Below are 72,089 nucleotides of genomic sequence, written 5' to 3' on the forward strand. Positions count from 1 at the left end.
AAAGTATCTACCCCAAATATTAACTAGAAAGGAAAAGTTTGTATCTTTATAGTGCAGAGACTCAGGAAAGATCAAGTGATCAAAGTTAATATCACCAAAAGTAAAAAAAAAATGCTATCACGAACCCTTTTATATGACACACTGAGAAGAACACTGTCATTTCTATGCTTTTCTTGGAAAAAGGCCTAACTTCAGTCTAATCATGAGAGAATGCTAGACCCTACTTGATGGACATTCTACATGACAACTGACAAATATTCTTCCAGTGTCAATAACATGAAAGAAAAGGAAATACTTGAGGAAATTTTATAGAGGTGACAAATAAGAAATACCTTCTAAATACAAAGAACACATTGGTAAAAAAAAATTGTGAAATTTGAATACAGGGGTATAGCTTTATTAATAGTATTGTGCCAGGGTTAATTCCTGGTTTGATACCCCTGTATTTACGTAAGGTGTTAACAGTAGAAGGAGCTGAGTGAGGTATATATAAGTATTGTTTTATTATTTTCACAATTTTTCTACAAATCTAAAGTCACCATAAAATGAAAAAGTAAAAAAACAAAAAACAAAAAACAACAAAACCAAAAACCAAAAACCAAAAAAAACAGCTAATTATTTTCACCTGTAGGTCACATTTTTTGATTTATCAACTTGGTATTTTCTTTTTTTACCTCCTCAAAATACTTTTCCTACTAACTTGTCATTTATTGTGCTTTGTTTTAATTATGTTAAATGCTTATAAAAATCTAAAACACAAAATGCATGATATAAAATTAGAAAGTCTTCCATAAATTCCCAGAGCACCTATCTAGAAGTAGAATGTCTTTTGAAGTATTTCTTTATTCTGATCATGAACCTCTTATTCTAGAGCATATCAAGTATGTCTTAATAGTTTTTTTATTGTTAAAATGTGATTAGCTAGCTTTGGTTTTATGCACTATTTATGAAAGATTTAGGTAGAAAGACAACCTTAGCATATATAAATTTGCTAGAACTGTTCCACTTAAATATATGACTATTAAGATTTAGTCCTTCCTGATTCCTTTGGGGCATTTCTTCTAGAATGGAAAGCAAAGGAATAGGGTTCCAGTTCCACAGTTCATTTGCCAATGAACTTGAGCTGTTGTTCTCAATTTATCTGCCAATAGAATGGGTAAATTCTCACCTTTTAACTCGAAATTGTTATAATTCCACAATGAATGTTTAACAGTATACTTTCAAATAATGGGAAAGATGTATAGAGGGCATACTCTTCAGGAGGGTCATTTATTGGTCTCAGAGATCATATTTCTGGCCAACCTATGCTCATTTTTTTTAATTAATTAATTTTTATTTATATTTGAGAGAAACAGAAACAGAGCGCAAGTGGGGGTGGGGCAGAGAGAGAGGGAGACAGAATCTGAAGCAGGCTCCAGGCTCTGAGCTGTCAGCACAGAGCCTGAAGCGGGGCTCGAACTCACAAACTGCAATCAGGACCTGAGCCAAAGTCGGACGCTTAACCGACTTAGCCACCCAGGCGCCCCCAATGGTTAAATGGACTCTAGAGCCAAATGTCTGTGTTCAAGTGAAAGTCTGTGATTCCCCACCCACATGAACTTGAGCAAGCTACTGAAACCCTCTGTATCTTAGTTTTGTCACATGAGGGTACTAATCATTTCCCCTATAGTGGCTTTATGAGGATCAAATGAGTCATAGTTGGTAAAGACTTAAAACACATGGTGCCTGGTATTTAGTAAGTACTGAGCAAGGTTTGTTAACTAAAATATATCACTTCATCTAGCTACAATGGTTTATATAATAATGTAAGAATCCCATTTATTTTTACTCTTGGAAAAGAAAAACAGCAGCAGCAGAGAAATCAGAGTACTTAAATCAGCACTTGTTGAAGAATGTGTTACCTTTAGGAAATTAGTCAAGTTTCTAGACAATTATAGAAATGCCAGAAGAGTTAATGTAGCTTTCCCAAAAAAACAAATTCCGCCAAAATATGAGGAAGTGGCTGGCATAAGTCATAGAAGATTTCATTCATGTGTGTGTGAGTGTGTGTGTGTATATGTGTATATGTACGCATTTTTTTTCCCCAATGCACTAATGTTTTCTGGTCACAGACTGTCAGTGGCCATTCGAGAACTGGCAGCTCTTTTCTCCTCTTCATTCTCCATTGTCATTGTTATTGGCATTGTTATAATTTATATTCATCTGATTATCAGAGTGTGTCGAGGCAGACATGTCCAGGAGAGCTGGGTTGAGCACAAGAGCTGCTTTTGGAGTGAGATAAACAAACAACAAACAAAAAGACTTTTCGATTCAGCAGTTCCCTGAAGTGTGTGATTCATATATGAGTCATTCTCATGAAGTGGATAAAATTCCCATTTACAAAGTCAGAAATGAAAATAAAGTTGTTTTTAATTTAGGAGACCGAAGAGTGGGATGAAATATCTAGCTCAAGAGGCTCCTTCTGAAAATGGATTTCTAGCAGGAAAATCTCACCCCTCTAAGCATAGAGATGCAAATTTTGCCTTCTATGAGCTAATCAAGACTTTTTCTATTTTGGAAAGAAAACAAAGGAAAACCAGTCTAATCCTGAGTAAACCTGGCTTTTTCCTTACTTATTGGGTCTCACAGGAAAAGCAGATTGCAATGTTTAACTCTCTAATATATGCAATAAAAGATTTCAGTGATACTGTCAAGCTGACTGCTTAGCCATTCAACTCCTTTCATATTATACACATTGCTATGCACTGTCGCTTGAGATTACTTTGTGCAAGAAAGCTTTGTTAGGACAGAGTAATTTGATGAATGTCAAAGCCAAATGTATATAGAGAGATATAGATATAAGGGATGGGGCCAATCTGATTTCTATTTGACTCCCACACAAATCACATTTCCAACACATTTCAATGAATCACCGTTAGATGCCAGGTTGGCAGACATGACACACTTTGGACATGGTAGGAAGATAGATTTGGGATGTTTCAGACATAGCCTGGTGAAGGACTTTTTTTTTCCCTTGCAAAAACATCAGAGAGTACAATACTGTATTATTTCTGCAGTATATTTTAACTGAAAGATTTAAATGTAAATTGCACCATATCTAATGGTTCCATGTAAGCATTGCTGTCATTTATGGATTCTTTGCAGAGAGGGGCCATCCTTTATAATATCTTTTTTTTTTCATATTTCTAGATGATACGCTGGGTAAGTATGTCGAGAGATTTTTTTTTAATTTTTTTTAATGTTTATTTATTTTTGAGACAGAGAGAGACAGAGCATGAATGGGGGAGGGTCAGAGAGAGGGAGACACAGAATCTGAAACAGGCTCCAGGCTCTGAGCTGTCAGCACAGAGCCTGACGCGGGGCTCGAACTCACGGACCGCGAGATCATGACCTGAGCTAAGTCGGCTGCTTAACCGACTGAGCCACCCAGGCACCCCTCAAGAGATGGTTTCTGCTACCTGAGAGTATGTATTTATGATTGGGTTGAGGAGCAACCATAGGAGAAATCCCCTTCAACTGCATCATGTGGAGAAAAGCTTTTTAAGTACACACATTCTGCCTGTGTAGCCTGCCTTGTATGCAAAGGAGGAGAAAAGGGCTTGAAAGTAGCATGACACTTTTGGACGGTTGAGGTTGGCTGAGTTATTGGTCTAGGTCTCTTTATGTTCAACATCTCTTTGGCTAGAAAGTGCCCCCTCTTTACTTCTACAGCTATTATTCTGAAACAGCCATGGGCAGATGGGATATGGTCCCTATGACACCAAGAGAATGTAGATTCCTTGACTTAAGATTCTTTATGGTTACCAATTCTCTCTTATTATGATCCCTAGGTTTTGGGAATATATATTTTACATTGAATTTACTTACATATACTTCTTTGAATAAGTGTTTGTGATATATCTATATCTAGATTGAATTTTATCTCAAGAACTAACATGGTTAACTTTGCGATCTGACCTTCTTTACTGATTTAGATTCTTTCTTTTTTTGAGTTTCCTGACTGAGGATATTGTCAACTATCAAAGTATGAAAATTATGTGTAGGGACCTAACTATGAAAGCTTCATTGTAGCATCATAATACAGAATGTTCTGTTGGGAAGGACCTTGGTATCTTCTGTATCAGATACCTTATTTTATAAGTGAGGAAACTGATACCTAAGTGATTCCTCCCACAAAACTAGTAGTCATAAAATTACTGAAGGAATTGATTAGACTAGGTTTCCACATACTTCTGCTGATTTTATTCACATTGCATAAGATTGTTTTGAATGAGAATTATTCTAGATAGATCACCATGAGAGTATTATACCCTCCCAACCTATACTCTTTGTTTCTCCCTTGTTTCAACCCTGGATATCCAGGAAACTCTAAGCTCTTTTGGAACCTCTAAAAGGATGTCTTCACTACTCTATATGAAAGAGAAAAGGTAAAATTATGCCTCTTAGTTGATCAGTTTGTGTGTGTTTTTAGAATACAGATCTAAAGCATGGATTCCTGACTAGATTTCCTGGTTCAAATTATAGTTTCAGCAAGTTGTTATTAAGTGTCTGTTCCTCAGTTTTCTTCTCTGTAAAGCTGAACCAATAATATAGCACCTAATTTCATAGGGTAATTGTGAAGTTTTTTATGAGTTAATATAGACAACTACCATATACGTAAAGTATGTAAAATAGTATCTGATCTATAATCAGTGCTATAAACCGTTACTCTGTTATTATTACCCTCCAGTGGCTTAAGGCTGCGGGAGGAGAAACAGTGAACCCCTTTGTTGAGAAGGTGTACAGATAGAACCAAAATAATTGTTTTCGATTTCTCTCCCAACATGCTTCTCTTTTCACACGTGGCTTCACAACAACATGCTGTTTTCCTTATCATTTCCTTTATCTAGAATAGCTGTTTCCCATCCTCTTGCAACCCCTCTAGGAGCCCCTACCTGATTTATGTAGCTCTCTTAAACTCCTATGCTCATCTTAATCATATTTCTGGACAATTCCATGTACCAAATTATATTAAAATGAATTGTTTACTTGTTTATATTTCTCTCCCAAACTGAAATGCTTATGTTCAGTGTCATAGGTACTCTTACATCCCCAATGCCTATCACAGTGTGGAGCAGTATGAGATGCTCACAAATATCTGTTGAAATAAACTGAATTGAAGAAGCAAGAAGCACATTTCTGTTTATCTTAAAGTCTAGAACTATGGAGGTAATGAAGAAAAAGAATATGTTGAGAGACTGAGGGACTAAATGAAGCTCCAAGGGAATAAGTGTATGATTAAGTTTGGTGTAGGACGTATGACCCAATTCTGCCAGCTTGAATATGCAATGAGCATACAGACCTTTCATATCACAGGTTAATATACACTAAATAGCAATATAAAGATAAAGGAACTGACCAGCCAATACATAAATGCATTAACAAGTATCACAAAGAATGTGATTGTTTGAGAGAAAGTAAAGGGGGATTGGTCAATGTCTAGAGGTATCTAGTGGTACTTGATGTAAAGAGATGTAAGAAAATATTTGTGGTGATTAATGGAATAACCTGATTATAGGGAAACAGACAGGTTTCGTGATTGATATTCATTTACTCAGCCATTCTATAAACTTGTATTTATTTGACACTATGTGCCAATCTCTGCTCTCTGTGCTGTGCACACTCATATCAACAGTTGGGAAAGTTTCTTAGTAAAACTACCCCTAGAAAAGTCAAGGCCAGAAACACATGGGAAAGAATCTCTTGTACCTTGGCAAGATAGCCTGATCCTAAACCTTTCCTTTCTCTGATCTTCCTGACAATCTGTTTTAGATATTATTTTTATAAATGCATAAATTATCATCTGTCAGTGCAATCCCATGGGGAAAAGATCACGACCTTATTTCTGCTAATAGCAAGAAATTATATATATTTTTATATAAACTATATAAATATATATATATAAAACTATATAAAACTGTGTGTGTGTGTGTGTGTGTGTGTGTGTGTGTGTGTGTATTTAAATATATAATAAGTGTACATCCACTAGATTTTGGTCAACTTTCATAAAACTACACCACAAATATAAATACAAATGTTACTAACAAAATTTGAACTCAGAGTCCCTGCCTTCCATAAAGCACAAACTAGGGTAGCTGTGGTAGAATCAATAGATTAGATTACTTAGAACCTTGAGCATATCATTCATGACCTGCTCTTGAGTTCACACTATCTTCTTTAGCTTCTTCTAACTTCATGAGTTTATGCCTTTCTTAATCCAATGACACTGAAATATCTTAAAATTGCAGTCATTTCTTTGGCTTTTGTTGGCTCACCTAGAATGGGTTTTGGCACAGAGTACATATTACTTATAGACTGAGTAGACTTCAGAGAGACTTCTGTGGAATGGAGGAATTTGATAAATTCCATAAGGAAAGGGCTTGACACAAAGCTCTTTGGATGAGGAACATCACTGAAGTACAAGCCAAGTGGGGTGGCTCCATCTTTATCCATAGATCACCTGCTTATACTTAAGTGATTACCATTGATTCCCCTCCCATGGTTTCTTTTTTGGAATTATCTTCAAGGGTATCCAGGACTGTGTCCTTTGGTCACTTTTAAGAGTGCCATCTGTGCCCCAAGACCCTACCTGGTGCCCATCCATTTATTCCTATGAAGACACCCCCAGACCTTGCTAATTTTCTGGCAGTCTCCTATGAACATAGGCCAAAGAAAGCATAAACTTGAAAACATGTGAAAAGGTAGGTAGAAATAAAAAGGAAAGGGCGCCTGGGTGGGTCAGTCGGTTAAGCTTCTGACTTTTGGTTTCGGCTCAGGTCATGATCTCACGGTTCCTGAGTTCAAGCCCTGCATTGGGCTTTGTGCTGATGGTGCAAAGCCTGCTTGAGATTCTCTCTCTCCCTCTCTCTACCCCTCTACTGCCCGTTCTCTCCCTCCCTCCCCCCCCCAAATAATTAAACTTAAAAAAAATAAAAATATTAAAATAGGACCTAATGCCAATTTGTGGCAGAAGAAGAAGAAGAAGAAGAAGAAGAAGAAGAAGAAGAAGACAACGACGACAGCGAAGACAACGACAGAGGAGGAGGAGGAGGAGGAGGGGGAGGAGGAGGAGGTAAAGAAGGAAGGCATAAGGGGAGGGGAAGGGGAGGAGAGAGGGAGAAGGAGAAGGAGAAAGGAAAATCCCTATAATCATACCAAGGTTTGGGAACTAGTACCCCCAGCCAGGGCAGTAGTTCAATATGTTCCCATTATAGAAACATCTGGTGATCATAAAGGCAGTAAGCTGTAACATAGAAATAACATAATACACCTAGGTGGTAGTATTTGGGTTCTATCAGTATTACTGAACTTTTCTGAGCATCTCCTTTTAGGAGGAGGAAAACACAACAATAATTTAAAAATACAGGTTGATTGCAAAGATAAAATCAAATAAAATTTCTAAAGGACCTAGATAGTACTTGGCACCCTGTAGGTTTTCTGTTGCATTGGTACTTTCTCTCCTATAGCCTCTTTACCATGAGTCTTAAAAGGGCATCTTCAGGCAGGACTATGCCAAAGTGAATAGCTCAGAAACCACCTGGTATGCTGGCTTGCTCCTCCCACTTTATGTAACATTTGGGCCAGCCACCAAGGCTACTGGGGACTTCAAGTTGAGGTCAGGTTGAGAGTAAGAGTGAGAAAAATCAGAGGAGCACTGACTGCATACTGCAGTGTCATCAGAGATGGAGGGACAAAATAAAATCCTGGCAGCACGTGGCTTAGTGTACTAGTCATAGCTAGTAAATAAAATGTAGTTTTACTCTGGTTTTTAATTGAGACCTATAGGTCCATATTTCATTACCTTGTGTTTCTCTTCAGTTTCATAAATAGAAGAAAGTGGCGGTTGGTTGCTCTGTCTAGCAAATGGCGGTTCCTTTCCCTCCTCGCTCCCTTCTGTGAAGGTTTCCTGCATTGTGATTTCATTTCCTCCTCAGTCAGGAACATTAGAATTTAATGGAATGTAAGTTTGAGTTTGGGAAGCTGGGTAAACTGTGGTCAAACAGGTAAGACTAGGACCTCTAGCATGTCACTCCTCCTTGCAGCCCAAGGATCCAACCTCCCTGTGCATTTCTTCGAAAACCACTCTTGTGTTTCCTTGTACAAACATGTGAATAGGGTAGAAGATGGAAAGATCTCCTAGAGGATGAGTGTGGTTGCAACTTATACTAGTCATTTGGGATTAATTTAGTTAATAGCCAGAATTATGGAAATTAATTCCCAAGGCAGGGAATTAACAAGTACAGCTGTGTCTTTCCAGCTCTCTGTATACCCATTCACTAGCTACCTTCAGGAGAAATGGGACTGAACACCTTTTATAGCAGAAAGCCCTAAAAACTTAAATATTCTTATTCATACTGTAAACATTTCTGTCTTCTTTAATTCTTGTTCCCAAATACTCCTTGTACTATTCTACCTTGCAGTTTGGTTTATTAAAAAAAGACTTTAAGACAATCAGAGATGCTCAGGACAACCTCATTCAACTCCTGCTTTATAAATGAGTAAATGGAGCAGGAGGGACTTACCCAATGTCAAACCCTACTTGGTGACAGAACAGGTCTGATTTTATCCCTGCTTTGTAGCAATAGTTTTTATTGTTCCCTTGGGTCTTAGCCTTATTAGACTAGGATTATAGGGAAGCTCCCTGTAGTCAGGGGCCATTTCTTCTCCTTTGGAGAGGAGACTTAGTGTGAAACTCGCTTTGTGGTGAGACAGAAGATGATTTAAGGATTCCTTTCTCTCCTCCAACTTATCAGAGAAGGGTTAGTCAGGGTTTCACAAATACAAGTTAGCAGCTACCGTCTCTTGTCTGGAGAGACTTGACAACTGCTTTGCCTGGCCCTTCTGCAGCTGGCAATAAGGCCGAGAACATCCCAGCTTCTAGAACAAAGCTATTACTGGCAGTGTCATTCAAATGCTGGAGAGTTAGTCTAACGAAAGTGGGCTTTGATGATATAGTTCAGAGGAAGGGCTCCCCAGTGGCAGAAGTAGAAGAACCACACAGATAAGCTCTTTGCCCTGTTCTAGTTCAAACACTACCCCCACTCCTTGGTGCTAGTAGAGCAGAGAGCTCCTGCAAGTTCCTGCTGAGCCTCTCTGTCTTCATGCACACCTCCCATGCCACTTAAGTATATGCTGGCTCCTCCACTTGAACTCTGCTATTTCCTCTTCTACTCATTTATCAAGCAAGTATTCACTAAGAGGTGTGTTTTGTTATCTTCTGTTTTTTACTTTTTATTGACTCCCTGACTAGACTATGAGCTTACTTGTGCTAGAAATGATATTTATTTGTTCTCTTCATTTTAAGACACCTTTTACAAGAATGTCAATAAATATGCATTAATTAATGATCACTGAAACTATTTTGCATATGATTTGAACAGGCAATGCCTCTTTTAACGTATCTTAGGCTACATATTATTTTCTTTGCGTGCAAAGAGGGAAGAATTTTTGTCTCTTAAATATCCAGTTCATTTTTCCCTACTGTATCATGGAAAATGAGAAAATTAAATTAGCTACTATGTATTAAGTACTTATAGTATGTCAGATCATATAATTAGAATTGTATATGCATGACCAACATCAACTTTAAAATGAACAGATTATCGGGCGCCTGGATAGTTCAGTCCATTAAGCAGTGACTCTTGGTTTTGGCTCAGGACATGATGTTCCGGTTTCGTGAGTTCAAACTCCTCATCAGAGTCTGCACTGGCAGCCTGGAACCAGCTTGGGATTCTTTCTCTCCCTCTCTCTCTGCCCCTCCCTGACTCACACTGTCTCTGTCTCTTTCAAAATAAATACATAAACTTAAAATACACTTTAAATGAACAGATTATTAACACCAACCTTCAGTGGTTTATTGTGAGGATTGAATGACATAATAACCTGTGAACAGTAAAACATGATTGAGATACGGATTGTGATGATGAGTCAGTTTATCAGAATGGCTGGATTTACTTTGGAATGCTGAAAGACCTATGGGATGAGATATTTAAGGTATAAGTTTCAATGAGGGAAAACATACTTTAGGAAAAAGTCAGGGGTACCAGGGATAGGAGAGAGATTTGGGGCAGAGAGGGAAGAATGAAACAAGTGAAGGGTCCCAAAAATGCATTATTTAAGATTGCTGGTAAGTGCTAACCACTTTCCATTTCTGCCTAGAGCCACTCTTGTTCTTTCTCTGAAATTGTGAACAATATGCCTTTGATCTTGCATATTTTTCTCGATCCAATCATAGTTTTCTTTTCAGTGTACTTCCACTTATCCTGAGGGCTGCTGATTCAACAATAGGTTTAAATACTCAAGTTTAAGTGATATATATTTTAACATGTTTTTAAAGGAAAGCTTTGTAATTCCTACAAGAAATGAATCATTAATTCTGCCGTGACATTATATATGAAATCTACCCAGGAGCTCCCAAATACTCTCCAATTCAGAGGAGTCTAAAGTTCAGCTAACCAAGCTGATGTAGTATTATATTTGCCCTTTAAAAAAGGTCAGAATATTGTTCAATTGATGCCAACATCCATGAACTGAATGAAAGGGGGCCTGAGAAGATTGCATATGGTTAAGTTTCCTGGAATTCATGAGTCTCCTTAGTCACTGTAAAATAAGACTCCCTGACAAGCCTTCTTGAGAGTAAATCTGTAAGTCTTTTGACATTGGATATAGGCAGTCATCAGGAATGCTGTCATTGAATTTGTATGGGCAAAACCAGTTTTCAGTTTTCAAACTTCATAGCTCATCTTCACTCCCCCCCCCCCCCGTGTTGTTGTTGTTGTTGTTACTATTATTATTATTATCATTATATGGAGCCAAGAAATAAGATTTGCATTATAAGTAAACCCATCACAGAGCCAGGGTTACTACTCATAATCTGGGAGGTTAGATATGTCTTTGAGACAATTTCATGAATATTCACTTTTTCTACCTTGCTACTTTTGGCAAGGCTAGCATATATCTTATAACCCCAAGTGGTCACCACTGCACCTCTCAACTGTAATGCCTTGGAAATTTTGTGCTATGATACTTTTCTACATCTTATTTTGCCTTCCTCTAAAAGAATATTTTAAACAACTAATGCATTTAGATAACTTTTTAAAAGTCAAATCACAATACAAGATTCATAATGTGAAATGGTAGAATTGCTTTGTTTCCAATTCTCATACCCCAGACAACAGATTCCTACCCTTTTAGCTTTACTTTACTTAACTCACATACTTCCAATTCATCAGCTTACACTGCTAAGTTTTGATGATAGTTTTTGCTGTGATGATTGGCCCTCTATGACTGGAGGTAGGGATTCAGCTTTCCAAGCTTCATGCTTGTACTTTCCCTTTCTTCCACCACTCAATATGGTCATAGCACTAGGTCAGATTTCTTTTCGCTATGTACCTTATTCTGTAGAATTGTTTATGACTGAGTCATGAATGCGCTCTGAACACATTTTCTTTCTTAGTCCGTGTTTTGTCCTTGCAGGAAGTAGTTATCAGTTCATTGGTAACTTAATCATTAATAGGGAAGATTTTTCAGCTCTTAGACTGGCTGATGCACATTTCTTTCACCCTCATTCCATAAGCCGGAACTCAAAAACACAGACGCCTCTGACTGGAAGGCTGCAAAGCAGAATCTAGGAAAGGTATACAGGAAAATAGAGAAAAAGGGATTTGTTGAAACTTTTGGCAGTTGTTGTCATACCCTCTTCCTATTTGCTTTTTTTTTTTTTTTTTTACTTTTTCAGTTGTTTACCTGGGTTTAGAAAAGAGAAGAGATACACTTACATGCTTAATTAACTATGTTTAAAAATTTTACACGTTTTCTAACTTCCCTGTGTCCCTGCCTGCCTTCCTGCCTCCCTCTCCTCCTTCCTCTTTCTTTTCTTCCTTCTTCTTTTATTTTTAATTTTCAAAGACATTCTAGAAAAAAAAAGTTTTATTTTATCTCCTCAATAACATGTTCTGTCAATAGGAAGATGTTGATTTCATTCCTGTGCTTATTTCCCATGTAGTATAGTGTAATTCAAAATGGTTAAGTAATTTTTTCCCAAGTTCACACAGAAAGGAAGCTGACCTTCATTCAAAAAAAAAAAATTCTGAATCTTAACCTACCTGATTATGACTTCCCTTCTACTCTTTTCCAGCAGGATATGAGTTTGTATGCATTTTTCCTCCTAAATTAAGACCGGGGGTGGGGGAAGGGATTGATATCAGAAGTGCAGTTTATTGAATGGGAATACTATCCTCTTCTTTTCCGGAAATTTCTATTAGGCTTGACTAGGCACTGTACCTCCAAAAGCCGATTTGATTACTCTCACCACCACTTGATAAGTGAGCTTTTGCATCAGATTCAGAGAAGAACCTGGCTTTTGTCCCAGGACTCTTGTTTAAGAAAGTTCTCCTCTTCAATAAAGTTAGAAAAATTTTAAAAAAAGAAAGGAAGAAAACTCTCAAGATACCCATCAAATACCCATCAACACAGCATGAACTGACCTTACATGCTGAAGGAACAGATAAGCAAGTGTAGACATGAGACCCATGTGCTATTATAGACATAACACGGCCAACAGCAAGTTAAGCCTGGCAACATTAGTGCTAGAAATGGGATTTGAAATAAAATGGATTGATTTCTATTTTCCTTATTATATATATATATATATATATATATATATATATATATATATGAACTATATGTCAGTATAATGGACTATCTGATATCCTCATTACTATGCCTTAACTACAACATCTTAAGAAATATATAACAACAAAAGTATATGTTTTGAGCCAGAAACTGTGCATCAGGGTTTATACAGCTTAACTCATTCGATGTTCATAACTCTGTGTAGGTTCCATAATTTCTCACTTAAAAAAGATAAAGCCAAGAATAGGAGAGGTTAAAGAAACCTGGCGTTACCTTTTGAAAGAGGTATGGACCCAGGCCCAGTAAAGAAGGAGACCAGGAATAAATGACAAAGAGAAGTGAGATGCAACGGACAGCAGGGAGAAAAGATCCTTTTTTTTTTTTTTTCCAATATATGAAATTTATTGTCAAATTGGTTTCCATACAACACCCAGTGCTCATCCCAAAAGGTGCTCTCCTCAATACCCATCACCCACCCTCCCCTCCCTCCCACCCCCCATCAACCCTCAGTTTGTTCTCAGTTTTTAAGAGTCTCTTATGCTTTGGCTCTCTCCCACTCTAACCTCTTTTTTTTTTTTTTTCCTTCCCCTCCCCCATGGGTTTCTGTTAAGTTTCTCAGGATCCACATAAGAGTGAAAACATATGGTATCTGTCTTTCTCTGTATGGCTTATTTCACTTAGTATCACACTCTCCAGTTCCATCCACGTTGCTACAAAGGGCCATATTTCATTCTTTCTCATTGCCATGTAGTACTCCATTGTGTATATAAACCACAATTTCTTTATCCATTCATCAGTTGATGGACATTTAGGCTCTTTCCATAATTTGGCTATTGTTGAGAGTGCTGCTATAAACATTGGGGTACAAGTGCCCCTATTCATCAGTACTCCTGTATCCCTTGGGTAAATTCCTAGCAGTGCTATTGCTGGGTCATAGGGTAGGTCTATTTTTAATTTTCTGAGGAACCTCCACACTGCTTTCCAGAGCGGCTGCACCAGTTTGCATTCCCACCGACAGTGCAAGAGGGTTCCCGTTTCTCCACATCCTCTCCAGCATCTATAGTCTCCTGATTTGTTCATTTTGGCCACTCTGACTGGCGTGAGGTGATATCTGAGTGTGGTTTTGATTTGTATTTCCCTGATGAGGAGTGACGTTGAGCAGCATCTTTTCATGTGCCTGTTGGCCATCCGGATGTCTTCTTTGGAGAATTGTCTATTCACGTTTTCTGCCCATTTCTTCACTGGGTTGTTTTTCGGGTGTGGAGTTTGGTGAGCTCTTTATAGATTTTGGATACTAGCCCTTTGTCTGATATGTCATTTGCAAATATCTTTTCCCATTCCGTTGATTGCCTTTTAGTTTTGTTGGTTGTTTCCTTTGCTGTGCAGAAGCTTTTTATCTTTATAAGGTCCCAGTAATTCATTTTTGCTTTTAATTCCCTTGCCTTTGGGGATGTGTTGAGTAAGAGATTGCTACGGCTGAGGTCAGAGAGGTCTTTTCCTGCTTTCTCCTCTAAGGTTTTGATGGTTTCCTGTCTCACATTCAGGTCCTTTATCCATTTTGAGTTTATTTTTGTGAATGGTGTCAGAAGAAAAGATCCTTAAGGTGGCATGTTTAAGGGAGAAATGAAATGAGACAGGTCAGAAGAGCTGATCTAATTATAGCTATTAATGAAAGTCATCAATGGCTAAACTCAAGAATTGGCATTTGAAAACAAAACAAAAACAAACCAACAAACAAACAAGGTCTGCAGTGGAGAAAGGTCTTCTTCAATCAGTGTTAAGGCAGACCTTGTGTTAAAGTCATGACCTGAGGTTTGGTCTGCACAGTACAGTCCTCATCTCTCATGGTAAAGAGGAAACCCAAGTCAACTCTATGGATGTTTGTCTATGCTTCATCAGTATACACACATTTCTCAATACCTGGATGCTAGGATTTCATCAAGTAGAGCCTGTGGTTCTGATGCTGGCAAACAGGGCTTGCTATCTTTCTTCATCCTCCCATCATTGACTTTTAATGGAGAAAATCATGTATATTAATAATTCACACTCTTTTATGGTCCAATTGTGCCTATGTTCATAACAAAATTTTCAAAGACTACTCCTTTTATTTATCTTTTATCTCTTGGATCTTCTGCCTCCTAGTATTCTGAATATTCTGAATCTTTTTATTAAGAGTGGCTGCTTTAAATAATGCCCTTTTCTTAGGGGGCCTGGATGGCTTAGTAGGTTACACATCCAACTCTTTGATTTTGGCTCAGGTCATAATCTCGTGGTCCACGAGGTTGAGCCCTGTGTTGGGCTTTGTGCTGCCTGCTGGGGTTTCTGTCTCTCCCTCTGTCTCTGCCTCTCTCCTGTTCATGCTCTCTCTCTGCCTTTCAAAATAAATAAATAAACATTTTAAAAAATTCCCTTTTCTTAATGAAATTCACCCAAGTAGTTTTTATTGCCTCGTGTCTTCCCATTTTCTTTCCTCTCTGGCGTATGGTCTACCTGGTATCCATAATTGCCATTTTACCTTGCTGTCATTTAACCCACAGTTCATTATTTGCTCTTCTTTTAAATGCATCTGTGTTAATTTCCTCAGAATGTCCTCATTGCCAGCTGGCCTGTTCCCTGCAGATTTCCTGTGGCAAAATGTCACACCTAAGCGCCTGCACCTTTGGTGATTTCTCCCAGCATTTGTTTAGACCCTATCAATCATTATCTCACAATAAACAACAGCTTTGCAAATGGAGAGCAAGGCTTGCCCAGTGATTGATGCTTCTGGATGCCTGTCTTTTCTCCTTGTGAGGATCACAAGGACCCCCTCCCTTTATTTGGAGGGGTCTGGCTGTACCTGCCATGGCTTATGGGAAAACAAGGCTAAACTGCCAATACCCGGCCTCTCTTTTTCTCTTACTGCATTTCCTTATCGGTTGTGACAATATGCCACAATTAATGATAGCAGAAATACCCATGTTTGATACCGCATGCATCACACTTAGGCGTGATGGATTAGCAATCAAGGAAATTAATTCTGCCATTACAAAGTAACATCTGAACTTTGAAGTTAGGCAATTGCATTGTATAAGGTTCAGTTATGAATTCAGCCATAAATATAACATTAGGGAAGCTTATTTAGGAGGAGAATAGTTTCAATATTGTTAGCTTTATAGTTTCCCGAGCAGTGGTTTGCAATTCTTTTCACTAACCTCTATTTCAGAGGGATATAAGGATTATCAGATTTCAAGGTCAGAAAGACATTCAATTATGCTGTGTATTTTTGACCAAGTAAATAATATTTCTGATAGACTGTTCATGATCTCAGGTTCTTCAAAAATCAGTCCTTTCTGGAATGAGTAGTTTAGCTTTGACAGAAGGAATCAGACTTATTGTAATGCGCTTCTCTTGGTTTGAGAACCTTTGGAATAACAGAAGTCAACCCCATTGCCTGTATTTCCTGCACTTTATCACCTTCACAGTTCTTCCATACACTTTTATGCCAAAAGTACAACTTTGGAAGATCTCCTTTAATTGCTTCACAGACTCCGTTCTCAAGTCTCCAGTATATGTTCACTTGGAGCCGATATGCACCAACCCTGAGATTACTGAGGCTGCCAGATCAACCCAAGTGTAGTAAAATACATTTTTTTAAAAAAGGCTAAACACTTTAAAATGCAGTGAATAATCAAGACACACAAAAATCTCACACTAAGTACAGTAATATATCTCATAGGGAAATAGTTTTATATTAACCCTCGGTTTACGCTGACAGATTCCTACATCTATAGCCATTGTAGGCACAGACTCAACTAACATTGATGGGTCTATTAGTCCCACTGTTTATTTCATTTGAGCCTTTCTGCATGGGGTCAATGTGGTAAACAGCCATTTCACAGCTGTCTGCTGATCTGGTTTGGTCCACAGGTAGATTGTAGATTTGAGTCTCTAGTGACTCAAATGAGAAGCAAAATGTTCCTGCATAGGATGGAGAAAACCTTGGTGAGGGCATAGGAAGAAAAGAGGAAGTCAGTAAAAGTGTTGACATTTACCCTTTCCCACATCATCCACAAAGTGACTTCATCCACTGATCTCTAGTATCTTCTCCTTGCAGGAAGACACCACAGTTCTGATGAAAATACCAAACAAGCAGAAATCTATGAAATCTGCTAAATATCTCCTTCACTGATACCTTCAATATTTTGGAATTAATGTAGTAATATTCTGAATCAGGGATTCAGCTAAAGTATGTGATAAAAAAAGGACTTGCTCAGTATATTCATAGTCTAATTAAGTTCTGAGAGGAATGTCTGAAAAACTTCAGAGATTCATTTCCAAATGTTTTAGACACACCAATTTTCATTGTATTGGTTTGATTTATTAATTGTGAAATATTATTTATTCTTAAGGTGGTTTCCCTAGAATCTATACATGATAATACTATGTTAAATCTATTATTGAATGTGTCAGAAATGCTGCATTTCTCTAAAAACATTCTGATAATTACGCTTCACAATTTACACTGTCATTTCATCTAAGTAGTTTAAGTGAATGTGCTGCTTTCTAAATTATTTGAATTTTTGTTGTTTACATAGTTTCATTCCATTCAGTTAAACACATATTTATTAGTGATTTTTTTATGCCAGTAACTGTGCTGGTTTCTAGGAATTAAGGGCAACAACAACTGGAGATTACTATTTTTATCATGCCTAGTATATTACAAAATGGATTCATGGGTCTTAGTTGAGCCCATGCTCACAATGGCTATCATAGTCAGAGAGAATGTGCTTATCAGCCTCATTTGAGTAAACTGAAGTCTGGAATCCAGTAGCCTCTACCCAGTGTATTTTCCAATTGAACTGCTATATTTTTCACTTTTTACATTTGTTGTAAGGGCCACAAAATCAAAATGGGTGCCCTGCAGACAATGAGTCATTTAAAATTTATCAGACAAAGGAAGATCTATACCACATGCCAAAAATTCAAGAGAGTTTTCTATAAATAAAGTTTAAGCTCACATGTCAGTAATTCCTTAACAACTACTTCCCTGACCCTTTTCCTGTGAGCTTGAGTTTTAAAGAATACTTAAAAATATGTTTCAAATGAGAGTAACCAAATTTTGTATTTCTTTAAGATGTAAGCTATTCCAGAAATTAGACATACAGATTCTTCTGTGGTGTGTTTCTTATTTTTGTGTTCATCCATTTTTAACTACTTGAAGTCCCATTGTAAATTGAAAACCTAGTATCAAATAAGTAATATTTGAGGACAAAAGTAAGGTAAATAACTGAAAAGTATGTGTAAGTCTTGTTTCCTGATCGCTCAATCATGTGACCATGATTATACTGTCATGTTCTTCACAGTTATTTGATCAAGATGGTGATGAAGAAGGAAGGAGCATGTTTCAGTGCATTTACAAAATGCAATTTTTATTCCCTAGAGTGACGACAGCATGATTTATGTCCATGGAGTTAGGTGAAGTTCTGGATGTTAGTTTCAGATAGTGATATGCTTCCTTAAAAGCTCGCGTGGAATCACTCTCCACATACAGAGTGTATTGTCCAGACCATGAAAGAATCCTGCTGTGGTAATACCAACTCTGCAGGATTATTTACCTGTCAAAAAACATATTCTTTTAAATTATTTTATTTTGGCTTATAATAATTGCACACTGTAAGTAGGGTGTGTGTGTGTGTGTGGGTGGGTGGGTGGGTGGGTGGGGGTGAGTGTATGTATACATAAGCTTAAAATAAGTAAGATGTTTAAGTTCTTCATTATGCCTTGCCTTTTTCCTCAAAAACCAAATTTAAATTCATTGTAAATATATGGTACAATCATTAATTAATTAAATTAGCCCCCCCTTTTTGAAACACAAACCAGGTATCTTTTGTATTAAGAGATATTACTGAAAGGAAGAATTAGGTGTCCATTAAGCATCAAGTTTATTGATCGTTTGTTGTACCATGACATAGGAGGAGAAGAGAAGCATTGTAAAGGTCGACTTAAAATGAATCAAGATAATAGTAAGATGAAGATGACTAATGGCGAACCTTAAATTCCCAGGAGGTCCTTCACTCCTTCTCCCTTCCCCTGTGCCCATCCAATATTTTTATTTCACCTTTCTGTCCCAGGACTGCTCTAGAGAGCCCCTGACTCTCCTTCATACACTGTCTTCAGACTGTAAATCTACTATTTCTTTTTCTTTTAAAAAAAGTTTTTTTAATGTTTATATATTTTTGAGACAGAGACAGAATGCAAGTGGGTTAGAGGCAGAGAGAGAGGGAGACACAGAAGCAGAAGCAGGCTCCAGGCTCTGAGCTGTCAGCACAGAGCCTGACATGAGGCTGCAACTCACGAGCTGTGAGATCATGACCTGAGCCAAAGTTGAACGCTCAACCGACTGAGCCACCCAGGCGCCCCTATTTTTCTTTTTCCCTTCTTTTTTTCCTCAACTTGTCTGTCTCTTGCTCCTCATAACATGTTATCCAAAGGCAGGCCTGGAATCTTCATCAGATGCTGTTCAATCCCCTTTGGGCAGAGTCTTAGGCTGTTTAAGGAAACAGCTGACCAGCATGACGAAAATTTTCAGCAAGTCACAAAAGAGATGAAGGTAATATGATAGAGGAGGCTTCTTTTCCTCCCTAGGTAATGTAATATGAACCAATTAAAAAGATACTTAGCATTCTCCTAATTATAGTATATATTGGTGGTTAAGTATAGGTTCCAGTATCACACTACTTGAGTTCAAATCTAGACTAAATCTTGAGATTCGTGTTCAAATCTCCACTTGCTATCCATATGACATTAGGCAGGTTATTTAACATCTATGCCTCAATTCCCTTAGGTGCAAAATGTAGGTACCATTGGTACCCACTTTATAGGGACATTATAGGATTCAATTTCTCTCTATATAAAGGGCTTACTTAGAACAGTGCCTGATGTAAGTGCAAAGTGCAGATGGGGTTTACTGGTATTAGTGAACAAATTAAATATTATCATCCCCCCAAAATGCTAATGACAGGTATTAAATTGCTTGCATGTGATGAAAAACTAGGAAGTGTTAGAGTCAGCATGTGAACTCAGGCTGTCTTTAGAAACTGCAATCTTTTTATGATGATTTTAACCATTTGAAGACAATACTTCACTCTATATGGAGAAGGCCTAATGTTATACCTAACAAACTGAGGTTATTTTGAAAATAGCCTCATGACCAGAAGATACACAAGATATTCAGGGACAGGGAAAGATATTCATGCCAGCATCCCTCCATTTACATTCTTTTTAAATTTTTTTTGTAATTTTTTTAACATTTATTTATTTTTGAGAGACAGAGCATGAGTAGGGGAGGGGCAGACAGAGAAAGAGACACAGAATCTGAAGCAGGCTCCAGGCTCTGAACTGTCAGCACAGAGCTGGACGTGGGGCTCGAGCCTATGAACTGTGAGATCATAACCTGAGCCGAAGTCAGATGCTCAACTGAATGAGCCACCCTAGCTCCCTTCCCTCCATTTACATTCTGCAGAGAGTTGTCTTCATCTTTGCAAACATGAGTTCAATTCTTTTTTCTAAAGTGTAGGCAAAAGGCATAATTCTTTTTACATCACCAGCTTCATAAGATGCCCAAAACTGGTGGATGGTGTGCAGAGATTACTTTTACAGTAATCTTGTCTCATGTGAATATAAACCCATTCCTAGAAATAAACAGAAAAAGAAAAAAATTCCCTGACAACACAAATTAGTTGTCATAAAAACCCCACCATAGTAGTCAGGTACTTGGACTTTTCTTTTAACACCTAACAACTTCAGTTTAACATAGTGCACTTGAGTATCTGCTTATTCATAACAGAGCATATTTTGAGTTTCAAATTAGAGAAGAGACAGAGGTTTTGTTTGAATCAGGCAGACTGGCATTTGCAAGAAATTATAGTTAAGAACAATAAAGTGTTACGCAAAAAATTCATACTAAAGATAAAGTGTATATTTCCAGATAGCACAGAAATAATCCTACTGGTGATTTATCAAGGGATGGTTAAATGATGTTTAGCATTTTCTGTGATCACACAGCTTAGAAAGATCTCCATCACACTATACAGAAATAAGCTTATTTTTGACTTGTGAAACTAGAGTCTGGTTATCTGGAAAATACCCGTGCCTTTATAATGCCAGATAAATTAAATGATAATTTAATATATTCTGTATAGAACACAGATGTTCTATGGTGATCATTAAGCATATACATTTTCTTGTTAAACTGAATACTCATTCAAATAGAGATTGAAATTTCACAAAGAGGCTATTCACAAGAAACATTGGTCACTCTTGATAATATGCATCATAATTAGTTTTATAGATATTACACTTAATGTTCAGAGTAGGGAAGGAACATACCAGAAATCTGGAGGCCTGCAGATATTCCATCCAGTACAGAAAATAACTTCTGAAATTGTATTCCATTCTTCTGCTTCCTTAGCTCATAATTTGGTTCTGATTGAGAAGGAAAAAAAATCTCCGAAGATTCAGAGGTTCAAATCATATTAGTACTCAAAAGTTTGGATGTGTCTTCAAATCTCCTGGGCCTGAAAATGTTGGCTGGAAAAGCCATGAAAAAGACTGTTTCCTCACAGTGTTTCTGGCAGTTCGACTCCTGCTCCTGGCTGGAAGTTCAAGTGCAGAGACGCATGAAATTGAACAATGATAATAATAAAAACTTTTCTGAAACCATTTTGAAGCTGCAAAAAGTGGGACTTTAGGTCTATCTAATCTGGGGAAATGGCTCAGGTACAATTTTATAGTCAAATGGGTTCATCTTCTTTGCTACTTTCTCATTTGGTTCCCATTGCATGATAATTTTACCCCTTTATTAAGGAGTTCAGACTTCAGCACCACTGAACTGATACCTGCTAATTATTTAGAGTCTGATTAGTTCATTTGTTGGCTAGCAAGACCCCTTTGTTCTGTCCTTTTTTTCTATGAGCAATATGAATTTCAACTCAATGAATCTTGCTTTTCTGTCACACCTATGCTTGAATATACTGTGAGAGATCTTGGGTGAAGTACAATGAATTCGGGAGATTATCTCCACATTTCATTATTTCTAGACCTTCTCCTTGACAGTGGGGAACACAACGTTAGAACCTATACCCAAACACTCTCTTGTGCCATTGTCATTTCTGGAGAGAGAATCTCTAGGTTTTAAAAAAAAAAAAGGCAGATACTTCCATAGTAAAATGTTCATGTGAATCGTAAAATACTTTCTCTAACACAGGAGTGTGTAAAAAGGAAAATGGATTTAAGCTTATTTGTCCCCTTTTCAACGTGGTTTCTTTCTCACCTTCTTAAAAGGTCTAAGTATTATTTCTAGGGTATGAAAAGCAAGTTCTCTTGGATGAACAGTAAAGGTGAATGAATGAGTTGTCAAAAATCACAATCTCATGAAAAAGATGTTTATGATAATATAAACAGATGTTAAGAATTACCTCTTTTTTACTCTTTTCAACAAAGAAGGGGACACTCCTTTGAAGCAAATTCTTAATCACCAACGTAACCAAGAGATTCCCTGGAGACATCTTGGTGAGGAGCCTCTCAGTTATGCCTGATACATGATATAAATTGGTACAGATGGGAAGTGATGAACAAAGAATATATTTATTCATTTAAATATCTATGATTAATGAAGGAGTTATTAAAAGACTTGACACTATTTTCCAAAGTCAATATGCATTCATTCATTCACAGGGCAATATGGTCCGGCTCCATAAAAGGTTCATATTTTTTTTTTTGAATCTGCAAAATATTGAAAACCCTTTAATAATTTGCACATGGCATTTTGTGTGGTCATATAAATGCCCTGTTCATTTTTCCTTCCAGACATACTCATTTAGTCAAGGATTATTTTTACACAGACGGATTATGGTGATTAGAAGTTTCCAAAGGAGTTTGCATTCACAATAAATACTGATGATTTTAGCCTACTGAGAGGTTGTTTATACCAGTTTGCTTTTTTAGCTCAAGTCCATAAGTCTAGCTTTAGAAGCAGTAGGGCCGATAAACCACAAAAGAAATATTTTATGGGTGATCCAGTAATTCAAATTACTAGAAAAAAAAGACAGAAGTAAAGAATTTTAAGAAATGACCAGTATTGACTGTTTCATATGGTGGGTGGCATTTGCCTTCATCTGTGGGGTAATTGGACCAGGGGACTACGGATCCATAGCAATACAAGGCTTTCCTTACAAGAGAGTTAATGCACCATCAATCAGCTAGTAGGAATAGTTTCTGTGTTGCAGCCTAAGTATGTTTTCATTCAGCTCATTTGCACTTCAAAGCTGAAGTCGATAATTCAGGCCCAAGTAGGTGCAATTTGGACCATTTCCCTTTTGTAGCATATGAACACAAGCTGAGAAAATCTCTAAATTCATTTGCACGGGACATTACTGGCCAGAGTTGGCAAAGCAGAGACGCGGCTAGTTTCCTATAGGTAAGTATTATCGCCATGAATAAATCCTTTGAGAGTGAAGGTCTTCAGATAAACATAGTTTTCTCTCTATTGGTGATCAATGGTTTTATTACATAACACGTAAGGATACTCTGTTTTACAACAGATCTTGGGATCTTATCTTCAGCAAAACACTTGTGTGGTGAATTAACAAGCACAACCAGTCATCTTCATGGATTAAGAAACATTTGGTGAATGGGGAGGAAGGAAAATGTGATGGGAGAGGTGAGTTCTGTCTAGGTTTGCGACAAAGTGGCTAGATTATTATCAGAAAGTACAAGTACCAGAAAGGTGGTGGGAAAAAGGAAGTTACAACTTTTTTTGTTCAAATAGAATTTAATAAAAACTCTCAATGACCATAGTAGTACCATGTAACATCTACGGAATGTTGTTTTTCTGGTACTTTGTTCTTTGCTGTTTATTATATTCCAGCCTCTACTGAAACATGCTAAGCACTTGATTTGTGTACTAAGACTCTCACAGTCTTAGTGAATCTCAGAGTGATGTTGCAAAGTCGGTTCCGCCATCATTTTGTCTCTATATTCCTGTTACAGCCAACTCACTCACTAGGTTACAGGATTTCACAGGCCTTGTTTTATGGGCTACTCATGGGAGTCCTATGAGAGATGATCACATTTAAATGATTGGTTCAATCCTTTGAACTATGGTTTTTGTTTGCATGTTTGTTGTTTGAACTATTTTTAAACCAGCACCTACTGAGTGCTTCCTTTGTGCCCCAACCATGCAAAACACTTTGCATACATGACACAACCTCATTGAATCATCACAATATCCTTATGGGTTGTGCACTAGCATTGTGCCCATTTCACAGATGAAAGAGTTGGGGGCAGAGAGAGAGACAGTAGGGGATTTGTTTAAAGTAAGACACTTGCCCAGATTTTTCTGGCTGAGCAAAGATCTTAAACCAGATTTACTGATTCCAAGTTAGAGCTTTTATATTATATATACTGTAGTTTATGCCTGTGACACAGGGTAATCCTTGTGATATTTGGAATGCACACCAATGTGTTCTTTACAGAGGATAGAAGCATTTTCAAGAGGGGTAACTCAACTTGCAGGGATAGCTTCCTGGCTTCTCGTATTCTCCCTCTCCTGGCCTTTTGCCACTTATTCATTCCATCTTTCTGTGCATTCATTGTCCAGTATTCATCTTTGTTTAAATCAGATTGTTTGTTCATTGCTCCTTGAATACCTGTTCCCATCTTAACATACCATGTGTTCCTTTGCCTGAATGCCACCTATTTTATTCTCCCATCATTGGATACTAAGATTGAGATTTTCTGGGGACATCCCCCCACCGCCGCTGGAAATCACTGCTCCTACATGAGCTCCCTTCCCTTAGTTTCATGTAAATTCACAATTAATTACATTTTGTCTGTTATCGCCTTTTTTCAGTCATCTTGAAACATTTTCAATAAATCTTTCCCAAATATCATACTTATATCTATAATAATATTTTTCACACCATAAAGGGAATGATTATTTATAATCTTTATTGAGTGCTAGACTTCTGCCTTTGTATTATGCTAGGGTCTTCTCAAAAATTGCCTTGCAACTATTCTGTGAAGTACGTGTTACTGTGACCATTCTATAGGACGAAAATTGAGGCTTTAAGAGATGAATGAGTTGTCTAAGGCAATGCTAGTGGCACAGCCAGGACCCATGAGTTTTTGTCCCCAAACCCTGTGTTTCTCTCCCAATACAGTGATTATTGCCCTCAGAGTGATATATATATATTTTTTTTTTCATTCGTCATGTTAGTAGTTCATTTAACAACTTGCAAAGCTATTCTAGTAAAAAAAAAAGAGTCTAGAAAGGTCCAGAATGAATATCTGCAGATAATATCAAGCACACTGGCCTGATTTGGGTGGGCAGGTAACCTTTCTTTGGATCCTTCTAATCACAGTCTCAAGAGTAGAAATATGTGCATCAGGGCAGGCTGTGCTCCAAGTATCCTTCCTGTTTGGCAACCTCACTTCTCTAGAGGTTGTTTGAACAGTAATTACGCCCTGTGTTCCTGCAAAAATAAGATATTTTAAGCAGAGATTTCCACAATGACTCTTTTTAAATTTGCACGCTTCCCTTTGTTTCAAAATTACTGCCATCATCTAATGAAGAGAAATAGGTTAAATTAATCAAAGGAAAATTTTATACTCAATATAAAAAAATCTGCTAATAGGGAGATCCATTAGAGTGTATTAGAAGCCCCATTGATTGAGTCATTTAAAAGAAGACTGACTATCCCCTGAGATGATTCTGAAACTACCCCAGGCCAAGGGAGAGAGGAGCAGATGGAACCCACAGGCCCCTCAGTCTCTAATGGGGGTGATTTTTTCCGAATTCCCTCATTTTGCCTTCTTGTCAACAAATCCTGCCATCATTTCACTCACATCTTTGCAACATTTTTCCAGAGCTGTTAACAGAAATCATCTCACAGAGAGTGGGAAAGAATGTCATTTTGTCATTTTCTTGGGGGAGTGGATCAGAAGAACAGGTGGTTTCTGCTTCCTAAGGCTTTCATGATGAAAACAGAAGAGGAGAGTGAGGCCTGCCAGCTTGTGGGGTATAAGAAACAACTTTACTTGGCATCACTGTGTGGAAATAGTAACTGGAAACTCTGCAGTCAGCCTCTCTCTTTATTAACTAGGAGGAAGGACAATTTGGGACCACAACACACCCCAAACTTGCTGGCACTAATGAGCTGCATGAACTTAATCATTACGTTATATCTGAAAAGTAAGAGAGACCTTAATGATCATCAGGTATAACCTCCTTCTTAATTCAGGAGCTCCTTTTAATTACAGAATTCCTATGAGATGGCCATTGGAAGCTCATTATTTCATTGAACTCTCTATCCCATGGTTAGTGGTTTCATTTGTTAAGAAAGGCACCCTTTTATTGATCTAGGACATTTTTTCATTAGTATTTGCTTTCCCATTTGGAATAATAGGAATAATGTGTGATAAAAAACAGTAATAATGATAATTATGATGATGGTGATGCTGGTGGCTCACAGAATTTTCTCCTATATATGAGGCATGTAATAACATTGCATGTGTTTATGTTATTATTTATTATCACAAACATTTTATATATAGGCATTAATATTTGCTCCCATTTTACAGAAGAAGGAATCAAGACCTAGAGTGCTGGAGTGACCTGGCTGAAAGTCACACTACTGATAAATGGAGAGTTAGAATTTGCACCAAGTGTGCGAGATCTCAGAACCCAAGCTCTTAGGCACTCTGCATACCAGACACACAAACAACTTCTAGCTCTTCATTTTACACATTATCTTCTTATTCTTTCTTTTTTCTGGGCTGCATATCTCTGCTTCCTTAAGAACTCCTTAATTAATATGACTTTTAGTCACCACATGATCATAGCTGATTGTATTTTATAGGCTTCTAGATTTCTTCCCTAATATATGGAATTTTGAGCTGGAAATAATACTGAAATGTTTGAAAAGTACAGCATATAGAAGATTCTATGGCCACCCTTCACCACTTTTCCAAATCAAGTTTCTCCATCTGCGGAAGTTTTTAAAATAAAGATAATTGACTTCAGAAGAATACCAAAGTACAAAACTTAAAGAAGTTAGAAAATATTTACAACTGAGAAGACCCCATTTTCAGACCAGAAGGATTCTTTTTATTTCTCTGAAATATCCCATTTTCTCTGTAATACTGACTATAAAACTTACTTTAGGGGCACCTTGGTGGCTCAGTCCATTAAGCGTTTGACTCTTGATTTTGGCTCAGGTCATGATCTCATCGTTTGTGAAATTGAGCCCCGTGTTGGGCTCTACACTGACAGCACAGAGTTTTATTGGGATTCTCTTTCTCCCTCTCTCTCTGCTCTTCCTCTGCTCTCTCTCTCTCTCTCTCTCTCTCTCTCTCTCTCTCTCTCTCTCTCACACACACACACACACACACATAAATAAGTAAATAAACTTTATTTAAAAAGAACACTTAGTTTAAATGATTTCTTACTTGATTTGAGGACATGGAACTACATCTTCCTCCATCATCTGAAATTTGGGATGAATGTGCTTTCACCTCAGCTGCCTCAGCTGCTGCACACGGGGAGTACATCACTCATGTAAGAACTCCAGGGCAAATTTCTGGCCAAGGTAATGTTGCTAACAGAACTCAGACTTTCCGATTAGTCAGTAGGAGAAATGAGAAGTTGTTTGGACTGGCTTTGGGTGGTTAAGGAAAATTAAAGAGCAGGAGAGGATAGATGTAATCCCCACAGCTGTAGTGATAGTTGGGGCCACTGCAAAAGTTCCTGGCTGCTGATACCTTTGCCTGGAACTCTGAAGAAAGTTCTGATGCTGGTGTGGAAATTGTGCTGAACAAGAACTGGTCTTTGAGAAAATTCCTAGGGTGTGTATAAGTAAGCTAGTATGCTTTCAAGGAACTCATACACATTCCAGGCAAGTAGCAAAGCCAGTGCCCAAAGAAGCAGATAGACCTTGTTAAAAGAGGGAAATAGTAGTAAAAGTAGTAGTTATAGTAATAAAATATTATGTAAAATAGAACAATGTCAGTAATATAAAGAGTCAAATGTGGAAATGAGAAGAGAGAAGGCTTTTGTAGTTAGGCCATTGCTATGCCTTTCCACATCCTTTTCTATGTGACCTAATGATGTTCTTGGCAAAAGGGTCTTCAACAAAGTGTCTTTGGAGAGATAACCTATTCCAATGAAAAGTAGACATTATTAAAATGTCAGGATTTCTGGGTTACAGTTCTGGTCAGTAAGTAGTACTGTTGTTTGAGGTACTTTTTATTATTAGATTATTATACGTAAAGATTAAAAACCAACAACAGCAATGCAGAATGCCGTAAAACCATATCTCTCCCTTGCTCTACCTCTCCAATTACCTAGTCCTTGTTCTTGTTATTTTTTAAAATGCTGCTTCTTATGGAGGTTACATCCTAGCTGTAAGCAACGTGCTGGTATGACTTTTTCTTGATTTATGAAACATAGGCATTATCATTTCCTGTCTATTGAAGATGAACATTTAGCTCACTTATATAACCCCAACATCCCCTCCTCTACTCAACCCTTAGTTAATATTTTAGTTTTCCAGTTGGTTAAATCTTTAGTACTTGTTTCAACAGCATATATGCTAAAATTGGAATGATACAGAGATTAGCACGGCTCCTGCTCAGGGATGACATGCAAATTAATGAAGCATTGTATATTTTTATGGAATATTGTTCACCCTTAAAAAAGATTGCACTTCTAACACATGCTATAACATGAAATACCCTTGAAGACATATGCCAAGTGAAATACGCCAGAGATAAAAGGACAAATATTATATGATTCTACTTACATGAGATACCTAAAGTAATCATATCATAGAGACAGAAAGTAGAATGTTTAGGCATTAATATCAGGGGCTGGGGAGAGGGGGCAATAGGAGTTCTAGTTTAATGGGTATAGAATTTTAGTTGGGGAAGATGAAAAAATTCTGGAGATGAATAGTGGTGATGGTTACGCAACAATGTGAATGTACTTAATACCACTGGACTGTATACACTTAAAAATTCTTAAAATGGTAAATTTTGTTATGTATGTTTTAGCACAGTAAAATGTATAAATATATCTCATATTTAACTTTTCTTTTAAAAATTTTTTTATTTTATGTTATTTTATGTTATTTTATTTGAGAGAGAGGGAGCATAAAGTGTGGGAGAGAGAGGGAGAAAGAGAGAGAATCTTAAGCAGGCTCTGTGTTCAACATAGTGCTCAATCCTGTGACCCTGGGATCATGACCTGAGCTGAAATCAAGTCAAACATTCAACAGACTGAGCCACCTAGGCACCCAACTTTTCTTATCTTTTGACTTTCGTATAAAATTATTATGTTTCTCCACATCTCAGCCTTCACCCTCATTGTACTAGAATAACTTCATATACAAACTATTCATAAAAGTATGTAGAAGCAGGGGTGCCTCAGTGGCTCAGTAGATTAAGCATCCGACTTCGGCTCAGGTCATGATCTTGTGGTCCGTGAGTTTGAGCCCTGCGTCAGGCTCTGTGCTGACAACCCAGAACCCAGAGCCTGCTTCAGATTTCTGTGTGTGTGTCTCTGTCTCTGACCCTCCCCTACCCATGCTCTGTCTTTCTCTGTCTCTCTCAAAAATGAATGAAATTAAAAAAAAATTTTTTTAAAAAGTATGTAGAAGCAATTGTTGCATACATTGGTGCTGTTCACAAATGATTTTTCCTCCCTCTTCATTGCTTGCACATGGAATTATTGAACTTTGTACCCCTTGTGGCTGGGGAAGCCAAGAGGCTAGCTTTGGCCAATGAACTGAGCAGCAGGGAAGCAAGTCATTGTCAGATCTGGGCATCGAACTGTTCAACTCTCAATCCTCTGCCACAGCAACTCAAAATTTGAGTTGGCTGTTTTCTGTGTTTGCTTGTTTTCTCTATACGTTCTGAGATTTCCTGATGTTATGTTTAGAGTAGGTATTTGTTTCACCCATTCTTGTGTATAAGCAGGGTACTCTTTAAATAGATTCATGTGCAAAATTTTCCTGTGTTTTATTTTGCTTATTCCTTCCCTTCTTTTTTCTGTTTTCTCCTTCCAGATCTCATATTTGTTGGATGTCTGGGATATGTGATTGTCCTCTTATTCCTTTTATATTTTACCACATATTTTCTGTTTCTTCATCCTTTTTGCTGTGTACCTATGCAGAGTTCTTTGATTTTTATCTTATTGTGTTTGGTTTTGGTTTTGGTATCATTTTTCAATCTCTCTGAGAATACTGATTAGATTTTTTTTCAAGTTTCTTCTCTTCAACGAGTTGCTTCTGTTTCCACGGGGAATATTTTGTTTATTTTGCCATTTTAATGCTGTTATTTTTCTTTATATGCCCGACTGATTATAAGTTATTTGCACATTTTTAAAACAGGAAGTACTGAGTTGACTTTTCCAGGGAGCGGATTGGATTTTTTCTGCTGTATTTGCATGCTTGTTTTCCTTACAAAAATTTCCCTTGAGTCAGGAGGCTAACCTGGCCAGGTCTGCACTTGAATCACTGAGGATCCAGGCTTTTGATAAGAGATTACTAAAATGGGAAGGAATTTATTCTCTGGTGCCAGCACCCAGCTAGTAGTCCTAATTCTAGCCACTCAATCCATTATATTTCTTAATGTTGGGGTCATTATTTTTGTTAGGGTGATCATTATTTTGCTTTATTTTCTTTTGCCTTGACTCATTGTGAGGTTTCTTGTACTCTTGTTATATCCATATAGAAATATAGGAGAGTGAGGAGAAGAGGAGGGAGGTGATTGGCTTCTCAATCTAGACACAGAATTTCAGTTAGACTTTCTATTTCTCTCTACCAATTTTGGCTCACGTTCATAATTCTACCCTCCATTCTCATTGATTTTATTCCAGACATTTTGGGAGTTCTGCCTAGAAGATTAGCTCCCTCTTTCCCTGCCATCCTTTACTGTGTTAACCTTGGGCTGCAGATTCCTCAGGTTTCTTTGTGTAACTGGATGGTTCTCATCCATTTTTCATCTCCAGAATGCTTTGAAATCTAATGTTGAATTGTGGTCCTTCTCCCATTCTCTTTCCTGTTAGGGTTTATGGGTTTAATTCTGTTTGTATTCTCTTTAATTTTAATGAGGAGTAGAGGCAAATGCAGAACTTGATCACCATGTTAAACCAGAGTTCACCCTGTGCACTTGCAGAACACCAAGGACTGCGTTGCACTTTGCGCATCTGCAGTGCCATCCAGTATGTTTTCATTGAGGGCCACATGTGATGAGCTGGGATAGCTAGAACACAGGTGGATATTTTTATTTCTTCCTGGAAACAAGGCACATTGACATCTTTTCCTGGTTTTTAAGCTATTTGAAAAGAACATTATAGGAAAATAGAAGGTGGATGTAAGTCAGGATTTGAATCAATAGAACTTTCTCTTGATAAATATATATTCTGTTGATATTTATATGTATAACATATATATAACTGGGTCTTGGGAAAAGTTGGATATAATAACCAAAACACAATTCCATTATTAAACTAAGAATTCTGTTTTTGAGTGTATCTAATTGCAATGACTTAATTAAAAGGAAACTAAAAAATATAATAAAAGTAGTAATTATCAGAAAAGCTAAAGAATTTTAGTAGGTTTTCTGTTTGCATTTTAGAAGATGTTGTATCTCAAAGAATCTTGAATTCAAGTTTTATTCTTGTAGTTTCCTGCATCTATAATTATCCCTCGAGTCGTTTTCCTCAGTTCTTGTAAGAATACATCTGGTGCTTCTGAAAAATATTTTCACAAGTGCTCTTGGGTGATTTATTGGTGCTTACATCCATCCTATGTTGGGTGTGTAAAATCGTGCCTACTCCAAATGTCCGGTGTCGACAGCAGCACGGTTTTTATAATCCATCCAAACCTCCCTTCTGTCCACCTGCTTTCATTAACTCATACTGCTTTTGCCCTCCCTAAACTCCCAGGGTATTCATGATGCAGTCTGGTTCCTGTTATACACCTCAGCATTCCTCTCCCTTTGATACCTCATTTGAATTGTCTTCTCATTTATATCAACCTTGTTTGTCCTGTACACAATCACATGTCCAAAACTCTTTTGAGTCCATATTTCTTAACTTTTTTTTTTTTAAGATTATACCGATGGGTACAATCCAACGTAGATGGGGAGAAGGAGCAAAAGAGGTTTCTTTAATTTGAGCTTTGGGCATCAAGCCAGAATCAAATCCTGGATAGCATCTAAGGAGAAAAACTGTTGGTCAAAGCCAAATACTTGCAATACGAGGTATGTGAAGGGCTGGAGAATACTGGAGCAGGGAGAAATAGATTGGAAAAAGTCAACTGAAAGTGGCCTACATGATTATCAGAGTTAAGGGCTAGAGTTCTCAGCTGTGCTTTTTTACACAGTGATACTTTGTAAAATAGAATATATGAAATTAAAATCTGAGTCTCACCCTATATATTATCCATTGAAAATCAAATATGATTTATGTGCTTTCAAAGATCTAATAGACATAAGCTATGCAATGCATTATAGTAAAAATTATGGAAAATTTGATACTGACTAAGGCATTACCCTCAAAGAAACCTGTTATATGGCAGGAGAGAGATATGTATATTTAACAACGGAGTGGTGGTACAGAAAAAATAAATGACGATATTTTGTAAGTGGCATTATAATTGTTTGGAACTGAAAGTATACAATATATTTATGATGGTGGTTTATTTTTTTTCCATCCTAGCCCTTGGACCCACAAAATCAAGGCAATGCTTACTCTCACTGGGGAGCACATGTTAAGATGAGAAATAATGATAGCTTGCCAACTAGTTCTATCATGGTTCATGGCAGGACATAGTTTCGATTTATTGAAAGTGTGCTGAAGGTGGCCAGAACAGAAGTTCCTGTTAATCACTCCTCTTTGCCTATAAAATGAGAATACTTCCTTAATACAAATATTTCAAATTATGCCAGCTGGCAGATCATCTCGCCTAACTACAATCTTTCCATTGATTTCTCACGGTAGAACTTGAAGATATTTTTTCACTCCTCCAGTCCTCTTTGAAAAGTATCAAAAACCATGAATCACCACTGATCTTTCAGTTCAGTGCTGGATTTTTTTTTTAGATAACTATACCTTTTAAAGCATTTTGTTCACTAATGTGTTTGTTTAGACACCTACACTATATTTCATTTACAATAAAGTCTCCCATTTAGCCATTTTGCCAAAGGAAAGGTCATTCTGTGGTTAATGTCACTCATTAGAGAGAATCTCCAAACCATTGTTATATATGGCTTAGTTCTTCTACTGAGAAGAGCTGGTGCGTGTGTGTGTGTGTGTGTGTGTGTGTGTGTGTGCGCGCGCGTGCGTGTGTGTGTTTTCCCAGTGTCATCACCTTCAGTGTTCTAAGAATCTGTTAAATGCCTGCATTTCTAGCTTCTAGGTGCACAGAGTAACAGAAAGAAATGTCTTCCTGTAACAATAGCATGCAACATAGGTTGCAGTGCCCGTAACCCAGATTAGGTTGATTGGAACCTACTTTGAATTGTGAGGTTGGATGAATTATGAGGAAGGGAGAGACTCTGCAGTAGGGCTACCAGCCTGAGCATAGCACAACTTAAATTTAGGGGCAGCACTTGCAAAGATGGCAGTAAATAGGGCTCTGCAATCTGGTGGAGGTCTTCCACCATAGATTCTTTGGTCCAGATACACGAAAAGTAAATCCTCAGTTTGTTTAGAGAAAGGTAGCATCCCATTGCTACATAGTACAGAGAGTAGCATCAGATATTCAAGCTATTCCATATTTATGATATTAGCATTTACCTATAGGAAAAATAGAATGTTTCAAATTGAAATTTCAGTCTCTTCCCATCCATTGAAATCAAACATGAATGATTCATTAATTTATCAGAGATACAATGGGCACATGTTATATACAATTCATTCTGCAGATGTTATAGAAAATTCAATGGTTAATAAAGCAGTGGCCTCAGCGGATCTGGCAGAAGAGTAAGATAAGTACACATTTGACAGAGTGGTGAAAAAGAAGAGGGGTAGTGTGAGTTGATCGCAGATGTTTCTAGCCTCAGGATTATAAAACAGAAATGCAGGTTTTATGATTGTGATGTAGACCACATATAATACAGACCAGCAACATAAGTGATGACAGACATCCTTGCATTCACGGAGCATTCAGATATCTTTTCATAGGTAAGTCTTTGTGTCTTCAGAGATGATACTGTGTGGCTTTAGACAAATAACAGACACCAAAACACACACACACACACACACACACACACACACACAGACATATGTAATTTTTAAAATATTTGTTTTTGAGAGAGAGAGAAAGAGAGCACACACACGAGAGAGCATGAGCAGGGGAGGAGAGAGAGAGAGGAAGACAGAGTCCGAAGCAAGCTCTGCACTATTAGCACAAAGCCCGACGTGGAGCTCAAACTCACGAACCTGTTAGATTGTGACCTGAGCTGAAGTCAGAAGTTCAACTGACTGAGCTACCCAGAAGCCCCCAAATATTTTTTAAATATATAAATATGGATAGTAATGCAGTGTGTTTTTAGAAATGTGAATAAATTATGATGAAAAATAAAGGATGGATGGATGGATAGGTAGGTATGTGGAGAGAAAGAGAGAGACAGAAAGTTAGGAGGGGTAAACGATAAAGGGACAATTTTAATCTTAGTGTTAAATCCACAGTTATGAGACAGAATTGATTGATTGACTAAATGTAATTTTATTTCAACTTTTAGCATCCAGGATAGTTATAGTTGTTTGGACCAAAAACTCATTTTTTAAAAGTTTATTTATTTATTTTTGAGAGAGAGCGCAAGCAGGGCAGAGGCAGAGAGGAAAGGGGGAGAGAGAGAATCCCAAGCATGCTCCACACTGTCAGTGCAGAGCCCAATGCGGGGCTTGAACTCATACAGTGAGATCATGACCTGAGCCAAAATCAAGAGCAAGACACTTAACTGACTGAGCCATCCAGGCACCCCCCGCCTCCGCCAAAACTCATTTTAATCTCTGATGTTGTCAGTGATGTGTTAAATTTCATAAGAGGTAAATTTCCTTGTAGAAGTGCTATGTGCCTGATGAATGATATGGTGACAATTCTCCCAAAGTCTCCATTAAGCTAACCTTTTTTCCATTTTTTTTTAAATAGGAAAATAGAATCGTGATTAATTTATGCATTCATTATTCTTCCAGTGAACAGAAATTTGCTCTTATTGTACTTCATAATATGTAAAAAACTGAAGCCAAGTTTTCTTAAATATGTTCATAAAGACATTTGTGTTACAGGCAAAGAAGTAAATATTGATAAAAATAAAAGTACAAATCATTCTTTAATTGACACATAACCTTGTTTTCCCCCCATTCTTTAGTCCTCTCTTCAACAGAGCTCCAGAATTTGATTCAATCTGGAATCATGTTCCGCTACACTAGCTCCCCGAGCTAGCCAATTATCTATGAAGGTTTCTTCTTGGATGCCCTCAGTTAGCTCTGTTCACTCAATGGAAAACTTGTGGTACTGAATTCATTCTAAATGACAGGCAGAAAAATCTGTACTATTTGAATGGCAACTTAAATATACAAAGCAAGTTATTTGATTTAACTTAACTTAAATTAATCTAATTTAGCTGTCAAAGACCCAACAAAGATGCTTAGTGTTTCATGTGGTATCTGTTTGATATATAGAGGGGTGTGTGTGTGTGTGTGTGTGTGTGTGTGTGTGTGTCCAAATGTGTATGTATAAGAGAGAGACCGTACAAGCTTCCTGTATCTTTGCAATGAAAGTTGTTTTATTGTTTTCTTTTGTAAAAGTAAGAGAAAAGCAAATTTTTATTAAGCTATATGAAGTTGTAAAATTTGGTAGAAACTGTTTTCATCATACATTCTATCATATAGCATCCAATATTATTCCTTAGAAGTCTTTCTCTCTATTCAGGATTCTATTGTAACTATGCTTAGACTACCTATCTACCAAGCACAGAACAACAACAAATTGAAAGAAGAATTGTCTTTGCTATAGTCTCTACCATAAAGATTCAGCCATTCAATAAATCCATCAGTCAAATATCAAATAAAATCTGTTCACCTCTAATACACCTAGTTCTATGCCAATAATGGCAGAAGTTTGAAAACATGTAACATAATTCCTGACCTCAAGAAAGTTTTTCAAGATTGTCATTTACTCTTTTGAAAATCCAAAGTACTTACTAGGACACATAACTTTAAAATGACAATGTGAGAATGACCAGGAGTGCTTTAGGAATTTAAAAAAAAAAAAAAAAAAGAGGGTTTAACTGAGGAGACTACATAAGAGATGTGAGAAGTAAAATATCCAGCTGTTCAGTAGAGTTGATTTCCCTCTGGAAAGAAGCATCCTCTACAAAATTGCAAAATGGATGTCACAATATGGGTAAAAGATCTTATTTCATAGTAAATACAAGAGTGGTGATAATGAGTTGAGGAAGAGGAGAAAAATGTAGAGCAAAATGTGGCGGTTATTAATGTAGGCAAAAATTTACCTCAAACTAGAACAGTGTTTTCCTCAAAAATAAAATTCCAGAGAATCTCTAATAACCTGATCTCAAAATAATTTCTCAGTAATAGTTGAGACATAATGTTATCATTCACAAGTAATTTCTTGGATGACATCTTGAGGTAACTTCCCCACGCTCTTCACCTGCCCCGCCTTCCCCCACAGATGGGTTCCCCGAGATGGCTGCAGTATGGTGCAGGCTGTGCTGAGTATTGATGACATTGCATATATAGGTTGTGAATATGTAGAGGAAAAGGGTGTCTGAAAAGCCTTCATAGGGAGACACCAAACCAAAAAAGAAATGAATATTTATTTAACTGCTTATTTTAGAGAAACCCATTCTTTAAAAAAAAATTTTTTAATGTTTATTTTTGACAGAGAGGCAGAGTGTGAGCGGGGGAGGGGCAGAGAGAGAGGCACACACAGAATCTGAAGCTGAGCTGACAGCTCAGAGCCCGACACGGGGCTTGAACTCACGGACCGCGAGATCATGACCTGAGCCGAAGTCGGACACTCAACCGACTGAGCCACCCAAGTGCCCCTAGAGAAACCCATTCTTAATCAACAGGATGAATATGGGGGGAATGAGAGAAAAGCAAGGGAATTTGAAATAGAAGTGGTAGACAGTGAAAAGATACCAAGAATTTCCTGAAGGATATTTGCAATGAATATTGAAGGAGTGAGAAGGTAGTCATTGAAATCACCCAACTGCTATGGGAAGTTGCACTGAACATTCAAGCGGGAAAGGTAAAGACAGGAAAATAAGCTTAATAGTATTGTTTTCATCATGCACAATTTGAGCTGGCTTCAAGACTTAACTTGTTTTATATAAATTAACTTCATTCCATAATTCTGTACCAAATTTTGAGGCATTAAGATCCTTCAAAATAGTAAAGTTGGAAATTCTCCTTCTGGCTTCCCATGCATCTATTGCACTAGTGTTAGAATTTAGCTAGAGACTGCCTTGTATTGTTTCTCTCTGCTTTATATTCATCAGTCAGCCGTAGTTCACTTTGAGTGTGTATTTGGCAGTATGCAAAAGTTATAAGCAAGAATTGGCCCCATCTTTTAGCAGCTAGTTATCTGGTAGATGAGATAAAATTTACAAATATGAAAAGAATAAATGATGATCTCATTACAGTTGTATTCCCAACATGTAGAATTTGCATTTGCCTGTCACATGGTAATAAATGAACGGTGTCTTAGACCACAAAACTTTGTTGGTCACAGAGGAGGCAGACCTAGCTCTTGGCAAACTCTCTAAATTGCCAAAATGGGAATGACTGTACAGGTTTCTTGCTTTGTTCAGAATCAGTTTTCTATCAAGAGGGATGTGCTTGCTCTCTCTGTATAAGTACCTTTAAATTTTTCAGCTGTTTTTTTCCTCGTATGTATGTGAATATGTAATATAACATATATATAATTATTATATGTATAAAATCTACTGGAATAATTGAGTATGTGGTAAAGAATTGAGCAAAGCCCCATTGAGATGGCAAGTCTCAACAAATGGCTGAATTGTCACTCATTTGTTGAGTGTTTCAGCCTAACTACTATTTGTGGAGGTTCCTTGAGAACAATTGAATCTTCAAACGCCATGTAAGTGTATCTGCCATAAAGCCTAATTTAGAGCTTTGAGTGCATGGTGTTTAAATATATTTATTTAGTCAATAAATGGGCCAGGATACTCAGCCGTCCTGATCAGAGAGGCCCTGATATGCCATATTCACATTGGTGTTTCTCTCCTGGTCCACATGTCCCTCTTCATAATCTTCCCCTTCTTTATTCATCCGAACCTTGGTTTTGTAGACTATAACTTGAAATTGTAAGTGAATTTTTACAGACTATCTACTGTTCCTTTGCCAGCTCCCTTATCCTTGTCCTTGTGTCCAGTTGACTAAATGTATGTGCTGCTTGTAAGAATGGGTTGCGGTTTCTGACTAACAACCAACGCTGGTCCAGATGAGTACCTCTCAGGCCAGAGTCCTGTCTCTGGTTTGTAGCTTGTAGGAGATTGTAAAGTAGAAATGGAGCCATGGACTCCAGGTTGTGTCAGCAGTTCTTGCAATGGTACTCACTGTGGACCATACAAAGTAGCCAACTCTAAAGGTAGAAAGCCAAGAATCCTGGACATTTGAGCTCAGTGATGCCAGTTATTTGGGCATTTTTAAATATTTTAATTATTTGTTGAGTTTTTTTTAACTCCTCTTTCCACTGGCATACCATTAAACATCATTGGAAGTACCACAACTTGAATATGGACTGCTAAAAGATTGCAACCTAGCATTCAAGAAATGAAAAAGTAACATATTTTTGAGTTCCAGATAATATATGAAGTAGGTTCCCATGTGATACAAATAGATATGATGTGAGGCTAAAGGCAACATTTACACTTTATATATAAAAAGGAACTGGGTTAATTTGTTTTTCATTCATTTATTCATTCAAAATTTTGTTCCTTAGCTCATACTCTGTGGTTGATACTGTGCTTAGTGTTGACTATTAAGTGTAGTTTCTGCTTATATGATGCACAAATTTTGATGTTAATGCATAATAGCTTCTCTACACACAAAATGAGGGAATTCCTGGCAGTTATAGAGAACTGGCAATATTTTTTAAATAATAAAATACTAAACACAAGCAAAAAGTCTGGAATTCCCACATGGCAATAGTGGCTGGAAAAGGCAATTAAGAGAGTGAAATCATGGTAGTAGTCGGTACTTGATCGTAAAAGAGGCAACTTCAACATGGCAGAATCACCTCCTCTGATTATTAATAAATAAATATTGACGTTAATTTAGCACTTTCCATCTTCAAAGCACTTTACAATTATTAATTAGTCCTCTTAGGACTATTTGAAATATAATTTCTAAAGTTTGCATTTAAATAGGGTATTCATGATGCTGTTTTTTTTTTTTTTTTTTTTGCTTGAAGTAAAAGAGCATTTTTTTTTCAGTTGTCAGAATTTTAATTTTTTCTAGAATCAAAGACAGTAAGATGAATATCGTTAAATAGACATTGCAGGAAAAATTATCTCAGGACGTTGAGTATGGGGCCATGCGAGGCTGCATTTGCATGTTCCCACAACAATGGACCAAGGTCATGGTTCAGTTTCCCTATAGGCCTTCTCCAAGGAGAGGTACTTTCAGATTGTCAAATGAACCTGCTTTTGCATCCAGACCTTCGAACAGTGCGTCATCTCTGCCTGGAACCGCTACTCAAAGTGTGGCCATTCTTCTTTGGCCTGCTAATTCCTAAGCATCTCAGTGTTATATTTTATAATGGAGAAGTATTTCCTAAACTTGAGAGTCCTTTTTATCGTGCAACAAATTTTCATGAAGTTGCCAAATAGAAAATTTAAAAAATACAAACATAGATCCCTATCTTATAGCTCATGGATTAACAAGAAGACCAAGATTATATGAATAACCACTGTACAGTATAACAAGTATTTCAGGAAATACACTTTTCTGAATTTTATTTTACAAAAAAAGTTGGGGGAGAAGTGTAGAGAGTTCTCATATAGTCCCTCAACACTCACCTTATTTACTCTATTAACATCTCGCACTAAAGTGGTTTATTTATTAGAATTGATGAGTCAGCATTAATACATTATTATTAACTAAAGTCCTTGGTTTCCATTAGGTTTCACTCTTTATGCTGTACATTTTATGTGTTTTGACAAATGTATAGTGACATGTATCTGCCATTACAGTATCATGCAGAAGAGTTTCTCTTGTTACATGTTCTTGTGTGACAGTTAATACTAGTTTGACTTCTCTGTGAGCACTCCCCTTTCTCACAGATACACTTACATTTCGAGGTGATTGTGTCCCTTTGCTGACTGCTTGGACAAACACTGAGACATCAGTCTTCTTAGTTCCAGTGAGCAGGGAGTCTCTTTGCCCCCAGAGAAATTCATTTCATTCATCTTGACTGGAAGATAAGAAAGATCAGGTCTAAGGGTTGGTGAAGAAAGGAGGACATTTGCAATTTAATTCTGTGTGACTTATAAGGGGCCTCCTGAAATGTGTCTGTCGTGCATCCTGTCCAATTAGGGAGTATTTTGGCACCTCTTTTTGTTTGCCATACCTATCACCTCACTCACCTCTACACTGTTCAGGATCATCACGGGATCCACGGTGGCACCTACCCTGTCTGTGAAGCTGTAAATGATTCTACCAATTATCAGTGGAGAATTACCTCTATATTTTGGAAAGGCAGCTTGCAGTATATTTAACAAAAGCAGATACACTGGCTTATGTCTGTTTCTTTTTTTAAAGGTCCATGAACTATAATCCCCCACTTAGTATACAGGGTCAATCTTCCCATATCATCTTAGGCATTACATTGCTTTGTGATTATTTGTCTACCTCTCTCTCCCCTTCTAGACTGCAAGTTCATAATGGGAAGAAACAATTGTTTTTTTACTTATTCTTGAGCCCTTCAATAATTTGAATTTTGCCTGCTACATGATACTCTCAGTTTTTGAATGAACTTAAGACAAAAATAAAAACAAATTCAAAAAAAAGATATGGGGAGAATAAATATACTAGAAATTCAGTTTTCTGTAATCCTTCAAGGAGATGTTTTAAACACAATTTCTAACTTTACTACCCAATCTTTACTTGTAATTAATTTATAATGGCACAGAAAAGATGAAAGGAAGGAGAATGTATGCTTGTGCTTTGCAATATCGTGGCCCACATATTGGTCACAATATTATATGTGTCTTAAATTCAGCCTCTTTCTATCCTTAAAGATATCCTCTAGATGTGATGTTAAATAATTGAGGATAGACACTGATTACAATAAGGGTAATTTTCCGTCCCCCCCATCCCCCCAGTAAGGAGACCCACTCTAGTAGCTCATGGAGAAGACTTCAGACACCATTCAAAGAACCTGAAATCTACCCAGAGATTCATGGCTTCCTAGAGGATCAATGGTAAAGACTTCCTGTTTACCTTTGGGCATCCTTTGGAAAGCTCTTCCTGTTACCCTACTATGTCTGGACCAGGTACCTCTATTAGGACCCCATTAGCCTGTTGCAGCCTCTTTCATTTTCCTCTCATTTTTGATTATAATTGCCTGAATACTTGCCCATTTTCTCCACCAGGCTTTAGGCTACATTATGACCTGGCTGAAGTCGGACGCTTAACCGACTGCGCCACCCAGGCGCCCCATGACAAGAAGCCTGTTGGTCTTGCTTAGTGTTTCATCACTTATGCCTAGCTCAGTGTCTGGAACATAATATAGGAGGAAGGAAGGAAGGAAGGAAGGAAGGAAGGAAGGAAGGAAGATGGGAGGTAAGGAAGGAAGGAAGAAGGGAGGGAGGAAGGAAGGAGGGAGGGAGGAAGGAAGGGAGGAAGGAAGGAAGGAAGGAAGGAAGGAAGGAAGGAAGGAAGGAAGGTAGGTGGAAGGGAGGGAGAAAAAAGAAGGAAGGCAAGTCTTATCTAGAAATAAACTTTCTCTAACAAGTCTTGGTACATTAAAGCTTAAATGTTTCTCATAGAATCTTGACTCAATAAAAGCGCCCTGATGTTTCAAGAAAAACAAAATGCCTACATAGCAAGGGAAACTAGCTGCCCCACAGCTCCTTTAGAACCTTCTTCGACGCTATGATTAACCTTGATATTGCCTTCCCATCTGAATGACTTATATTGGATGACAATGGATTAACTGACCTCAGCTGTAATTTACTGCTGTGTTCCATGCAATACCTAATCACTACAGCCAAACATGGAGATGTTCCTAGAACTAACAAACAATGTGATCCTGTGTTTGCATGTACCATTACCTTGATACCTTTTTCTTGGTTGACTATGGACCATATCGGCTTTACATCTTTTCTACCATCTGAGATGAGTTTAATGCACTTATATCTTGTGGGCATTGTTATTCATACTGGGAAGACTATCTCCTTTCACTTACTATGTATTTCCTTATTTTATACCTATCATTCATGTATCTTATTGTTCATATTAACTAAGGCAGGGATTATGCTATATATTGCTTTTTTACATCTCTTAATAAGTAGAAATATTATGTGAAGCATAATAGGTGTTAAATATTTTCTAAAATGATGAGATGCATAAGAAATAAAGGGAATTTTTCTATCATGAATAGAAATATTTCTTTCTAATTCAGTTCATATGTACTCCTTCCAAACCTCTAAGATTCTGGGATTTATATTAAGAATTTCAGAAATTAGGGGCACCTGGATGGCTCAGTTGGTTAAGCATCTGACTCTTTGTTTTGGCTCGGGTCATGATCTCAGAGTCATGAGATCCAGCCCTGCATTAGGCCCCACATTGGGCTCTGTGCTGAACATGGAGCCTGCTTAAGATTCTCTCTCTCTCTCTCTCTCTCTCTCTCTCTCTCTCTCTCCTCTCTCTCTCTCTCTCTTTCTCTCTCTCTCTCTCTCTCCTTCTCTTCTCTTTCTCCCTCTCTCTCTTGCCCTTCCTCCACTCTCTCATGCACATGCTCTCTCTCTCTCGAAAATAAAAAAAAAATTAAAAAAAAAAGAATTTAAGAAATTCAAGAAATAGTTTTCAAAAACCAGTGGCTACATTTGTATGTATATCATAAGTGTTTTCGTTGGCTCAGAAAAACCCCACAAAAATATAAAGCGCTTGTCCAGTTTCTTTTTATGTCAGACATTGAACTCTGGACTTAAAAGATGACATCACAATCCATGTACTCTCCTTCCCTGTCACCACCCACACAGTGCTCCACCCTCATTGATGTCCCAAATGGCATCTAGCAGAAGAAAGGTCAGAAACAAAAAACTTCAAGTTCGAAAGATTTAAAGGCAGGTTATCAGGAGTTGGACTGGAGCCCCAAACCATGCAGGCTGTAAGGTCAGAGCTTAACTGTTTTTCCATTTTATTGCTCAAGGACAAGAGAACTTGATACATGAGACTCCAGCCCTGTAAACCGTCTACTGAGGTAGCCATTTTATCACGTATGGTTGCAAGTTGAGTACTGACCACACGATTTAAATCGACAGTAGCAGGGCCCTGGTGGGGATGTGAGAAGCAGTGTCACACACAACATTCTTTTCCTAATTATTGGGACCTGGACAGGTGGCAGGAAGGGAATGAGGGGTGAGGTGGGGGGAGAGGGAGGGGCGGGGAGGCACAGTGACATTTCCCATCTCAGGAGTACAAGATTCATTACCTCTGATGAAAAGTCACCAGGCTGCGGTGAGTCCTGACATACTCCGTGACAGGAGAAAGTGACATGGCCGTTTGACATTCAGGGCTAGAAGGTTGCCGGTCTGTAATCACTAGTTAAAATTGAATCTTGTACATTGCACCCTGCCAGCACAGCTCAACTCTTGATAATTATTTGGATGCTACTGTATTTGGATTTTATTTCCCCAGCAGAGAGGGGAAGTTGGATTTATAGTTTACTGCTGGGTTAAGATTGGAACAGGCTAGATCTTTTTTATGGTTAATATGGCAGAGCCAAATAAATCTAGAGATGTTTTTGTCCCCATTTTAATTCTAAACCACTTGGGGATGGGGGTGGGGAGCCACAAAGGAATCAAAGGGTACGTCTTCTAATTTTCCATGAACAAGCTACAATTCTGTCTGCTAATGTTTTCCTCTTTTTTCATTTCACTTCATGATGCTTTAAACCAGCCATCTGGACATGGACAGGGCTGGGAAATACCATTTTGCAACAGCTATAGCCTGAGCAGCCACATGGATGAGGACATAGATGGTCAATGCCACTTAACAACCACTTCTTTTTTACCTGGGGGTCAAGAAAAGGACAAGAGAAATGTTTTACAGTAGGTCATTTTAGCATAATTACAGAGTAGCCTTTATCTGTTGATTTGCATGCAGGCATGCTGTGATTCCAATCAGAATATTTTCTCCCTTCACTCCTACCTCAAGGCACGGAAGCTTCTAGTCATCGCAGGAGCACAGACTGCATATTCACCCTATTAAGTGCAGAAGGATCCCCAATGTCTGGTTTGACACGCTCAACGTAGCATTTTGAGGAGTCACAAGCCACATGTATATAGAAGGGTGAAATGATCACCAAGGCTCACTTTATAGACAGAATAAGTGTTGCCTGTGCACTAGGGTTTAGCTGGGCCCTGGGAAGCAGGCATACTGGCCTGATCAAAATATCTTTACCACTAATCTCCCTCAATGTCTAAAAGTCCATTTTTAGAAAAGCATCAATTTAAATGAAAACATTGTGTCTGCAAGGGTTACCAAATAATATGTCACCATTATTTCTTGGAGAGAAGAATATATACTCTCAAACACAGCCAAAGACATAAAACATGGTGGAAATTTTGTTGGGAAAGATCAACAAGACCTGGTCCTAGTGGCCTCAAGGATTGGCATTCATTGTTCTAGGGCATTCCCTCTGGACCTGGGGTTGACTCGCAGCCTTGCTGGTGCTGAAACCTGATTTGTTAGTTGATTGTGGTCCCATCACTTACAGAGACATATTGTCACGTACACATGCACTAAGTTTCTGGGATTGTTTTATGGAACCAGAATGTTTACTTATGTAAGTTCATGGTGAGAAATAATAATACAACAGGATTTGGAACATGCGGAGGTCACATGACAAGTGTGGAGATTATAAGTAAACCAGCCAGATCCTAAACAAAAGCTGTGTTGGTGATCAAGGAATCACCAGGGAAGTAAAGGTTAATTCAACTCTTCACTCTCTTACTGATAGAGTAGGTATAGCCACAGCTGTCTTCTCCCAATCCAGGACTGCCTTAAGGAGCAGAGATATTCAGCATACTTAGTGTAAAGCTCACTTTTTCCTGAATAGTGCTGGGATGGGCACTGCTAACCACTGATTGTTCCCTTTCCTTTGTTCAGTCTTCAATAGTAAACACCACCCCCTCTGCCCACTTTCTACTTCTTACCAGAGAGATTGTGTTGATCTCAGAGCTCAGCTTTCTGAAGGCAGTCTCATATTTTCCTGCTTTTTTAGTCACTTTCAAACACAAGTACTTTAATGTGAATAAATTAAATGTTTTCATTCCACTAGAAAATGCACTGATACTAACGGGGTATCCCCTTTTGTCCAAAAGGTGTCCACTTTTGTCCATAGTGGGAGTTTCTAAACAGGGAAATGTCTAGGGAAGTAAGTGAGTTTTGAGAAGCTTGGCAATAAAGTAACAGAATGAGAATACTGGGGGAAGGACATGAGCAACTAAAAGAAAAGAAGAAGATGAAGAGGAAGAGGAAGAAGGAGAAGAAGAGGAAGAAGGAGAAGAAGAAAAGGGATGGGAAGGGGAGGGGAAGGAAGTGGAAGGGAGGGAGGAATGAAGGAAGGAAGGAGGAAGGAAGGGAGGAAGAAAGGAAGGAAGGAAAAGAAGGGAGTGCTCAGATATATCAAGAAGGTTGAAGTTTTGCCTATAATCTAATGGAGACTGAGTAAGGAGTCACTTGAAGGCTATGCTTGCTGAAATGATAGTCTTGTCAGTAATGAAAAGGATGTATCTGGGTTGGTTAGATGGGGTGTGGTTAAAGGATTAAACTAATTTTTTTAGTAATGTCTCACTTTACTAATCCTAATTGTAGAGACTAAATTAAGGGTAGTTTCCCTTTTTCTATGGGTAATAGTTGCCTTTACTTGGGAAAAATAATCTCCATTATTCCTTGTCTAGGCCACAAGGCAAAAATGTAAAGCTGCAACTAATAAAGGATTTCATCAGCAGTATTGCTCATGGCAAACTGAAGGGCAGACTTCCTCTTCTCATGGTTGGGAAAGGACCTCCTCCTTTTCTCTCCCAAATGAAACCCCACAGAGGCCCCCTCTTCCATGAAGTCTGCCCTGACTAATGAGCACAGTGGATCTTCTCTAAATTTCTATAGAGTTTATCCTTCTTGTGTAAGTGTATCACCTATGCTTGGTTTTAAATTTTTTTCTGTTTCCTCTTTGTACATCTTGCTTGAATGAGCAGCCTGGAGGTAAGTTTCAGAGACCTACAATTAGTCTTTTCACCTCCTAGAAACTCAATTTTCTTATCTATTAAGATGAAGAAAAGGGAATATGGATCTGAAAGGTCTGTTCCAGTTCTGTTATCATATGAAACCATGTTGTGTTTCCCTTGTCCTTCTCCCTGAAGGGAAGTACGTTTTGCTTTGTGTAGTTTGCACAACCCTGTGCTCAGTCCAGTATAAACAGAACATCAGAAGCGGAATGCTTGGTACTAGACTCCATGTACACCACAGGCACATACAAGAGGCAGCCCTCCAAATACAGCAACACGAGCAAGAGCTCAAACCAGTAAAGTCATCTTATGACGTGACTCTGTTGGCTCTGCAACTAGAACATAGGAACTCTGTGTTTTCTAGAACCAAATTGTAGGGTGTTTGCTTGTTTGTTTGTTTGTTTGTTTCATGTTTTTATTTTAAAATGTTGTTATGGGCACACTCTTTTCAGCCTCATCCTATTTTTGTATGTTTCTGAGGAGATCAAGCTCTCCGGAGCTTTCTACTCCTACGGCTCCCAGTTATGAGCTTTCCCTGTAGCTCTTGATGCAATTAGCATCCTGGAATATTGAACAGAAGTAATTTTATTGTGCAATCAAGAATACTTCAGCTAAAGCCAGGTATTAGCTATTGGTGAACACTGAAAGAAAGGAAGAATATGAGATGTAACATTGTTCACAGGTAAAAAGAACATAAGCCTGAAAACACCCAGGAAAAGATGGCTTGTATTTGGATATTTTTATTATTATTTTAACATGCATGCTAGTGTTCTTTTGAAGAATATTGATTACATTCATTGGCATTACACATTTGGGGTTAAAATTATCAATATCCCATTGAACAAGGGAGATAAAGAGAGAATTTGTGGAGCCTCAGGTGAAGCCCAAAGATTGGCCCAGTGGATTTGGATAGATTTTCTTTACTTTCCTCCCAATCTGACAGAGTCACCCGAGAAGGAAGATTTTTGTTGCTGAGCAGGGTCGGAACTTACTACTCATTTTAGGAATATGGGGAACCGGAGTCTCTTTTTTTCCCCCCAAAAGTTCCCTGGCAATGCCATCTGATAACTTAGCAGCAAACACTTTCCCCTTACCTTCCTGGGGACTGTTAATTCAAATGCAGAGGGAAACTCAGGTTTGCCTTTTACGCCACCCTCTTAATCAAAGTGATTTTCTGAAATGCAACTGTAGAAAATAGACTCTTTTATTTTAGGATCAACAACAGTTTTTACAATGTTAGGCAAACCTGAGCCCCTCCTTAAAATGTCAGGGAAACAAAAACCATCCCCACCTGAAAGGCCTCTTCACTTGTCTTGAAAGGATTTTTTCGGCTGTTTCCCTTAAGCTGCTTTCTACTTCTGTGCAACTTCCCAATCCCATTCACAAACTGTTGCCATGGTAAATAATTATATCACAGATGAATTGTGTACACTTCCTTTTCATAGCTGGAAGAGAAATTGTAGAGGAAAGGGGAAAAAATCAAAATCCTTTAAAATTACAGGGGAGATAGCTGAGGAAAGATTGCCTTCTCGTTAACATAATTAGCTCCATGAATTATAAATTGGTATTAGAACTTGCTCTTCATGACAAAAGGAGTAATTATATTTACTCATGTAAAATTAAACAATACCAAAAAAATTAATGGAACTCACCAGAAGCTCTCTTGACATTATCATAAAATTCAGAGATCTGAATATCCCGCAATCTGAAGTGATTTAACCAGCATAAACTTTAATGCTGCTCAAATTTGCCATGTAGAAATATATTTTCTGGCTAGTTTATAATTGAACTTCCATGTTCAAACAAACAAACAAACAAGCAAACATGCACACACATACATACACAAACCCACAACAAACAACTCTTAATTTTTTTATATATATAGAAAAGACTAAATTACAGAGAAACCTAGATTTTCTGTATCCAAATGGGATGCAGAAATACTTTCCACCAAAGAATAATTTTTTTAATTGACTGTTCTAAAGTCAAAGCCTCCAGAATAGAGGGTGACTTCTTTATTTAAACAGCTCTCAACTGTATCTGAAAGTGGGGTTGATGGGAGAAAAGGTTGATTGGTCTAACTAGCTTTACACACTCAGAAAGATCCCTTGTTGGGGGAATGGCAGTGTGGCAGAATGGCAGTGTGGTGATGTTTCTGCATTTCTGATCCAGGCACTGAAAGAACAATGACTACCATAATTTCACACCGGCGTATGCCTGGCCCAGGCCTAGGAAGAGAGAACAAGTAGAGAGAAGCCACACTTTGCACCCCATTCTATACGAACCATTATGGATATTCAAAGGCAATTTTGGCCCCTTCAAAGACTGTGGAGTACTATTTTCTATTCTTTACATCCTATTAAAAAGTGTTTTGAGGGACACCTGGGTGGTACAGTCAGTTAAGCATGCGACTTTGGCTCAGGTCACGATCTTGTGGTCCTTGGGTTCGAGCCCCGCATCGGGCTCTGTGCTGACAGCTCAGAGCCTGGAGCCTGCTTCAGATTCTGTCTCTGTCTCTGTCTCTGTCTCTCTCTCTCCCTCCCCCACTTACACTCTCTCTCTCAAAAATAAACATTAAAAAATATTTTTTAAAAGTGTTTTGATGGGAGTAGGGGAGTTCTAGATATTCTGCCCAACTAAACTAAAATTTCCCTTAAAAATTTTTATTGTTTATTATTCTTATCTTTCTTTATGGTTTAATGTGAGTGTATTCCCACTCTCTCACCAGACTCTGTTGCGGTGGACTAGAGTTCCACTGTGTGTTAGGTACAGGTTTAATGAAATCAGTCACATTTTACCCAGAAACCAATTTTCATTGGGGCTGAACAAACTTCCAGGATGCTCTGAAAGCTTCTGAAGTATCTATTCACTTCTAACTGCCATATGTGTGGAACTCCTTACACTGCTCAGTCCTGTAAGGTAAGTCACAGGAGCCTCTTTTAAAATATATAACTTAATCCAGATTGGATCCCTCATGAGGCTGCTGACCCAACAACTGTATTAAACCAAGTGAAGAAAATACTTACTTGCATCCTAGGTATGGGGCTAGGATAAATATGGGCATTTTGGGAGAAAACCTTAGTTTATACATTCATTCAGCCATTGAGTTCCTCTGGGGGGATCTATAACATGTGCAACTGGACACTGCATGGTAGGAATGAGAGAAGGAGAATAGCAAGTAAAATCGAAAGTTGTTTCTTATACTTCCACAATTTATAAATCCTAGAAACCCAGCCTTTAATTTGGAATAATATGTAGCCAAAATGATGTTTACAATGAAACCCTAAGAATATGACAAAATGATTAAATCATACATTAAATAAAGGAGCAAGTTATAAAATTACTACTCTAACGATGCCTGGTATGAACATATGGGATAACAATCTGTCACTGCTTTTCCTCCCGGCCATCCTTCATGGCCTGGGACCTTCTAGAGCCTAGATTAATTCACTTTGCTATTGGAAGTTTCTTCTAGTCTGTCCCTCACTTTGCATCTGAGATTGTTAATGTAGACCAGTCAATAGGACAACCTGGGTGGAGGAGGCTATACCTAAGGGAAGGACCAGCGTCTTCTATTTCAAGGTACCACCCAGGGTCTCATCAAGAAATAGATGGTACACTCTAATGGAGTAACTGAGAAGAGATTAATAAGGGGACTGTTTAGAAAAATGCAGACAGGATTAAGAGAAATCAATAAGGAATGATGCAGCATTCAAATACAAGTGACAGTGAAGAGTCTTCACCACTCCTGAAAAGTCAGAAGGAGTAAGTGGAAAGGGGAGTCATAGGGGAGGAATACCAAGCAGAAGTTGTGGCCTTTAGTAGAGGCACACAAGCCAACCTGTGGCAACTTGACTGGATAAGAACAAGAAGAATGAATACCCCAACTCAACATTCCTGCTTTTTAGTCTTCTGCAGGTACTTTATTGGTCAAAACCAATAAAAGTCAGAGGAACACGTCCTTTAGTTTATGAATATTGGTCTCTTGGGGCATAAAGCATGATGGAAAAGGGTGAGGTGTAGGTCCAGAGAGACTAATAGAAAACAGTCAACACAAGTCAGCGAGTAGCTGAAACCATGAGACGACTTTAGAAACATTAACAAAATTTTCACTCTAGGAAAGTGTATATGCCCAAATGAAAAATGTTGTCATTAAATTCAAAAATTATAATGTTGAATATATGGTATGACTCTTTACTGTAAACTGTCTCTTTGTTTTTATTTTGAAGTTAAATGCATTTTTCAATCATATGAATCATTTAGTTTAGTCCAATATATTTGACCAGTTTTTTGAGATCTGAGTTGCCTCACCAATAAAAACACTTTGAACAGTTTTGTTATATGAATATATGAATGAGAGAATGAATGGTGGAATTCTCTAGGAAAATTCTCTGAATCATTGGTGACATCCTTGATTGGATTTTGCTGTGTTTTTGGTCCATAATCTTACTTTCTTCACCACAGTAGTCTTCAGTTTCAAAATCTAAGGAGATCAATATTGGTTTTTCCTCAAAAAATGTACCTTGAGCCTCATGCTAAGTGTTACATTAAGGATTTTGGGTAGAAATAGTATTTTCTAATGGTGTGGCATCATTGATTTTTATTTAAAATTACTATGTTATCATGTGTAAATAGTTCATTTTACATATATATATATATATATATATATATATATATATACACACACACACATACATACATACATGCACACACACACACACACACACACACACACACACATACATGCGCCATGGTCATTTACTACAGGGAAAATTGATACTTTTTTTTTCCAGTCTAACATACTGATATTAAACATGTACTGGCACAACTTTGTTGTTTTTGTTGTAGGTTATATTAAATTAAATTTAGTCTTTTTAAAAATCACTGCTACATTTGTTTCCTAATACTGTTTATCTAATAATTCTCTAAATCTCTCTCTTTTTTACATTATAGCTCTGATTTTATTGATGCCACATAATCATATAAGGTTTTTAATGATAAAAATTATCTTTGTCACTTAGAGAAACCAATGTCTTCTCAGTGCAGTGGATATCAAGTGCCACTAGAGAAGGGGAACTAGAGTTAAAGGAAAACAAATAAAATGAGAACATATTTATTTTTAGGTAGTGTGTGTGGTAAATGATGATATGCAGACAAAAAAAGGGTCAAACCAGTGATAGAAAAGGCATAATATCTATAGTGTTACCTATGTCTCTCCCATGGAAGACACCATATATCAGTCATAGCACTGCTTATACTCTAAATTTTATTGCAGTTTTAGGGTCTTGCTCATTTTGGTCCCAGTCCTAATGGGTGAGAGTCAACCCTGACTTCTGCAAGTGCCCTAGACATCAGAATTGTTTGTTCAGTACCTTATTTTCCAGTGGAAATTACCTTTGAAAGTTGTACATTAATCTTTGTAATAAGTTAAATAAACATGTTTTCTTTTTTGTTATGTTTACATTAAAAACATAGTATATGCCATGATTTGCAAATGTAGGATTTAAGTATGTAACTTTACCTAGTGCTTACTCATGTTCACTGACAGTCATCAAACAAGGGGATTTGGAGCTATAAAATACAATTTTATAATAGTAATAATCATTGAATCTTTCATATTTCATGCCAAATACTGTGATAAAGACTTAACGGAGATTACTTAATTTGATTCTTATAAAAGCTATAAAGGGCATTATTATTCTAATTTTACAGTTGGGGAAACTGAGGTTCATAGGATTATGTAAGTTACCCAAGACCACACAGTATGTGTATGTGCTGCTGAAGTGAGCACCCAGTATGTGCTCTGTAGTCATAATGTATATCCGTTATTAAGGACATATTTTCACAATAATTTTAGAAAAGAAGTATCACATTTGACAAGCAAACTACATTCAGCGAAGATAAGTGAGTTTTTTCAGGTCATGTAGGTGCCGAAGTTACAGCTAAGAATTGAATCCAAGGCTGCCAGACTCTTGTGTTAAGGCATGCTCTCTCCCACCCCAACCAAATGTCTGCCTAATAAAGTCATGAATTTAATAGTTCATTATCTGCCTAGCCCCTCAATGAAAATTTAGGGACTTGACTATACACTTCCTAGGTCAGAAACTGCTTCTTCTTCACAACTTCCAGATAGTTCCCAACTTGGGCAGGAAAAGTAAGCATTCCATATGCATTGTTATCCATCTGAAGGTCACAGAAGGAAGCTCAGATGATTCAAAGTCACAAGTACATCTGGAAAGCGCGGAGATCATGAGCACTTACAGGTCAAAAATAGACTAAAAATCAGATCGCACTATAAATAAGCAAACAATGGGAGGGCAGCATTTGAAATAAGAGCCACATTCACATCTCAGCCCTCCATCAGCTGGGTGCTGAGAAACTACCTCAGTAACAAATGTCGCTGGAGGTCTGAATGGCATTCAGAATGGCTCCTTGCCTGCTGGCTGAAATCCTCATCAGGGCAAGCTCCAAAAAGAAGTTATTTCACCTAACGCCTGTCGACTTCTATTAGATCACCCTGGGCATTAATTTCAATTTTCATGTTTCTGCACCATAAAAAAGGGAAGAAAAAACTTCATATGTGCCAAAGCTTAGCTGCCAACTGTTGGGAAAAAAATTTGATTTCTATTGAATACTGCACTTTGGAATGAAAGAAAACATTGTCTAAATGAAGCTGAGGCTCTCAGTCACCTATGCCTATATTACTGTGAAATCAATTATGTGGGCTCTTTCGAAAGTTACTGATTGTAGCAAATTGAATGGCCTTCATTTCAGCATAATTTGGAGAGGTTGATGTAATCAGAGACCTTACACCACAGTGAGATACAAGATTCGTGATATTCAGATGGGAAAAAAGCTACAGTGGTTAAGCTTGTTCCGTACCTTCCGCTTACCGGCTGTAACGCTTTCATAAGTACAAATGAAATTGTTTTCATGAAGGCGGTGATGGTTCTGAAGGGATGTGTGAGGGGGGAAAGGGAGTGGAAATAAGGTTGCTGGAAATCGCACTATTGTCCTCATATGCAAGGAGGCTGCAAAATCTAATCCTAGGCCTAATTGGCTGCAAATGAAACACTTTAATATCAAATCTTGAGTTATGCCCCAGAGCTGAGGTTCAAGCTTAGATGTGAGGAGAGGTGAAATGCTTGATTTTTTCTTGCTGTGAATGTTTGTTCCACTTCACTCTTTTGGAAGTCTAGAGGCCCAAATAATTGCTCTTCAAATTATAAATTGATTATCTCCAACCCCAAGACAGTTTTTGGCTTGAGAAAATTCCTGGCAGGTTTGGTTTCATTACATTTGCCTAAATGAAAAGTATTGTATGCGTTTATATATGGGAAACAACATGTTTGCAATCAAGTTTTTCTACCTTATAATAGGTACCACTGATGTTACCCAATGCTGAGACAGTATGGTTTGTTCCAAATTACCAGCAAAGTGACCATACCCCATCAGGGTCTTTGAGTTATGTGAGCACATGCTCTTGGCCTTTGGGAGGTATAAGATGCTAAACAATAATGTACTTCTTGCAAGGTGCCTGCGGCATATTCTAGCTTTGAAAATTAGTGTGGCTTTGGCCTAGAGGGACAAACTGGGCTATTTCCTTTGTATGAAGAAGTCTGCATTTGTTCTTTCTTCACTGATTTCAGAAATCCCAACTCAAGAATAAAAACTTGGTGACTGTTTTCTCTGAACACTGAAGGTACCTCCCTCATTGGGAACTGACTCTTGGTCAGAGTTGAGAAACCTTGATATAGTGAAAGGAAAAGGACCTGGGTTCAGTCTTAAATCCTTTTCCTTGAATCCAAGATTTACCTGACTGAACTTCAGTGTCTCCCAGTGTATATGGGATTTACTTTGTAGGTTAATTGAAGGATTACATTACGAAATGCATGTATGTTAACAAACATGTAATAAGGATGAGAAAATATCAGTTATATTATTCACTCAACCCGATTGTAAGATCCTAAAAGCAATGATCATACTTTCCTCTTCACATAAAATAACACCTGATACATATTAAGTGTTCAATTATTTCTTGCTTGAGACAACATGATATTTTAGAAAGAAAATCCCAGATCTAAGAGTGGAGTCTTAGGAAAAATATACATTTTTCTGGGTCTATCTACTCTAATATATAAAGAAGTATATATTTATTTTAAAAAGTTTATTTTTGAGAGAGAAAGAGAGAGAGAGAGAGAGCAAGCAGGGGAGGAGCAGAGAGAGGGAGACACAGAATCCGAAGAAGGCTCCAGGCTCAGAGCTGTCAGCAAGGAGCCCAATGCAGGGCTCAAACTCATGAACCATCAGATCATGACCTGAGCTAAAGTCAGATGCTTAACCGACTGAGCCACCCAAGTGCCCCAATAAAGAAGTATATTTAAAAGCATTTATAAGACTTCCTTTAAAACTAAAATTTACTTTATGATATGAAAGTCAACAATATTTTTAATCTAAATATATATATGTATAGAATCATATATTAATACATCTGTATATGTCATGTTTTTGGATGCCCGTTTTCAACTGGATAAGCTTCCATGTAAGGTCTAACACTCTCTCTCCCTCCCTCCCACCAACCCTCCCTCTCTCTCTCTCTCTCATGAAAATTTTGTATACTTTTAAGCTACTTGAAGCAAGATACCTCTATAATGGTCTTTTAATTTAATCTTTTAATAATGGTCTGTCTTTTAATACACTAAATTTTATTGAGAAAAACATTATATCATCAGCTAAGAAAACAATGGAAGTTAAAGACCAATTAAAAATTAACATACCAAGAAGGAAATAAAGGAAATTTATTCAGGATTTGGGATTAGAAAATAACTTTTTCTGGGGCAACTGGATGGCTCAGTCAGTTGAGTGTCCAACTCTTGGTTTCTCTCAGGTCATGACCTCAAGGCTTTGTGTGTTTGAGCCCCACATCAGGTTATGTGCTGGCAGCATGGAGCTTGCTTAATATTCTCTTTCTCCCTCTCTCTTTGCCTCTCCACCACTCATGCTATCTCTCTCAAAATTAAAAAAAAAAAAAAAAGGAAATAACTTTTTCTGGTAAACTACTAAGGAGACAGAATACCTCAAACCTTTCTCTCTTGATTCACAGACATGGTTGCTGGTAAGTACCAGCCACTGGGACAATTAGCCTCTAGCCCCAGGAAAGTTAGGCTGGGCTTATTCAGATTTAGTTGGAATCAGTATGTATTAGGTATTAGTCTGACTTCTCCAAGAAACAGAACCAATAAGAAATACATATAGATATCTATCTATATCTGTATCTATATCTGCTGAGAGAGAGTGAGAGAGAATTAGTGTGGCTTTGACACATAGAGTTTTATTATAAGAAATTGGCACACACAATTATGGAGGTTAAGAAGCTCCGGGATCTGTGGTTGGTATGGTGTAGACCCAGGAGAGTCAATGGTATAATTTCAATTCAAGTCCAAAGGCCTAAGAACCAGGCCTGAGAACCAGGAGAGGAAATGATGTAAATCCCAGTCCAAATGCAGGAGAAGACTTAGGTAGAAGACAATCACACAGGGGCACCTGGGTGGCGCAGTCGGTTAAGCGTCCGACTTTGGCCAGGTCACGATCTCGCGGTCCGTGAGTTCGAGCCCCGCGTCGGGCTCTGGGCTGATGGCTCGGAGCCTGGAGCCTGTTTCCGATTCTGTGTCTCCCTCTCTCTCTGCCCCTCCCCCGTTCATGCTCTGTCTCTCTCTGTCCCAAAAATAAATAAAAAACGTTGAAAAAAAAATTAAAAAAAAAAAAAAAAAAAAAGAAGACAATCACACAGAGAGAGGATTTTTCTTACTCAGCCTTTTTTTCTTACTCAGGCCTTCAACAGAGTGAATGAGGCCCACCCACACTGGGGAGTGCAATCTGTTTTATCCAGTCTACTTGTTTAAATGTTAATTTCATCCAGAATACTCCTCATAGTAAGAACAAACTGCTGGCCCTTCCATAATAAAAAGAGTCCAATGTAATCCATTTGCCACAGGTAGCTGCTGATCACCTTGAGTAATGATGACATATTAGAGACAGTGTTGCTTTTTGGTGCTGGCAAATTGGGCACTTAGAAGGGGCTGTATTCAGATTGATTTTGGTGAATAGAAGTCCATGCATAATTTCCATCCCTGCCCCCATGACCTCTTTATTATGAGCCCATTGGGCAATGGCAGGGGTGACTGGGGAGAGACTGACTGATATCCACATAATGGGTCATCCGATCCACTTGATTATCAAAATCCTCTTCTTTGGTGAGCAGTCACATGGATCACAAATATCTTAATATTTTTTGTCCATTCAGAAATGTATCTCCACGTGTCTCTTCCCCAAATTTCCTTGTCACTGATTTCCCAATCCTGTTCCTTTTAAGTCCCTGACCATCCATTGACCACAGCTCATGAATCACTATGCAATTACATGGCTGGTCATTTCTCCTTTCAAGTAAAGCAAACAACCAGGTACACTGCCCAAAGTTCTGCCCACTGGGAGAATTTCTCTTCACTGCTATCCTCTAGGGATACCCATGGCCTAGTCAAGTTAACACATAAAATTAATCATCACACAGCATTCCTCTGCAGGAGGACAAATGGTATTACTGAAGAGCTCTCATCAGCCCCTCTGTTGGGAACTAGATTCAGGCCCAATCACAGCCATAAAGGACTACCGTAATTCTGGTTTTTACTGTTTGCACATGGGCTGAAATAAATGCTAACGTGATTTCTATGAGAAAAAAAATTAAAAAAACAAAAATATTCAAACCACGTTTTGGGAAAGTTTTCATTTCTGCAAGATCAAATTATTTTAAAACTCTGACCTTGAAATATATCCACATTTTTACATAGTGTATAGTAACTATGCTGACTCTATCTCTCTACTGTAATAGGTTTTAGTGGATTTCTACTTTGCCCTGTAAATTTTAGATTATGCACTGAGAAGTTAAACACACACATGCACGCACACACACACACACACACACAATTTCAATCCATCAATTCTATCATTCAGTCAAATATTTACTGAAACACAGTGAAAAAGTATAAGACATAATTTTTGCTTGAGATTATTTTATAATCATCTAGGGAAGAAAGTCAAACACAAACAATGGAGAAAAATTCAACTCTAATCCACTGCTAAATTTTGTGGAAGAGACAATAAGTGTCATAAAGAGGAGAATATCATAGAGTCTGGAATATTTAACAAAGGAGATATTGGGGCATGAAATAAACCTTGAAGGATAACTGGGAGAGGCAAGAAGGCAAGAAAGCATCCTTGGTGTGTAGAAAACACACATTTAGACTGGATACTGAAAGTGGGTATAGTGTATATTAACGCTATATTAAGATTCAGTCAGAAGCAACAATGTCTTCGATTGGAACGCTGTTTGACTACATTCTAGCTCTTTTATCTTCTTTGTCTGAATATCTTTCTTAACATAGAGTTCATCTGATAGTCTAAAACATAAAATGTCTAGGTGTATTTCTTCATGTAAATCCAAAAGTTACCATTCTGCCTTTCTCTCACCCATTTCATATATGCAGTGTTATTATGATCATTCTTTTTGAAAATAACTATTTTATCTGCATTTATTCCATCTTATAATACCACTCAGTATCTGTGTTCACTCAAAGATAAATGCTATCCACATTATTCAAATAAATTTATTTCACTTTAAAAACTAAAAAATGTTCTGCTCCATATGATGTATATGATAGCCTCGATCAGTCCAGTCATGAGGATTCACTCCTGAACTGTCAGGGCCTTTTCCTAACATAATATTGAAAAGATCAGAGAAAGAACCTAAAGTAATTGGAGAAATATTATTTCTTAAGAACCTAAAGTAATTGGAGAAATATTATTTCTAAAAAATAATATTAAAAAAAACCCAGAACTCTTCAATGATAGAATAAATCACCTCATGAGTGCCCTGTTAGTGAAAACATTCAAAGAAAGATGGGGTGACCTGTTTGTTCTTTCCAGGCTGCTGGAAGGGAAATTGTGATTTAGATGAGGATTTGGATACTTTAAGATTCCTGTTCTCAGCCTTATCACACTAACTTCTCACTACTTCCTCTGACTTTCAGACTTTTAGTTTCCTCATCTTTAAGATAGACATAATAAAACCTATCTAATTCTTTTGCCATGAGGATTAAGTTACATAGTATCTTCATAATACTTAGTTCAGCATCCAAAATCCATTGTAATCCCTATCCCTCATGTCGCCTATTGTTATTCGCTTTGCTGAAAAGATAATCACTCCCAAATGCCAAGATACAGTTAAATGCTAACACCTCCCAAGGTCTTTTTCCTGATTCCCCTAGTTGAAAGCTTTGCTTCTTAAATCTAATGCATAATTGTATGTGTACCTCTTTGTTAATATTTATCACTATCTAAACATGTATTTAATTTCCTCTGCCTCATTGTCAACTTCTTGAGAACAGGGACCACAATGCAATTCACCTGTGTATCCTCAGGAAATGAATAGGGTAGTGACAATAATACACAGTTACTGAAGATTCGTATGTACCAGGTACTCTCTCTTTGGCACTTTAACTCTTCTCAGTGATCCTGTGTCAAAGTTATAGTATTATTAATAATTTGTAGGTAAGACAACAACAACAAAAAGCTCTGATGTTTAGGAGGCTTCAGCAACTTGCGGAAATCAGAGCTACCAGGAGCCTGAGCTAAGTTTTGAAACAAGATTGTCTAATTCCAGAACTCATCTCTTAACCGTTGTATTATAAACGTGGTGGTCTTGACCTAAATCTAGCCTTTGGCAGTGGATATTCATTTTGCTATTTCTGTAGTAATAAATCTGCTTATCTTAACTTGGCAATGGAGAGAGTCCTGAATGGAAGTTAGTATAGCATTTTCACATTGGTGGGGGGGGGGGGGGGGTTAGTGACAAAAGATCTAACCCAAACAGAGCAGTGTCAGCTGGGAAAGGATGGATCCAGACTTAAACTAGGGAGGCCTAGTGGTGGAGATAGGCATTACTTAGGAGATAAGCAGGTAGAAATATTGGGCACTAAGTCCACAAGGAGGAGTTTCTGATAGTGTATCCAAAGAAGCAGCTACTATCAGGCAGATCCAACAAGGAGAAATGGGAGCACCTTAACTAGCAGATGAAGCATGAACATGTTTTAGAAATAGAACCATATGCAGAAATCCAATAAGTTCAGTTCTATGGCTGACCTATGGCTCTTCATCTCAGAGGAACTTATTAAAGGAAGGTACATTTCTCGTCCTAGAGGAACTATATATCAAGACAGGGACAGAGGTTGAGAGTATAAGACAGGGATCTAGTAACCACCAAAGAGAAAGAAGTTGATTGCATCTCAAGATCAAGACAGACATCTTGTATGCTAGAAAGAGGTACAAGGTCAGAGACAAACTAGAACTGCTATTAACAGGATGCTGAACCAGTTGAGATGTTTGCATTAAAAGCCAGGCTTTTGGTGGAGCTTAAACTACATTCAGTATTTTTATATCACTGTAGGCTTTTGAGGAAAAACATCTAGGTAGATCCTGATGGGCATGTTTTGTAGTGAGAGCCTATTATTGAATCCTATTGAATCCTAATATTATTGAATCCTATTGAATTATTGATCCTATTGAATCCTAATATTATTGAATCCTAATATTATTGAATTCTATTGAATTATTGATCCTATTGAATCCTAATATTATTGAATCCTATTGAAATTAAAACCATATTAAAATTTAAAGTAAATACCTAAAATATTTTTCTAGCAGGCCCATAACCAATATTCTACCTCTGACAGATAGCAAAAGACAGACTATACAGAAATAATGACAGCATTTCTCTTACTATTTCAATTATAGCTTTGTTTTTCAAACTTTGACATTTCTCAGAATTACCCAGAGAGCTTGTTAAGGCACGGGTCTCTGGGCCTTACCTCCAGAGTTTTTGATTCAGTACATCTGTGGGGAGACTTGACAATTTGCATTTCTAACAAATTTCCAGGTGATAATGATGATATTGGTTCAGAAATCACAACTTGAGAACCCCTGAGTCAGAGTAAAACTTTTCTGAACTATCACTAATAAGAATTGATCCAAAGTCACCAACATTAAACAGGGTTAAAAAACACTACAGAGAAAACACACACACACACACAAACACACACACACACACACACACACACACACACACACACACACACACATGGACTTATACAAATATGAGATTCCTTTGTGGAATTTCAGAAGTCTGAAACTCTACTAGATTCATGAAGTCTCAGATTCCTGCTACACCTCCCAGTTTTAGTGGTGAAACTATAGTATCTTCCAAATACATTCTTAGATGGGCCTTTACTCCAGCACTATTTTGTTTCCACCCACATGTTAACATGACATTATTAAATTGCCTTGAAATCAGTAAAGTGTCCTAAACATTGCTGACTTTCTAACTATGCACCTGAATTTACCTAAAATTTTTGAATCATGTATTTAAAAAATATTGACAAATAAAATGGTCTGGAACAGAGGCATGAAGAAGAGAAGGAAGGAACAATCACACTTCCACAAGGATTAAGTCAGAACTCACAACAGTGGCAGAGTTGGGGAGCAGGTATCCAGCATTAATCCACAGAGCCTCATGACGTTAATGGGAGTCCTGTGGCTTCATTCCCAAGCCTTACTTTGAACATTCATCCCAAGATATGAATTAATACAATGTATTTCCTGCACTGCTGGGTCTTATTGCTTAATTAATGTGATCATAATGACAGTGGTGGACTCTAAATTTTCCATGTCACTTCATGTCCTGTAAAGTTTCAATAAAGTAATGAGCTTCAATAGAAGATGAGTCATTTGCGTGTTAGAGTTTCAGTGAGAAGCTTAGAGGCAGTGTCCACCATTAAAAAGTGGTTATGCAAAGATATTGGCTGAGAAAGATATACGATGTATACTAAGTTTCAGTATTTATGGATATGCATCTCAGAAGTAAATTCTGAGAATTAACGTATCATTTATTTGTACCATGTCTCCATTGTACTCAAAGAGAGAAACAATATGTTAACTCAATATACCATTGACTGTCCATTTTTCCTTTAAACAGGTAGTTATAAACAAGATATTGCCCTATAGCATTCTGGGTGTGGTGGAGTTGTGGTGGGGGCAAGTCAAGGATATATGCGATATCTTCCTAAAATTACACTCAGAAACAATTTCCTCCATTTTCCTAGGTTTACTGTCCTTTTCCTGCCTTTATATCCTACTTACTATCTGTAACATTTGACTATTAACTGATTATTCTCCTTCTTAAATTTTTCTTCTCACCAGTCTGTAATCTCATTAAAGTGTTCTTGCCCCCCATCTGTAACCCAGACGTTACTCTTATCTTTTGACTGTCCCTTATTAATACAACGCTTTGATATAAGGAACCCCTGGGTCATTATCTTGATCTTCCTCTCTGCCTCTTCTTTACTGTTTCTTTGTCTAATTTCATGTATTTATACATTTGAACTATCATATCAAGCAGAAGAGATTTTTAAAAAGTATATTAGGAGAGCCAGAGAGTGAAATGTGTGGTTAAAAAATATGCAGGGTGTGTAATATTCCATCCCAGCCCCATGTTACATTTCAGCAAAACTACAATTGCTCTAGTGTTTAATAAGGTAACAATAGTGTTTAATGTAAGGTAACAACTACCTCTGCACTTGTGTTTAATAAGGTAGCAATAAAATAAAACTAATAAAAATAAACAAATAATTCTATTCTTTTATATCCTACCATGCCCAGTTACATGTGAAGTTTGAATTAGCAGAACATGAGGATATTTGGAAATGCATACTTTCAGTTTCTGCACTAGAATTCATACTCGTTGGCATAGGGACTTATTTCTCTAAATTTTCATGCTTTCTGTGGTCTAGAAGGCTGTTTATATCTTCTATTTTCCAAATGCAGTGTGCTTTAAGGAAGGACGGGTACTCATTTTTCCTCAATGTATAAATGTATGCCATAGTGAAAATGGTAGACTAGGCTGACAAGAAATGACAGTCTCAGGGTCTCAAGTTTTTGAGGTTTAAGAGTCATCAGGAAGCTTTATAAATAACATTTCATATTGTCCCAATTATCTGAAGATAAAAGCTTAAAATTTACAAGAATAAGTAAGTAACCTGTCCTGCTGTTTTTATGATTTTGATGCCCCAGCTATTTGAAATATGGATCTCCTATTTAGACAATCTTTAGATAAGCTAGATGCAAAGCAGGAGAAAGTACTTCATCACTGAGACTTGAATATCAAAGATTATCTACTCTGTAATATGTATCACGTATCAGGAATGCGGTGTGTAGAAGTCTGCAGGACTAATGTGTATACCAGGAAGTCAAGAAAGGCCTAGGTTTGCAAGAGAATCAGCAAATAGAAAGTGAAACTAAAAAAAATCAGGAAGACAGTTTTTAAGGTAGCTTAATTTCAAAGTCTACCCAAACACTTAAATAAGTAATTGCAGGCCAAGAAGAATGCAGATATGCAGCATAAAGGAGTAGGATCAAGGGTGCTTGATTGTTCCAGAAAGTTCCTGCCCTAATCTTTTACATAGTTCTTATGGGACAGAAACCAACCCTAGTAGATAGAACTGGTTCTTAGCCAACTCTTGAGAACAGATAAAGAGAATCAAAGTACCGCGGAATAGTAGAAGAACTCTGAGAACATCAGGGTCAGCAATCTTCATTTATACAGTATGAACTTGAGTCTCAGACAAGGAAAAACATATGCCTAGAAAAACACAAAACGTTAAAGTCACATCCAGAACAAAACCACACCATCTAATTTTCAGTCCCAGTTATGTAACTGTCATCTGAGATTAGTGATGATAAAATCCAAAGAGCTAATATTAAATGTACATATATGTATAAACCCATTTTTGGAGGTTTATACTATTTACCCTTCCTAAGACTGTGTGTGTACAGTGGACATTAAATTACAAATCTTAGATATACAAGAACAGGAGCAATATTATGAGGTCATAGACCACATTTGCTTACTCATTTCTGCCTCATGATTCACTTAACCTAACTTTGATCCCTCACCCAATATATTATTTATTTCTAAAGGTTCTTTCTGTTTTCTGAGCAAGGATACTGCTGTAATCTTGGCTCCAGATTAAGACGAATGGTCATTTGATGAGGCATTCACCTTGGAAAGAAATTTTGCTCTGAACTACAGTGAATTAAGATCACCACTTATACCACTGACAATCAATAACAGTTTGGTTGCTTAAATCCCTGTCCAATGTATTTCTTTTTTGCTGTAAAAGGTCTAACTCAAATATGGAGTATATGTTATTTAACAGAGTAATGTACAATTTCAAAAATTGCCATTTCTGTTATTCCTTGCCTCTCTCTAAAACCATTTAAAACCCCATGCATTTCTTTGTAACTATTCTCAAACCGAATGCTAATCCGTAGGCCAGTCTCTGAAGGTGTTTTGTGATCTCACAACTTAGTTGTAAATGCCCAAAGGGGCCCCAAATGGATTCTTTATGTTTTAAGTGAATTCTTATATTAAAGACACTTTGTGAGAGTACTTCAGTTAGCAAAATATAAGTCCAGCTGAATGATAATTGCTTGTATGTATTAATGTCTTGTGTCCCCTGAGAGATACTAAATCCGTATATTACCTCAAGCCCAGGTATTAATTACTGTTGCAAGGTCTAAGGCCTGACTAAATAGGATTGGTGACCTACTGGAAGATTTCACAGAAACATATTTTTATAAGGAACTTAAAAATCCATCTAGTTGGAAATCATCTGAAAGGAAGAAATCTAACCTGATTAGCTGACCCAGTAACAAAGCTTTGGTTTCAAACTGATGGACTAAGACCCAAAGTCTTAAAGGCTGAGGCCTCAAGAGCCTGATGGCAGGAGCCATAAGAAACACAGAAGAATGGCTTCACCAAAAGCTTTTGGGAGTCTTGGGAGTATAAGTGTTATATTCTCAAGATTCGTCTAGATGAATATAATGCAAAGTTGAGAAAGGTGGGTCTTACTTTACCTTGGAAATAGGTGGAGGTTGAACATGTCAGGCTTCTCTGAGTTTGGATTCTCACCAGTAATGTACATCGAGACATTCCAGGAGATGGTGGTGTCCGGCAGAGGTGTGGCTAAGACCATATTGCCCAATGTTGCAGTGAGAATGCCAGAAATGAGATTTGGGAACCTGGAGAGAGAGTAGCAAGACTTAGAGAAGTGATGACTTTGCTCAAGGGGTGTTCTTTAATGCCCGACACGGTGCTGATTATAAACATTGGTGAAATGCCACCTATAGATTCTTAGATGCACTCTAAGAAAATTTGCAGAGAACTTCAACTTGAATTAGAAGAAAGAAACCCATTATATAGGCATTGTTGCTATTAATGAGAGCTCTTTTATACTCACAGGTTGATAGGACCAGAGAAACTTCAGTTGACATATTTGTAACCTTTGTCTTTTCCTATTCAGAAGCCAGCCATGGGTATTTATGCATTCTTTAGCATATATTTGAATTATCTTTTATCAAAATTCCAGAAGATTTTACATCCCTGAAAGTCAAAAGCCAGTATTCTAAAGTGAACACTTTCCTGGCTACCTGAGTTCACTGTGATCTGATTCTTCTCTGAATTTGCGTATTAGTTGTCACCTGTGCCATTCATTTAGTGAACATTTTTTTTACTTAAAAAAATGTTTATTTATTTTTAGAGAGAGAAAGTGTGTGTGTGCTTGAGTGGGGGAGGAGCCGAGACAGGGAGAGAGAGAATCCCAAGCAGGCTCCACACGGTTAGCACAGAGCTCCACATGGGACTAGATCTCATGAACCATGAGATCATGACCTGAGCCGAAATACAGAGCTGGATACTTAACTGACTGAGCCACTCAGGTGTCCCTAGTGAACATTTTTAAAAATTAATTTTTTGTTAGTTTCTGTCATTGAAGTATAGTTGACATTTGTGAACACCATTATGGACTCATTTGTGTCATTAATATATTATCATGAATGCCTAAAACTGCAAAAATGTTTGTTTAGTTTTCTTAAGAGTAGGCTCTATCTCCTATTCTAGACTGCAATCAATGAGATTGTTGGGACTTGTCTTTATTTATTTTAGTTTCTAGTGTGTTATAGCAATGGTAGATACTCAAAAGCACTTGAATGAATGCATCAGTGAAATGTTTAATTTTCCATCACTGAGGCTATGATGGTCCTACAGAAGGACATGCCCAGTTGCTGTTACATGGTTTGGTTCATCTATTTACACTATATTGTGGCCAATAATAAAGAAATGGTTGAATTCTTCTTCTCAGTAGGGTGTAGTGATTCCCTGGGATAATTTCTCGTTTGTCAGAATTGCATTTTGATAAAAGTACGAAGAGGGAAGTTAAAAAAATGGACAAAAATCTGCTGATAAATTTAAAATTTTTCACTAAAAACACAGCAGTAAAACAGCTGAAGCTCAAATGTAGAGAGAATCATGTCTCCTGAAAATAAATATCCCCCAAGCTCATAAACACCAAGGCTAGTGGTCAGGAATGAACAGATGTTTATTGCCTCATGCACCCTCTGCTACTCTGGGATAATCTCTTAAATATCCCAAATCCAGTTTGAATTTAAATTAGATTCATATTTTCTTTCACGATTATTCCATTAAAAATATCATATGATTAGCCAATTAAATGGAGGAAAAAAATCAGTAGGAGAGCAATCCCCTTTAATATTTTCAATTAAGATGTAGTGTGGCCAATAAAAACGGCTTACATTTTCATTTTATGGGTACCTATGGAGAGCATTATGACACAAATGACTCAGAAGAAGGTAATCGTTTCAAAATATATTGTAGTGGAAGACTGTAAACAGTGCAGTGTGTTAGCTTACAGGGGATGTGATGAAAATATAAAGTTTTTTTCAAAGGGGATTCATGTTTATTTTATAGTCTTTTAGGGTGCTTGTGCCTGCCAATTTGCAGCACATATTTCTAAAATGCCATGGACTGTTCTCTCCCAGGGAAGGGTTGGAAGGTGAAGATATACCCATTAGGGGATAATATGTTTTTAAGGAGAAGAAAGTCATGTAGCAACTCCATCCTGTCTGCTGCCTAGATTTGAAATGGAACTTCACCAGGGCCTAGTATAAAACCTTACTTCCTTAAAGGACCATAAGGGGAAGGCCAAAAGACTTGGGCTACATGATGTCAAGTGCAGCAAGGAATATGAAAAATTTCTAACTTTTCGAACTTGTAGCATAGCATCAGACATTTTGAGAACTGTAACCACTGAAATGTAGTCTCAATTGTTTTATTTTGTTTGACTTCTTGAGATTGTTCTTAATGGTTATAGTATATCATAGCATTTTTTTAAACAAATTTTCCTGTACATATGATTTTATTGAATTAGGCCAGCAATGATAAAATTCTCATAAGCTGGGGAGAGTCATCAATCCCCCATATTATTTTTTTTACCTGGTTTGATTTGGAATTTATAGGGGGGCCTGGGTGGCTCAGTCGGTTAACTGTCTGACTCTTGGTTTCAGCTCAGGTCATGATCTCGTGGCTCGTGAGTTCAAGCCCCGCATCCGGCTCTGTGGTGACAGCTCAGAGCCTGGAGCCTCCTTTGGATTCTGTCTCTCCCACTCTCTCTGCCCATCCCCTGCTCATGCTATGTCTCTCTCTCTCCCTCTCAAAAATAAACATTAAAAAGAATGAAAAAAGAATTTATGTACTTGATTTTGACTGAGGAAGAATTTATCAAGACCATGTTGGCTAAGGATTGTTCTTGCACATAGAAATTTAATAAATACTTACTTAGTCATCTATGTAAAAGCAGACTGATAGTATTGAGAACACTTTTCAACAACCTGAAGCAGTAGTGCAAAAATAATTAAAGCTTTGGGGATTAAATACATGCTTTTAATAATTTAAATTTTTGATTTTTAAAAACATTCTTAAATTTAAAAAAAAATTGTGCTTATAATATGTCAGATCCTGTACTGGATATTTAAATACATCCTTCAGTCTTTATCACATTCCAGTGAGATCAGTATTGTATCAGACTCAACAGGGACCACGTAGCTCACAAGTAGTGGCAAGTGGGAGCATAATCACAATATCTAGGGCCATATTACTATATAGTTCATCTCATGGTTATATATATTTGACACTATCCTAAGCACAGGAAACACTGGAAGAAACAGAGGTGAGCAAGTCAACCATAATCCCTTCCCTCATGGAATTTATATTCTGTCTTATTTTGTATACAATTAAAATTTGTTTCCCAATCTATTTGATAAGATTTCTACTGTTTTTAATGTCTTTGATGAATAATTTAAAATGTGATTCAGAATATTGAACCAAAGCCTTTTCTTTATTGGTAGCTCGTGTTCACATAGAATGAGCCTTATGTTTTCTATTTTTGTGTTTACCCAGTAATTATATAAACTACATCCACAATTAATTCAAATCCCTTACTTCTGAAATAAATTAGATTTATTTTCTGCATACAGGAAAATTCATAACATTACAATTATTTTTTTGCCACAGGCAAAAATGAAGTCTAGTAGTTTGTTGTATTCAATACTCTACCCCTACACAACTAATTCTGATTTTTTGATCCATCATGGTTTTTTGTTTGTTTGTTTTCAAAATTGTCTCATAAAAAGTATCTTACACTTATTCACCTTAGAGAGCTGGAGCATCACTTATCTCAGGAAGGTTTTAATTTTCCTTATGATCAGGTTTTAAGTGGAAGTATATGCCACTCTGAAAGTGAAATTTCAGGGCTCACCTTGTGAGTAAGAGACATCTACAGGTCTAGATGTTTTCAATGCTACTCCTAACATTATATCACATGCAGTTAATAACACTATCCACACATACACAGCTTTACTGAATATGTGTTTTGCCTGTCTCCCTCTGTCTCTTCTCAGTGTACTCATCTATAAAATTATAGAATAAAATATATATCTTTTAGAATATTCTACTCTGTAGATATTATAATGGAGGATACATGTCATCATACATTTGTGCAAACCCATAGAATGTACCACACCAAGAGGGAGCCCTAAATTAAACTATGAACTTTGGGTGACTACGACGTGTCAGTGTCATTAACTGTAATAAATGTACCACTGTGCTGAAGGATGTTGATAATGAGGGAGACTGTTCATGTTTGGGAGCATGGGTTATGTGGGAAATCTCTAGAACTTCCTCTCAATTTTGCTGTGAACTTATTAACTAGTCTAAAGAATAATGTTTTAAAAAATGATTGTCAATATCAAGTGGTGATTAGGAGGTAGAACAAATCTCATATACTCCTGGTTGGAGCACAAAATTGTAGAGACACATTAGAAATCCATTTAAAGTTCAACATTCATTGGTCACATAACTCAGCAATCCACTCTTAAATATTTATCTAAGTGAGTTGAAAAAGTATGTACTATGAAGTTTACATAAACTTTATCATCATCAAAAACTGGAAACAACCTGAATGTCCTTCAACAAGTAAATGCATAAACACTTTTTTGGGGGTAAAGGAGTTGATCTCTATAGCACTATGGTGATATATAAATGACTGTAATGCATTTGTCCACATGTATAGACCTGTATACCACAAATGATACATTTTACAGTATGAAAAGATCAAAGACGAAAGATTTTGGAAGAACTCAAGATGGAATAGATTTTGACAACTCTGATACTACTACAAATTAGTAAAATAACTGTACTAAAGGAAGTAGATTAAGAAAGGAGCTGATCTGGGGCACCTTGGGTGGCTCAGTCAGCTGAGCCTCTGACTTCAGCTCAGGTCATGATCTCACAGTTCATGAGTTCGAGCCCTGCATTGGGCTCTGTGCTGACAGCTTGGAGCCTGGAGCCTGCTTTGAGTTCTATGTGTCTCTCTCTTTACCCCTCCCCGGCTCACAGTCTGACTCTCGCTATCTCTCAAAAATAAATAAACAAAAAAAATTTTAAAGAAAGGAGCTTATCTAACAAACTTTGGGAAACAATTGTTTTTTTTTTTCTAAAAATAAAATAAGTAAAAAAATATACTATTCATATATTTATAAATAAGTATTTGTACTGTTTATAACTTATAAATATACATAGTATATATTTATTATACATTTATATATAAATAATATAAAGTATTTTTTTCTTTAAGGCATAGGTATTCTAGAAGTATGTTGTTTACTTTCTAAGCAATAGATCAGTTGGAGTTATCTTTTGCTATTGATTTCTAGCCTAAATTCTTTGTAATATGATACCAAATGATGAATATATTCAATTTAAAAATATATACATTGAGCTTTGCTTTACAAAACAACATTTTGTAAATTTTTCTGAATACTCCACGCACACTTGAAGCAAAAGCATGTCCTTTATTGTATGGTGCAATGTCTATATATATATATATATGTCAGTTAGGTCAAACTTGTTATTTGGTATTGTTCAAATCTCCTATATAACATCACTGATTTTTATCTGTTTGCTTGGTTTTTCTAGTGGCTATTGAAATAAGTTATGTTAAAAAAACCTATTATAATCATGGATTTATTTCATTCATTATTTGTTTTTTTGTACATTTTACATTATTTTGCTTTATATGTTTTGACACTCTTTTATTGGGACATGGAGATTTAACATTGTGATATATTCCTAACGGACTGACTCTAACCATTATGAATTACCCCCTAAATATTGCTTTGGCAACAGATCACAAATATTTACATGTTGTGTTTTTATTTTAAATCAGATGTAACTACTCTCAATTTTTCTTCTTTATTTTTTTTCTTTTACCCATGAGGCATATAGAACTGCATTATTAAGTTTCCAAATATTTAAAAAACTTTCCAGAAATATTTCTGTTAATTCCTAATTTAAGTCCATTGTGATTAGAGTATGATTTCAAACTTCTAAAATCTATTGAAAGATTTAATTCTTTTTATTGGCCCAGGATATGTGGTCAGTCTTGGAGAATGGTCTGCATGTGCTTAAAAAGAATCTGTGCAAGTCATGAATTCAGCAAAGTTGCAGTACAAAATCAATGTACAGATTGGTTGCATTTCTATACATGAATAACCAAAAAAAACATTAAATACTAGGAGTAAACCTAAAGAGGTAAAAGATCTGTATGCTGAACTATAGAAAGCTTAATGAAAGAAATTGAAGAAGACACTATGAAGTGGAAAAACATTCCATGCTCATGGATTGAAAAAACAAATATTGTTAAAATGTTGATTCTACTCAAAGCACTCTACACATTCAATGCAATCCTTATCAAAGTAACACCAGCATTCTTCACAGAGCTAGAACAAACAATCCTAAAATTTGTATGTAACCACAAATGACCCCAGGTAGCCAAAGTTATGTCAAAAAAGAAAACCAATGCTGGAGGCATCACAATCCTGGATTTTACTCTGTATTACAAAGCTGTAATCATCAAAACATTAGGATACTGACACAAAAACAGACACTTAGATCAATGGAATATGATAGAGAACCCAGAAATGAACCCACAAATATATGACCAACTAATTTTCGACCAAGCAGGAAAGAGTATCCAATGGAAAAAAGTCTCTTCAGCAAATGATGCTGGGAGAACTGGACAGCAATATGCAAAAGAATGAAACTGGGCCACTACCTTATCTTTGTAAAGACAAATGGATAAAAGACCTAAATATGATACAGGAAACTACCAAAATCCTGCAGGAGAAAATGGGCAGCGACCTCTTTCACCTAGGCTGCAGCAGCTTCTTACTTGACATGTCTTTGGAGGCGAAGGAAATAAAAGCAAAAATGAACTATTGGGACCTCATAAAGATAAAAAACTTCTGCACAGCAAAGGAAATAATCAGCAAAACTAAAAAACAAATGACAGAATGGGAGAAGATATTTGTAAATAACATATCAGATAAAAAGGGTTAGTATCCAAAATCTATAAAGAACTTATTAAACTCAACACACACAAAAACCAAATAATCCAATGAAGAAATGGGCAGAAGACATGAATAGACACTTCTCCAAAGAAGACATCCAGATGGCAAACAGGCACATGAAAGAATGCTCAATATCTTTCATCATCAGGGAAATACAAATCAAAACCAAAATGAGATACCACCTGACACTGGTCAGAGTAGCTAAAATTAACAACTCAGGAAACAACAGAAGTTGGCGAGGATACGGAAAAAGGGAAACCCTTTTGCAATGTTGGTGGGAATGCAGACTGGTATAGCCATTCTGGAAAACAATATAAAGGTTCCTCAAAAACTTAAAAATAGGACTACCCTATGACTGAGCAATTACACTACTAGGAATTTATCCAAAACCGCTGATTCGAAGAGGCACATTAATCCCAGTGTTTATAGCAGCGCTGTCAACAATAGCCATATAATGGAAGAACCCAAATGTCCATAAACTGATGAATGGATAAAGAAAATGTGGTACACTCCCTCTCTCTCTGACCCTCCCCCCATTCATACTCTGTCTCTCTGTCTCAAAAATAAATAAACATTAAAAAAATTTAAAAAAAAGAAAATGTGGTACATATATACAATTATATATTACTTGGCAATGAAAAATAATGAAATCTTGCCATTTTCAATAACGTGGGTGGATTTAGAGGGTGTTATGCTAAGCAAAATAAGTCAGTCAGAGAAAGGTATCATATGATTTCATTCATATGTGGAATTTGAGAAACTCAACAGATGAACATAGGGAAAGGGGAGGAAAAATAAGATAAAAACAGAGAGGGAGGTAAACTCTTAAATACAAAGAACAAACAGCATTGCTGGAAGGGGGAGAAGGGATTGTGGGGGTGGTTAAATGGGTGATAGGCTTTAAAGAGGGCATTTTGGGGATGAGCACTGGGTGT

At 37.2% G+C, this 72,089-nt stretch overlaps 1 long non-coding RNA gene and 1 other non-coding gene across 2 annotated transcripts; both read left to right on the top strand.

Moving 5' to 3' along the window:
• The first annotated feature begins 28,277 nt into the window (after positions 1-28,277).
• Positions 28,278-28,381, top strand: LOC132666192 (U6 spliceosomal RNA). Its single transcript, XR_009604557.1, has one exon. It is a non-coding gene; the product is annotated as a U6 spliceosomal RNA (small nuclear RNA).
• A 14,583-nt stretch (positions 28,382-42,964) lies between these two features.
• Positions 42,965-45,821, top strand: LOC132665114 (uncharacterized). The gene is made up of 3 exons (XR_009603979.1): positions 42,965-43,108; positions 43,895-44,046; positions 45,322-45,821. It is a non-coding gene; the product is annotated as an uncharacterized LOC132665114 (long non-coding RNA).
• The last annotated feature ends 26,268 nt before the right edge of the window (positions 45,822-72,089 follow it).

This window comes from Panthera onca, chromosome D3, assembly GCF_046562875.1.
Source record: "Panthera onca isolate mPanOnc1 chromosome D3, mPanOnc1 haplotype 2, whole genome shotgun sequence".
Lineage (NCBI taxonomy): Eukaryota > Metazoa > Chordata > Mammalia > Carnivora > Felidae > Panthera > Panthera onca.